The sequence below is a fragment of the Hemibagrus wyckioides genome, linkage group LG28 (assembly GCF_019097595.1).
Source record: "Hemibagrus wyckioides isolate EC202008001 linkage group LG28, SWU_Hwy_1.0, whole genome shotgun sequence".
Lineage (NCBI taxonomy): Eukaryota > Metazoa > Chordata > Actinopteri > Siluriformes > Bagridae > Hemibagrus > Hemibagrus wyckioides.
Window position 1 is genome coordinate 4,633,059 of NC_080737.1, and position 72,089 is coordinate 4,705,147.

At 39.9% G+C, this 72,089-nt stretch overlaps 1 protein-coding gene and 2 long non-coding RNA genes across 3 annotated transcripts; 2 read left to right on the forward strand and 1 right to left on the reverse strand.

Annotated features, from left to right (window-relative positions):
- The first annotated feature begins 7,982 nt into the window (after window positions 1–7,982).
- LOC131348318 (uncharacterized) lies at window positions 7,983–8,633 on the forward strand. The gene is made up of 3 exons (XR_009203910.1): window positions 7,983–8,199; window positions 8,347–8,398; window positions 8,495–8,633. It is a non-coding gene; the product is annotated as an uncharacterized LOC131348318 (long non-coding RNA).
- Window positions 8,634–8,827: 194 nt separating this feature from the next.
- On the forward strand, window positions 8,828–36,646 carry LOC131348242 (putative leucine-rich repeat-containing protein DDB_G0290503). Its single transcript, XM_058383024.1, has 7 exons — window positions 8,828–12,558; window positions 13,290–13,326; window positions 20,585–20,619; window positions 21,712–21,772; window positions 31,160–32,539; window positions 32,810–32,878; window positions 34,463–36,646. Exons 1-7 carry the CDS (start codon window positions 12,541–12,543, stop codon window positions 35,722–35,724), a joined length of 2,862 nt encoding a protein of 953 aa, XP_058239007.1. The 5' UTR covers window positions 8,828–12,540; the 3' UTR covers window positions 35,725–36,646.
- A 9,200-nt stretch (window positions 36,647–45,846) lies between these two features.
- Window positions 45,847–47,578, reverse strand: LOC131348329 (uncharacterized). Its single transcript, XR_009203922.1, has 3 exons — window positions 47,357–47,578; window positions 47,140–47,167; window positions 45,847–46,102 (listed from the first exon to the last, which is right to left on the reverse strand). It is a non-coding gene; the product is annotated as an uncharacterized LOC131348329 (long non-coding RNA).
- Window positions 47,579–72,089: the final 24,511 nt, after the last annotated feature.

The following is a 72,089-nucleotide window of genomic DNA, read 5'->3' on the forward strand; positions in this document are numbered from 1 at the left end:
AACACACATTAACACTGCACTAACCCACACCAACACACATTAACACTGCACTAACACACACCAACACACATTAACACTGCACTAACACACACCAACACACATTAACACTGCACTAACACACACCAACACACATTAACACTGCACTAACACACACACACACACCAACACACTTTAACACTGCACTAACACACACCAACACACATTAACACTGCACTAACACACACCAACACACATTAACACTGCCCTAACACACACACCAACACACATTAACAGTGCTCTATCACACACCACCACACATTAACACTGCTCTAACACACACCAACACACAGTAACACTGCCCTAACACACACACCAACACACATTAACACTGCAGCAACACACACCAAAACACATTAACACTGCACTAACACACACCAACTTACATTAACACTGCACTAACACACACCAACACACATTAACACTGCACTAACACACACCAACACACATTAACACTGCACTAACCCACACCAACACACATTAACACTGCACTAACACACACCAACACACATTAACACTGCACTAACACACACCAACACACATTAACACTGCACTAACATACACACCAACACACATTAACACTGCACTAACACACACCAACCCACATTAACACTGCACTAACACACACCAACATACATTAACACTGCTCTAACACACACCAACACACATTAACACTGCACTAACACACACACCAACATACATTAACACTGCTCTAACACACACCAACACACATTAACACTGCACTAACACACACACACCAACACACATTAACACTGCACTAACACACACACACACACCAACACACATTAACACTGCACTAACACACACCAACACACATTAACACTGCACTAACACACACCAACACACATTAAGACTGCACTAACACACACACACACCAACACACATTAACACTGCAGCAACACACACCAACACACATTAACACTGCACTAACATACACACCAACATACATTAACACTGCACTAACACACACCAACACACATTAACACTGCACTAACACACACCAACACACATTAACACTGCACTAACACACACCAGCATACATTAACACTGCACTAACACACACCAACACACATATTATCATTGCACTAACACACACCAACACACTAACACTGCACTAACACACACCAACACACATTAACACTGCAGCAACACACACCAAAACACATTAACACTGCACTAACACACACCAACTTACATTAACACTGCACTAACACACACCAACACACATTAACACTGCACTAACATACACACCAACATACATTAACACTGCACTAACACACACCAACACACATTAACACTGCACTAACACACACCAACACACATTAACACTGCACTAACACACACCAGCATACATTAACACTGCACTAACACACACCAACACACATATTATCATTGCACTAACACACACCAACACACTAACACTGCACTAACACACACCAACACACATTAACACTGCCCTAACACTGCAGCAACACACATTAACACTGCACTAACACACACCAACACACATTAACACTGCACTAACACACACCAACATACATTGAGACTGCTCGAACACACACCAACACACATTAACACTGCACTAACACACACACCAACACACATTAACACTGCACTACCACACACACACCAACACACAGTAACACTGCACTAACACACACACAAACCAACACACATTAAGACTGCACTAACACACACACACACACCAACACACATTAACACTGCTCTAACACAGACTAACACACATTAACACTGCACTAACACACACCAACACACATTAACACTGCACTAACACACACACACACCAACACACTTTAACACTGCACTAACACACACCAACACACATTAACACTGCACTAACACACACCAACACACATTAACACTGCCCTAACACACACACCAACACACATTAACAGTGCTCTAACACACACCACCACACATTAACACTGCTCTAACACACACCAACACACAGTAACACTGCCCTAACACACACACCAACACACATTAACACTGCAGCAACACACACCAAAACACATTAACACTGCACTAACACACACCAACTTACATTAACACTGCACTAACACACACCAACACACATTAACACTGCACTAACACACACCAACACACATTAACACTGCACTAACACACACCAACACACATTAACACTGCACTAACCCACACCAACACACATTAACACTGCACTAACACACACCAACACACATTAACACTGCACTAACACACACCAACACACATTAACACTGCACTAACACACACACACACACCAACACACTTTAACACTGCACTAACACACACCAACACACATTAACACTGCACTAACACACACCAACACACATTAACACTGCCCTAACACACACACCAACACACATTAACAGTGCTCTATCACACACCACCACACATTAACACTGCTCTAACACACACCAACACACAGTAACACTGCCCTAACACACACACCAACACACATTAACACTGCAGCAACACACACCAAAACACATTAACACTGCACTAACACACACCAACTTACATTAACACTGCACTAACACACACCAACACACATTAACACTGCACTAACACACACCAACACACATTAACACTGCACTAACCCACACCAACACACATTAACACTGCACTAACACACACCAACACACATTAACACTGCACTAACACACACCAACACACATTAACACTGCACTAACATACACACCAACACACATTAACACTGCACTAACACACACCAACCCACATTAACACTGCACTAACACACACCAACATACATTAACACTGCTCTAACACACACCAACACACATTAACACTGCACTAACACACACACCAACATACATTAACACTGCTCTAACACACACCAACACACATTAACACTGCACTAACACACACACACCAACACACATTAACACTGCACTAACACACACACACACACCAACACACATTAACACTGCACTAACACACACCAACACACATTAACACTGCACTAACACACACCAACACACATTAAGACTGCACTAACACACACACACACCAACACACATTAACACTGCAGCAACACACACCAACACACATTAACACTGCACTAACATACACACCAACATACATTAACACTGCACTAACACACACCAACACACATTAACACTGCACTAACACACACCAACACACATTAACACTGCACTAACACACACCAGCATACATTAACACTGCACTAACACACACCAACACACATATTATCATTGCACTAACACACACCAACACACTAACACTGCACTAACACACACCAACACACATTAACACTGCAGCAACACACACCAAAACACATTAACACTGCACTAACACACACCAACTTACATTAACACTGCACTAACACACACCAACACACATTAACACTGCACTAACATACACACCAACATACATTAACACTGCACTAACACACACCAACACACATTAACACTGCACTAACACACACCAACACACATTAACACTGCACTAACACACACCAGCATACATTAACACTGCACTAACACACACCAACACACATATTATCATTGCACTAACACACACCAACACACTAACACTGCACTAACACACACCAACACACATTAACACTGCCCTAACACTGCAGCAACACACATTAACACTGCACTAACACACACCAACACACATTAACACTGCACTAACACACACCAACATACATTGAGACTGCTCGAACACACACCAACACACATTAACACTGCACTAACACACACACCAACACACATTAACACTGCACTACCACACACACACCAACACACAGTAACACTGCACTAACACACACACAAACCAACACACATTAAGACTGCACTAACACACACACACACACCAACACACATTAACACTGCTCTAACACAGACTAACACACATTAACACTGCACTAACACACACCAACACACATTAACACTGCACTAACACACACACACACCAACACACTTTAACACTGCACTAACACACACCAACACACATTAACACTGCACTAACACACACCAACACACATTAACACTGCCCTAACACACACACCAACACACATTAACAGTGCTCTAACACACACCACCACACATTAACACTGCTCTAACACACACCAACACACAGTAACACTGCCCTAACACACACACCAACACACATTAACACTGCAGCAACACACACCAAAACACATTAACACTGCACTAACACACACCAACTTACATTAACACTGCACTAACACACACCAACACACATTAACACTGCACTAACACACACCAACACACATTAACACTGCACTAACACACACCAACACACATTAACACTGCACTAACCCACACCAACACACATTAACACTGCACTAACACACACCAACACACATTAACACTGCACTAACACACACCAACACACATTAACACTGCACTAACACACACCAACACACATTAACACTGCACTAACACACACCAACACACATTAACACTGCACTAACACACACCAACACACATTAACACTGCACTAACACACACACACACCAACACACATTAACACTGCACTAACACACACACACACACTAACACACATTAACACTGCACTAACACACACCAACGCACATTAACACTGCACTAACACACACCAACACACATTAAGACTGCACTAACACACACACACACCAACACACATTAACACTGCACTAACACACACCAACACATTAACACTGCACTAACACACACCAACACACATTAACACTGCACTAACACACACCAACACACATTAACACTGCACTAACACACACACACACCACCACACATTAACACTGCACTAACACACACCAACACACATTATCACTGCACTAACACACACCAACACACATTAACACTGCACTAACACACACCAACACACATTAACACTGCCCTAACACACACACCAACACACATTAACAGTGCTCTAACACACACCAACACACAGTAACACTGCACTAACACACACCAACACACTACCACACACCAACACACATTAACACTGCACTAACACACACCAGCATACATTAACACTGCACTAACACACACCAACACACATATTAACATTGCACTAACACACACCAACACACACTAACACTGCACTAACACACACCAACACACATTAACACTGCCCTAACACACACCAACAGACATTAACACTGCAGTAACACACACACCAACATACATTAACATTGCACTAACACACACCAACGCACATTAACACTGCACTAACACACACCAACACACATTAACACTGCACTAACACTGCAGCAACACACATTAACACACATTAACACTGCACTAACACTGCAGCAACACACATTAACACACATTAACACTGCCCTAACACTGCAGCAACACACATTAACACACATTAACACTGCACTAACACACACCAACACACATTAACACTGCAGTAACACACACACCAACATACATTAACATTGCACTAACACACACCAACGCACATTAACACTGCACTAACACACAACAACACACATTAACACTGCACTAACACACACCGCCACACATTAACACTGCACTAACAAACACCAACACACATTAACACTGCACTAACACACACACAAACCAACACACATTATCACTGCACTAACACATACACACTAAACACACTTTAACACTGCACTAACACACACCAACACACATTAACACTGCACTAACACACACACACACCAACACACATTAACACTGCACTAACACACACCAACACACATTAACACTGCATTAACACTGCACTAACACACAACAAAACACATTAACACTGCACTAACACACACCACCACACATTAACACTGCACTAACACACACCAACACACATATTAACATTGCACTAACACACACGAACATACATTAACACTGCACTAACACCAACACACATTAACACTGCACTAACACACACCAACACACATTAAGACTGCACTAACACACACCAACATATTAACACTGCACTAACATACACACCAACATATTAACACTGCACTAACACACACCAACACACATTAATACTGCACTAACACACACCAACACACATTAAAACTGCACTAACACACACCAACACACATTAACACTGCACTAACACACACCAACACACATTAACACTGCACTAACATACACACCAACACACATTAACACTGCACTAACACACACCAACCCACATTAACACTGCACTAACACACACCAACATACATTAACACTGCTCTAACACACACCAACACACATTAACACTGCACTAACACACACACCAACACACATTAACACTGCACTACCCACACCAACAGATATTAACACTCCACTAACACACACCAACATACATTAACACTCCATTAACACACACCAACATATATTAACACTGCAGCTGCAATCACCAACAACACAAACACTGCACTATCACACACAAATACAATATATCACTGCACTAATGCACCATCACTAATTCTGCACTAACACCACTGTCAGTATCTGTCCTTGTTATAGTTTTGTCCACTGGATGTCCTCACTGTGTTTTCTGTTCTCTGTGTTCTTTTGTTAAGTCACATGTTCTATTGATTACTGTTCACCTGTTGTCTGTTTAGTCTATTTAAGATGCCTGGGTGTTCTGGGTTCTTTGCCCAGTTCCTCAAATCAGTGTTGATGTTGTAATCTCTGTACGCCTAGACTGTAACTAATTCTGCAGGTCTATGTTCCTGAGCTCTCTTGGATATTTCTTTGTTCCTGGGTTTTTGGATTTCTTTGTTTCTTTGTTTTTTTCTGATTTTTTTAGACTTATTTCTCTCTTTTGGATTAAAAACCTATATTCTTCATTTAACCTGAGATGTGTTGGTGTCTTACCCTGGGAGTCCACACTTTAGTATAGGGGTTAGAGTTAAGAAGTCTCTCACTGTAGAGATCCATGTTCAAGACCCCCTTCTAATGCACACTAACACTGCACTAACATACACCATCTGTTTACTGAGCTGCATTTCTTAAACTACACATGAGAAATCTGAGAAACTGCTCATTCTGTTAGGACAACACACACACACACACACACAAATACATAGAACACTGAAGCACAATGTGCTTTTGTGTTAAGTGTATTTCATTTGGCTCAATATTTTTCTCACGTTTGTATCTTCTGTCTTTCAGAGCTGTGATAATACTGTAACTCTGTCACTGCTGTAATCCCAATAAAGATCAGATTTCACACTAAATTTGTAGTAATCTACATAAAGTGCATAAAAATTAAAAAACATAGATCACTGCAGAAGAAAATAATAAGTACTACAAAGGGCCAGTGTCACTTGGTAACTCATACAGAATAACTAATGTGTGCTGGACACTCCTGCGTCCTGGGAATCAGTTTTAAATAACAAGCAAGGATCTAAGCAGATTCACTTTAACAGAAACTTTCTGCTCCACAGATTCAGAAGAATAAAAAAGTTTTAATCCAGCGCAGTCAGTATTTCATTATTTAGTTATCTAATGCTTTGGTGTGTGATGTGCAATTACAGTATTTGTGCAGTAATATTATTACATTAGCTTACTTGGCTAACTAAACCATGACTAACCATGACATAATTAAGACAATGATAAATTTATTCACATACATAATAAAATCCTTCACTGCTCCAGACTAACATTAGATTTGATATAAAAAAATGGCCATTATGATTATCACATGACGTGCTTACCTCGCCCATATACAAGGTACATACATATATAATTTTTATTATACAATATTTTTTATTATAATACAATTTTTATTATTCGTAGTAATAGTAAAAATATTAACAAATATGCAGAATGATCATGGACTTAGAAGACTAAACAAGGGGCGGGGCTATCCCTCAGGCGTCTCAGAGACTGTAATTAAGGTGAAAACGAAAGAAATGTTGGACTGAAGCAGATCAACAGGTTTGACAGCGCCGTTAAACTTCCTGGTCTTACAAACTAAAACAGGAGAGAAATATATTTTTAGATGCGGGAAAAGTTTAAACAGCGTGTCAAACATTTACTGTAATAAATTAAATACCGAATATGAGCCGCTCTGAAATGTGGAAACGCTTCAGCTAAAGCAGCAGATGTGTTTATATGAGGAACAGAGAAGGTAAGAGGAGTTAGCATCATGCTAAAATACATAAAATAATCTTCCAAAATACATTTTTGTCTAATTTCTTACTATGTATTTGTGTGTTTAGTTGTTTAAAATGAAGACTCTCTCTCTCTCTCTGTGCGTGTGTGTGTGTGTGTTTAGGATTTTATGAATTTGAATCTACAGAAAGAGATAAAGATGGCAACTGCAAACAGTAAGTTATATTTCAAGGAATGAATTTATCAATATATTTTATGAAGACTTATCTAATTGTGTGTGTGTGTGTGTGTGTGTGTGTTCTCCTACACAGATGAGTTTAAACTCGTTGGTCCCAGTGGTACAGAGGACTATAATCGCTCTGCTGTCACTCTCTCATGTCATCTGTCTCCTGAAATCAGTGCTGTTAACATGGAGATCCGGTGGTTTAAGGAGACAGACTGTGTTTGTGTTTATAAGAACAGAGAGGTGACAGAGGGGAGAGGTTACAGGGGCAGAGTGAGTCTGTTCACTCAGGAGCTGGAGAGAGGAAACGTCTCCTTACAGCTGAGAAACTGTACATGGTCAGATTTTGGATATTACCTGTGTCAGGTCACTGATGGAGACAGAACAGAGGAGATTACAGTACAGATGGGTAAGTGTTCCTGATCTCCACACTGCATAAACTCCACATCATCATCTGTTCTTCTCATCTCAGTACATGAAACACAAACTTAGATGTTCATGTTATAAGTTATAGTGTTGGACTTTATTCACTCTTATTTCAAAACTAGCACAGTAAGGTACAAACCTGGAGAACACAAACTGCATTGTCCTTGGAACTGTGTTGAAGATGAAATGAGAAGCTGCTGCTCAAGTGAAGGACTCACACTACAGTGTAGACTCTCATCTTTCATTAGTCGTGTTTACGCACAAAGATTTTTACCAGTCTGAATGAATTCAGCCAGACTGCAGATTCCTAATGAACTATTTCTATGTGTCCTAAAATGGACTATTTTCACTTATATGCTTGTTACATGTGATCTGATCCAAAGCTATCTTGGTGTAGTGTTAACATCAGAAAAGTGATTAGCACAGTTTCCAACTACACAGCTGGTAATGCTATTACACTGTTAAATAATGTTATTATTTTAAATGGAGAGTCCTAGTTGATATCACACAAACCCTCTTTCAATTATTTTATTAACATGAACTGTTTTCTATGCATTTTATTACATGATTCAAACTCACATGTTCAGAACACACAAGCTGAATCCCATAAAGAAAATAATCACACCACTGACTGTCTATAAGGGTGGACATCATACCAGGGGTTTAAATGTGAAGCCAAAATGCCTCTGACGCCCTCTAGTGGCTGTCTGCAGTACAATTATTAACCCCTCCAGTTCCCATGTTAGTGAATGGAACATGAGCCAACTCAGTGTCAGCTTGCTAGCAACTGGTGTCTCTATAAACCATGAGTCAAAGCTCTAAAACTTTTTCCTGTAAGTAATAATATTATACATGTGTAAATTATATGACTACAGTTTGAAATGTTATATATTTATTAATAGCGCTGTATTTACCACTTTGAGTTAACCGATGCAGTGTTTTGAGACATACTTCAGCTAAAAATCTCACAACATATGTACAATGTCCATCAGCATTATGTGCTCATTATTAAAATATGCTCAGTATTTTTTACTTTTGTTTGCAGTGTTTTTTTCAACAGCTGATAACAGATCTGTGTTACTGCACTGAGAAAAATACCTCATACCCAAGTATTTAATTATTTAAATATAAACTACTAATAAACTACTAATAATGATTTACTATCCGTTGTTATGTTTTATAAAATTCTTTAAAATTGTTGATGATTTTTGTACTGAAAGCACGGAGTGAAGATTGTTTAGCAGCTGTTCTGGCTGTTTTTCACATTGTATTGTATCTAACATCAAATTTCTCTCCGTTGTTTTACATGACACCTCTCCCAGAGGTAAGTAACTTCATTTCACACTAATGCTAAAAGCTGATATTTTTTAAATGTATTACCCATATTGCATTTTACATATGTTACATTTTAATACAGGAATCAAATAGAAACATAAAAAAACATTTTCAGATCAGTTTATGTGAAGGAGTCTGATCAGTAGGTGAGATTCCACTTTCATCAGTCAGCTTCTTTCCCACAATGCTGTGGGAAAATGCATTGGGTGTACCTGTGACATTGTTTCAAAGCAGCTTTACAGGAATAAGAGAACATGGAAAAAGATTAAAAATCAAATTTAAATTTATCTCTAATGAGCAGGCCTGAGGCAAGGAAAGACTCCCTGACATGATATGAGAAAGAAACCTTGAGATGAACCAGGCTTAGAAGGGAACCCATCCTTATTTGGATGACACCGGACAGTAAATAATGTGAATATAAATGTCCTTCCTACAGCTTTTTATAGTCAAGTGGAATTATGCAACTAAGAGCTCCTGAGCAACTACTGGGTCACTGTAATTTCTGAGTTCATTATAGACATGTTCACTGATGAAAACCTGAGCACAAAACTTCAAGATGTCATAATAGTCTCCAAGTGGTTCTATCTACAGCAGTCCCTTGGGTCACAGGTTGTCCACATCGAGCCATCCCCAGCAGCAGTGTGGACCAACAAACGATGAGACTCCAACCAGAAGTTGCATGTTAAAATGGAGAGGCATGTCCGGAAAGAAGAAGCAGTCACACTGGAAACTCAGAATACTGGGAGCTCGAGAGTAGCACATATAGCTTGACAGTGACAGGTGGAGAGAGAGAGAGAGAGAGAGAGAGAGAGATTAGGTGTGCTTATAATAATGTCATGGTTAAAGACTATGTATATTATGTGCAAAGTCAGGCAGGGACTCCGGAAAGACTAGCAATGACAGCGTAACTGAAAGGAGAAGCTAGTTGACATACATGAAGATTTCCTGGGACATAAAGTGTCCAACCACTCCACAGTCAGTAAACCTGAGCAACTTGATGAAATGAGTTTCAAATGAGAGACCACAGTCAGTAATCACACCCAAGATTTTCTATTGCACATGATTTAATAGAAAGACCATCCAGAGTTACTCTTTACGGATTGATAGAGAAAAAAAAACATAATGAGCTCATGCATCTTCCCAAATCTACTTCATCATATCACGTCATAACCAATAACCAGCTGTGTTTTAACCAGAATAAGTTACTTTCCACATTTTCACATGGAAAAATTCACATTTGTAATCGTGCATAAAATCTTTACTCTGTGTTATTTAATTTCACAGGCTCTACTGAGACGTGAGTATAAATCTCTGTTAGTGATGTCTTGATGCTGCATGAATAATATATTTATTGTACAGATGAAATAGATTAGACTGTGCTGTGTGTTCAGAGTGCAATAGCACATAGATATATGAGCATCATGAGCATAGTGTAGTGAACACAACAGACTGTGATCTCTGGCAGAACATTCATCATGCTGTTGTCTAGTTTATCATTTAGTGTTGTACAGACACAGAAATCTGACCTACACACTGATACTGAGAGCTAAAAAGCTGAATGTTTAGCACTGAGAAGCAAAGCAACACACAGTGCTAGGTAATAATGGGCTGCTAGTTTGTTATGTAAACTGTGTGATGTGTTTGAATGAGTGCAGTCAGAATGATCAGAGTTACACTGCGACATCGGAGATAAGACTGCTGCAGAATCAGACACAGTGTGAGCTAGCTGGCTAATGCTAGGAAAAAGACTAGCTCTTGTTGAAAGTAAGAGGTTTTGCTCTTTTACCTTGTGCTCAGACACTGTAACAGTCACACTGATGAGAACAGAAAAATATTTTACACATGATGACAATCCACCATGTATACTGATTAAACAGATATGATTCAAGAGATTATCTGTGTGAAGCAAAAAAGGAAACTGCTCATGATCCAAATCAAAGCAGCTCTTCTGTGAAACATGGAGACATGGACATTTATGGAATACAGTGGAACGTGTCTTAATTTTTCCCTGATTCAGATAGAAATGTGATTAAAATATGGTGATATTCAGCATTTTCAGCATTATGGTGATATTCAGCATTTTCACTTCATATCACTTCATTTCATTTGGAGTGTTTTATTCAACAGCTGATCACAGATCTGTGTTACTGCACTGAGAAAAAATACCTCATGATGTTCTTTATTATTTAAATGTAAACTATTTATCATGATTCACTGTCAGTGTTCATCTGTTGTTATATACAAAAAATTATCTAAATTGTATCTGATGATTTTTGTACTTAAAGCGCAAAATGAAGCAGCTGTTCTGACTGTAAATCATAAGTTTTTCTCATTGTATTTTATCTAACATTACATTTCTCTCTGTTGTTTTACATGGCACCTGCAGCAAGGGTAAGTAAATAACTCAATTTCACATTAATGGTAAAAGCTGATATTTTATTATATTACATTTTAATCCAGAGATCAGATAGAAACATTTTCAGATCATGTTTACGTGAAGGAGTCTGATCAGTAAGTGAGATTCCTCTTTCATCAGTCAGCTTCTTTCCCACAATGCACCTGTGTGTAACCTCACTGCAGTACAATAATGTAGACAGACGTTTACCATGTCGAGTAAAAGACACAACAAACACACAGTATATAACACACACCACTGACAGACTCCATCACAATCTCTCTCATACAGTCCATTTTCTCCTGCACTAATAAGGAGCTACACCTCAGTATGGGAGGAGATCTAAATGGACTCATGAGTCATTAATGTTCTCTACATACAAGGTTCTATAATTACACATGCTGAAAGAAGCACAATTTTATATTTGTATAGATAGAAAAATTAAATACCTACATTAATTTGTTTCTGGCTGCATGACATTTCCCTCCACAGTTATGTTTCTGTACTTGCTGATTCTCTCCAATGTGATCAGATGATTATCAGCACAGTGTAACACAATGTTATGTAGATTTACTGTGTGTGATAGCTAATTGTTTAATTTTACTAGCTTACCTTTGTTTATAAAGAGACACTTTAACTGTGTTATGACTAGAGTAACAGTTTTACAATTTATAATTTAACTCTGACATCATACGCAACACATTTACACATTATTCTACACCTACAGTTTCACAAACAGGATCCACAGATGAGAGAACTGAAAGGTGAGGTAAACATTTATTAAAAAATACAGTATTTTATTTTGTAGTTATTTGTTTGTATTACTTGTTAAAGTGTCACTGATCACCACAGTGTAGTGAACACAACAGACTGTGATCTCTGGCAGAACATTCATCATGCTGTTGTCTAGTTTATCATTTAGTGCTGTACAGACACAGAAATCTGACCTACACACTGATACTGAGAGCTAAAAAGCTGAATGTTTTTGTTTGAATGTGATTTCATAGCAATAACTCTCTCTGAAAGTTCCTGAGACTGGCTAACATTACTGTAGTGTGTAGAACTACAGAGAGAGATGTGAGTTAGAGAGTCACACTGGATAATGCTGCATGAAAGAGATTATAACAGAAAGGAAGCCAGTAATCTGGTGAATTTACAATCAGTATAGGATAAAAACAGAGTTTTTAGAAACAGTTATAGAATGTTTAAAGCTAATACTATATGATAAAATACAGAAATACTGAAAATGACAATGCATTTTCATAATCTCATCAAGCTTACTTCAACTGTTCTTGCATTATTTACTTTTTACATCAGCTGGAGGCCTACCAAACTGAAACTAGGGTGCTATCTTCATGTCTTTGCTCATGGACACGCATTAAATGGGAGTCTGCTGTGTGGAATAACGACTCACAAATTCGGAGCTTCTTCACGTATTATGTGCAGCAAATCACGGTCATTTTTGAATATCCAGCCTGTGGATAGGACGTGCCTGTTCAGCTGCTTCAATTGAGTCAGGGCCAATCTTTTGCCACTTGCAACACTGTTCAGTTTTGCATACTAGTTGTGCAAAGCAGTGGAATGGCCCGGCAATGAAATCCGTTTTACATGAGGGAATTAAACCCGACACTACAACCAGTGCTATCATGCAAGGACGAATCACTGACACTGACACGCAATACATCAGTTTGGGTGTATCAAGCTGTAACCACCCACCTCCTGTCCACCATGTGCTTACCCTGCTTTTGGTGAACCCTGCAGTCAGCAATGGTTCCATGCATCTGATCAGGGCCAGAGTATCTGCAGAGCAGTACCAGCCCAGCTTCACCACCAGTTGTGCTTCTACCATGGACAACCATGACACTGGTGTGTTGCCTGCCCAAAGGGAACTGGAATTACTAAGATGAGCCTACATTCTTTCCCTCATATTTTCTCTGTACTTGTTCACTCATGCCATGCTGACCAGGTGCATCATGTTTCAGCCCTCCAGATTATTAAGCCATCAGTCTAATTCACCACTAGTTGGTTCATGCCCTCTGTCTTCCTACTGTTTCATGCTCCACTGCAATAAGCATAATGGCTGTGGACAACCAGCCTATCAGTGATTAAATGTGTTTCTCTACTTTTAACCTACACTAGAAAGATGGTGCCAATGTGTGGCTGGCCATCTACTCTCTGTGCTGTTTGTTGTCTGTCTAAACTGTCTCCTGACTGAAACTGTGCATACACTTATAGTGTACGACCAGCAACAGCTCCTTAAGCTAAGGAGTGTAGCAGAAGTTTTATCTAACACCAGGAGAGACCGATTTTAATCGTCCACCTCCACCTGTACTGGCCTCTATTCATTTAATGTGTCTGTCTATGTGATCTCCTTTCCTGGCTTTCCGTGATTTTGAGCCTGTCAGTGGTCGCCTTGTCTCGTGGCGACTACTGGAGTCTCTTCAGCAATATGTTCAGCCTGTGATTCCGAATGTTCTTCAGGTCTCTCCAAGGTCTTGGTCATCCCTGGTTCATTTTCATCAAGAAGGAAAAAATCTCAGGAATCTTTGTCCTTAAAATTGTGGCGCTCAGTCGATTGGTGAGTCAGTGCAAAGTTAAGATGACTCTGATTAATGCTAGATTGTTGATGAATAAGACATTTATTTTGCATGACTTTTTTGCAACAAACGATCTGGATTTTTTTAATGTGTGACTGAGACTTGGTGGTCAACTGAATATGAGTCCTTTCTCTGAACTTGTACCTTCAGACTGTATATTTTTAACTTGCCCAAGGTCAACTGTGAAGGGTGGTGACTTAGCTTGTGTTTTTAAATGCTGCTTCATTCACTTTCTCCAGGTTTGAGGTACTGTTATTCCATCTGAAAAGGGACAAAAACTTAGATTGCTATTGTATACCGTCCTCCAAAGACAAACAAAGACTTTATACATAAGATTGCTGATTTGTTAGGTGGAATTCTTTCTAAATTCAACAAACTTTTGATTGTTGGTGATTTCAATATTCATGTGTCGGAACTCAGAGTCCCCTCCGAGTGGACATATCACAGGGTGGAATTTTAGTTTGTATCTATTTCTCATAGCTTTCTCAATGAACTCCACAAGCTATAAAACTTAGCCAAAATAACAGAGATCTCACTCAACAGATGAGAAGAAGAGAGTTTCTTTATTCGGCCATGCAGTCGATAACATGCATTTCTGAAGAGAGCAGCTGGTCTCAAAAACCCTGAAAAAGTCCCCTCTACTTATACCCCAGGCGCCTCGGGGCGCCTCCTTTTCTCTAATTTAAATATTTCCAGCAATTTCCCATTATATTCAGTGTATGGCTACTTTAGTCCCTCCTTCCTTAGTTTGCATACGTTTTCCCAGTTCCCATTATTTTCGCATTTGTCCCGATACTGCCCCTAAATTGATACCATCCTCCCCTCGATGACGTCAATTTTCCTCCTCTCCAGTTCCCCTTATTTTTAGACTAAGTCAACAATTTTTAGAAAAAATTGGCGCTTACTTATAGGCGCCACTTCCTCATTGACTTCATTTGACCATCACCTCTCAAAGGTGCTTCCTCGGCTCATCCTGACCTTGCGCGTTGCCCTCCACAACAATGTGTAAGTACCTTGCTCTCTTCCCCTATGTCATGATGACTTTTCCCTCTACTTACTTGATCTAAGTTTTATTTTACTATATTTAAAATAAGCTGTGCCATTAAGCTGCCTCATATCCTTTTCTCTTTTCATCACTGTTGGTTGCTGGTATTCCAATGCCATTGTCTCCTCTACCCGCCTATCACTGTCATATCACAGTGACCTGGCCTACTTCCCACACTGTGTTCCTTTTGCCTTAGTACATGCTCTCTTTTGCTGATTACATAGTCACGCAATATGCACTTCACTCATCTTTACTCATCTCTCCCCATTTCCCATTTTTCCTTCTAGCTCAGTCAGCCGGCCACGCTATCTTCTGGAGAAGTCCCAGGGGTGCTCTGCGATGCTATCGCCAGTATCAGCTATCCTGTCTGGCCATTGAACTTACTGGTTTCCTGGAACACCTATCTGAATCCTCTATTCCTGAATCTCCTTACCTCGCTCACCATATCGTGAGAGATACCGTCTGTCTTGATCAGAGCACCCAATTTCACCCCACAACCTGTGATCAGTCTACTCAGACCTTCTACTGGCACTGGACATGCACCACCTCTCAAGGCGTCCAGACTGAGGATTTCCCTGTTGAGATCTCCTCTAATGATTCTTCCTCTGACTCTTCTTCATCTCCTAATTCCCCTGACATTCCCCAACTTTCTCCTGAATTTGTGCCTATGCCTTACAGTGTTCATGATATTCCTCAGTCTTCTCCTGACTATTCGCCCCCAACTTCTCCCACTGATTACTCTCCAACTTCTCCTCAGGATCCCGAGATTCCGTCTTCTACAACTGACCCTCCGGTCCCACTGATCCCATTGGATAGGCTGGCTGACTGAGTTGTAACTCCTAATGTTCCAATAAATCTCTCCTCTTTTCTGTTTCTTCAGTCCCAGTGTGGTTATTACGCTAGCATGCTGCCATTAATAATTCTGCATGATTATTATAAAGACTATGAGGCTATATCTGATTATTATAGCTGTTATTAATCAAAGTTAACTACTTAATCAATGGCTAAATAATTCTTGATAGATACACACTACTCTTAGGCAGAATATTGCTAAGTCAGAGCTTAGAGCATTGAGTACATTATTACTTAAGCTACTTTTAAAGCTAGGTATATAATTCAAAGCTGGGTATATTATTTTTTTTTCGACACGTGTATGCTGGGATACAATTCCGCTTGCTGAAGAGTTTAAAAGTCTTATTGACTCCTTTGACTTAGTCCAAATGTTTACAGGGCCTACACACTAACTTGGACCTTGTCTTGTTACAAGGTATCACTATTTGTTAGCTTGAAATTGATGATTTAAGTTTTTCAGTTTATAACCCTGTGATGTTGACCTGTTCTATTTTAGATCAGGTTGTTAAAACCAAGAAGCCTATTATTTGGTCATGTAGGTTTAGCTCTACCTTTAGTGAGGATTTTGGTTCCCATTTTGATGAGGCAGAAGCTGGTTTCTCTTGACTGTCCCTCAAATAATTTAGATGCTGAACAGCAGCTTACTTTATTTAATTCTACTTGTACTAAAATTTTGGAATCTATGTTGGCATGCAGAACGTGAATGGAAAAAAGATAAGTTGCATGTGTCATTCTGCATGTGAGATTCTACGTACTTCATTATTTAATTATCAAAGAGCTGTAAAGGAAGCTAAATCAAAGTATTTCTCTGACATCATAGCTAGAAATGATCAAAGACCTAAGATTTTATTCTCCACTATTAAAATCCTCCACTGTTATAAATCCTTCTATTGATCTTCATTTTGATGGCCCAGTTATTGCTTGCGAATGTTTTTTAAGGTACTTTACAAACAAGAACTATGACATTAGACAGCTTATTGTGCCTATAAACTATGATCCCTCCTCTTTGCCGGTTTGTACCTCATCTTTTAATGCTTTCAAAAAGACTCTCTTCATGAACTGGTTATGAAGTTAAAACTAGCCACATCTGTAACTGACATTCCAGCGCACCAACTTATTCAGGTTTTTGATGTTGTTGGGCCCTGTATCTTGGCAATAATACATATTCCTTTGGATTTGTTCCAGAATATTTGCATGCTACTGTTAAACCGGTGTTGAAGAAATCTAACTTTGATGTGACAGTTTTCTCACGTATTTAGAGTCAAATAGAATTTGTGAATCTTTTCAGTCTGGTTCTAGGAAATTTCACAGTACAGAATCTGTTCTCTTAAGAGTGTCAAAATATATTTTATATTTTGAAGTCTCTGACCAGTTTCTGGGGTATATCATCAGTCATCTGGAAGTGGAGATGAACTAGAGTAAAATGAGAGCAGTCACTCTCAATTGCCCATGCTGACCACTGTCACAGAGCTCCAAAGGTTCTTTCAAAATTTCTGTTGTCACCTAAGCCCATTCAAGCAGCCTTTGAGAGAATGAGCTTCACCACAGTCCCCATTCTGAAATATCCTGACACTAGCTCATCTTTCAGTGTAGAGGTGGACACTGGCTTGTCAGAGCTGATCAGAGCTGACTCAACATCATGGGAACCTGAGCAAACTCTCCCCCTGTGCTTTTTACTCTAGAAAGCTAACTTCAGAAGAGGTGAACTACAATTTAGAGAACAAAGAGTTACTGTCTATCAAGGTAGGCTTAAAGATTTAGAGACACTAGCTGAGGGGAGCACTGTGTCCTTTCCAAGTAATCACAGATCACAAGAACCATGAATACATAAAGGGTGTAAAGAGATTAAATCCCTGTGAAGCCTGTTGTGTCAGGAACAGCTGGACAGTTCCCTGCCAGGCCCAGAGAGGGTGCTGGCAGGTGAACCTTGGAAGCCTGCTTCTTTGTGTGTCTTTTGTTACGCCCTTCCTATTGTTCCTATCCTGATTGTGTCACCTGTATCCCATTAGCCCTAATGTCTACCCCTATAAATAGGGATCCTTGTGTTTGTGTCTTTGTCCATGATTGTTATCTGTACTGTGGTTTCTGTTGGAGTTTTGTTTGCTAGGTTCCATGGCCAAGCTAAGGTCTAGGTTTTGTTTTGTTTAGTTAATCATGTCTTGTGTTATGTATGTTTCCCTGTCGCGTCTTAAATGTAATAAAAGCAGTGCTTCGCTGAATCCTGCGCATGGGTCTCGTTACACTGTGTGCTGGCGTGTGCACACACACCACGGGCGTCTGGGGTCCCAGACGTTACATGCTGGCAGCTGTTTTTAAATTCAATTCAATGTATTTGTATAGCACCTTTTACAAGTGACATTGTCTTAAAGCAACTTTACAGAAAAGAGACACAGAGAAAGAAGAAAAAAATTATTAATTTAAATTATTAAACTATTTTATTAGATGCCTGATCCAGGTGACATGACCTCGTCAGTAACTCTTGTTCCCATTCGCTGAGATTTGAAGGAGAAGATTTAACTGGCCTAGAAGACCAAACCACTATCATCCTTATGCCTGCCCAGAAAGCAATATGTCCCACAAGCCCTCCAACAAAGAACTGTGCAGTGGGTGCATAACTCTTTGAATTCTATACACCTAGGGATACAGAGTACCATGGTTCTTGAAAAGAACACTTTCTGATGGCCCACTCTCAGCAGAGATGCAAAGTGATTTGTGAACCTATGTCATGTATGTGTACAGTTCTAGACACCCAGACAGGATTCATGACAATCATGGTAATCATCGATTGATTCCCCTCAAGGGTGTACACACAGCAATGGAAACTACAGAAATGCTCTTCTGTTAGGTATTCGGAGTCTACAGCCTCCCAGAGGACATTGTCTCTGAGTGAGGTAGCCAGTTAAGAAGAACACCAGGAGGTATTTATAGAGGAGGGGACACTGTAAAAGGGCAGCTGGCGCATCACCCCTCCTCCCTCCACAGGGAGTCTTCACCTGAGTATGGATCATTTTCCAGTGTCATCTGTCACTTCCTGTTTGTCGGACATTTAAACCATCCTCACACTCACATCTTAGTGATGTGTCGTCAGTTCTACTGCATACCAAGACTTTCTGTATCTTTTTATTGGCTTAGAGTGTTTTGACTTCTTTTTCCCTGTTTCTCAGTTTTTCTGTTTCTGTTTTCAATTGATTGCCAAGCTGACTGTTTTTGCCCAGCTTGACCTGTTTTTTAAATGTTGCCTTTAGTTTTATATTCTGGATTGTTTGCCTGTATTAATAAACTCCACACATGAATTTCTAACCTGCCTCTGATGGTGCAATCATTACAGTAAGCAGTTGATCTGATGGATTTCTTTTTTACTGCATTAATACCAAAAGATCCTAGAAAACAATTTTTAATCAGCAGAAATAGGAGAGAAACAATATAGTACAAGATATAGTACAAGACTATAGGATATAGGATAAAATACAAAAACACTAAAAATTACTATGCATTTTTAATAATCTCAACAACTTTGCTTTTTTTCAGATTCACCATTATATAAGGACATCCGTGTTTGTCATGTAAGTAAAATATTATACAATATGATAAATTCATCAATGATTTATAGGTGATAGCAGCATAAAAAATCCTAAATTATGTTATAGTTAGACCAGTGCTCAGTAAAGGCTAAATCAGTTATCATAGTAACTGCTTTGATTGTTCTAGAAACACAGTTGTTGAATTGTTTGTTTGCTGTTATGTAGTTAATTTTTATATGATATGATTATTGTGGAAATTTGTAATGACAACAGAGTGAAGAGGGCTCCATTTGCAAAGGTTAATAATAATGATTGAGGCACAATAATCCAAAATGTAATCTCAAACAGTGTGGTCAAAGAACAGGCAAGCAGACGTTAACAAACAGATTGTCAGACAGGGCAAACAAATCCAAATCAAGATCAAGATTTTGTTTCAACGGAAAATAAGACACTGGTCATACACAATGGATATCAAACGCAAGAAAGCAAGGAAACACAGCTCGGTGTGTAGCGCCAAAACTAGCAATACTTTATGCCAAACATTGGTGAGCTGTTTAAATGTCTTTCAAACCTGGAAGTGCTGAATGTGGGGTTTTCTCCGGTGGTTGGGGGGGGTGTTGCAGATTGCAACCCCACTGTGGTCAATGTGGTCTGCAAAAATTGTCTAAACAACAAAATTAACTAACAAAATTAATTTAAATTATTTTTTTCTTAAAATCTATGTGATAAATTTAATGTCACCCTAAAAGAAAACAAAACAAGCTGTCATTCTTTTTTGAATCAGTAAATTGCTCTTGGTTTCTGTGAATTCTTTTGTGTGAATTGTTCATAGCATATAAATGTCAGCTAATGAACATAAAAAAATAACATTAAACACAACTAGTACCATTAAAAAGATGTAAATGTCTGAAACAGTTGATTTTGATGCATACATACATTACTTTATTTTGATATTGTATGACATCACAGCAGAAATAAGCCCAAATATCTTGATACTATCTCACACACACACACACAAACACACACAGTGATCAGAAAAGGGAAACACTTCATATTTATTTAACACTTTATTTACATACAGTATGGAATCCTATATAAAACTTATAAAAAACACTGTTTTATTAACTTCCACAGAGTGACAGAGAATGGACAGAAGATGAGAGGAAAAAAATGGAGGAATCTGCTCTACTAACTGGTGAGTATGGAAGGAGTTACAACCAGTTGTAAACAAATCTGTTGATTTTTATGGCCTGTGTTTAATAACGAGATTTCCAGTAAACATGTTTTTTATGGACAGATAAAAACTCAGAAGTAAACTACAGTTAGGTCTATATACTGGCCTAATTAGACTTCTCTGGCACCTCAATCCTGTTAACTTGAAAGTTCTTTACCAAGTTCTTTTTTTTTTTTGTCTTGCCACTTCCATCTGGATTACAAAATGTTTAAGGTACTCTTTTTTCCATCTTGTCCAGAAGATGTCTGCTTACCTTGCTTTCATTCTTTCTTAAGCAACTCATTATTCTCAAAGTCTCCATGTGGGCAGGAGTCGCACCTGTCTTTTGTGTCAAAAAGTAGCAGGGGTGAGAATAAAGGGAAATTCTGGGTCAGAAGACACTGGGATTAGAGGCCATGAATTCATCACTGCAGTAACTTCCGCCATTAAAATGTCATCAAGACCTTGTGTGTGAGATGGGAAGATTTCTCATTAAGCCACATGGAATCAAGAATGCGAAGAACAGTCACGATCATTCGCTCCCAGTGACTATCCATATGAGATGCATGAGATGGGTTGAATTTCCATGTGCAATGTTGTTCTTTTAGATATTTCTGCACATCCTCTGAACTGACACTATATTCATCCATTTAAAGTTCTCGGGATGCTCCAATGAAATTTGTTCCACAATCTGAATGTAGTTATCTGGCTCTCTGGTGGCAAATAATCTCCTTAAGGCATTAATGAAACAACTATTGCTTCAATCACTTCAATATGGACAGCTCTCATGCACATACATGTAAACATAACTGCCCACCTCTTGGAATTAGCTTGACCCCCTCTGGTCTTATGAACAGTCACTTCCCATGGTCTGAAAACATTGACACCCACATAAGTCAAGGGTGGAGCTACCATAAGCCGCTCTGCTGGCAAATCAGACATCTGCTGATGTTCTGTCTTCCTTCCTGACTTCTTGCATATAACACTTGAAAAGCAAACTGCGTATGCACTTCTTACCTCCAACTAGCCAAAATCCAGCGGCTCTGACAGCACCTTCTGTAAAGTGCCTGCCCTGATGTTTCACAGTCTCATGATAATGTCGCACAATCAGTGTCGCTACATGATGTGTACCTGGTATGGTAATAGTGTTGACTTCACAAAGTTCCAGACCTGACCTTGCAATGTGGCCCCCTACTCAAAGTAAGCCATTGCTGTCAAGGACAGGAGATAGTTTCCCTGAGTGTACTCTTATGAGGAAGGTTGTGAGCTGCAGTCATGTTTATTTCCAAAGACATGCACACGCATTCTGTGATCCACTATTTCACTGTCAAGGCCATTGTTTTAATACCAAAGGAACTTAACATAATCCCTGTGGTCTTCCCTAACAAGGAAACAATGGAACTGTATATCAGCAGTAATAGCCACAAGCTCATTACAGAATCTCATTAAATCTCAGCCTGTGAGAAGTACACTGTGAAACTCCCTCAAATGGTGCACTTGAATCAAAGACAACTTGAATTTTGAAAGGTTTCTTAGGATGATACACCCCAAACAGTGGCAAGTACCACACTTCCTGACCATGTTGAAGCAGTGGGGCAATCTCTGCATGCTCATTTTTATAGAAAGTCATTAATAAAATCCAGGAAATGTGCTTTCATTTGTGGCTGCTTGTCTAAAGTGTGTTTCAGTGAGAGAAGTTGTTTGAATGCATAGTCTTTGTTGTTGGGTAGACTTTGTCTGGGCTCAAGAAAGGGTAGCAGAGAAACCCAACTGTTGTATCTGTCCTAAAAAAACTCTTTGTCCATTATTTGGAGAAATCTAGTGTCTTCCACAGAGGGAGCAATCTTATGATCATTTGCTGTGTAGGAGAAAAGCGATTCACCAATGCCTTCATATGCAGAGCCCTCGTATGCTGTTTCTAAAGGTTGTTGCCATTGTGGATTGATATCCAACTTCTTTTTTACCTTAATTTGACTGTAGCATGGACTACCTACTTAAAGAGGAGGTATTTCCTGCATTATATGTCTCAAGTGGCTATAATGGAATGCAACATCAGGAGTTGGAATCTCTGTATGGTCATTAGGAATCTAATTACACTCTAGAAAACTAGAGAGAGGTAGATCTATCTTTCCATTAATGTACTCCACAATGAAATCAGACATTCTTCTTCCGCCTATCTCTAGAAGCCCTGCACATGTTTTCAGTGTGTAAGGCAATGGGCTTGTTTTGATGTTAAGAGATGTCAAAGAAATCTGTTGTGAATTCATCAAAGCAGACCAGGGGACTCGTAAGTAGTGTTCAGCAGGAATGTTTTATTGTATATCAGAACACACTCTGGTGGTACTGTAGTCACCCATTCCAGTGAAAAGGAACGTGAGTTTCAGTTTTAAAGGGCTTGAGTGGGCAGGCCTTGAAGGTGTGACAATACAAAAACCATGAGGTGATACCCCCCCAAGGGGAGGTAGCCCTCACAGGTGTCAACTCCCTGGAATGCTAATGCAAAAGCTAAGAGGTGATACTCTTAAACAAAGCACTGAATGGGAGAAAGGTCCCCAGAGTTTACTCCCCCAACTGTAAGCTAGTTCACAGTTCCTGATCACCATCTAATTTGATCACCATTTGGTGGTGAGAGCTGGGACATGTAAATTATTATTCAGAAAGGAATGTATGTTACAGTAAATATCAAAATATGTTTTCCTACAACCCTCCCTTTGAGAGTTCTAAATAACTCTCACAATTTGTAAACTTAGCATTTTATCAGCTTGTTGTTAGTTTACACTTTTATAATAGGTCTTAGCATTTAAGGAGTGTAGTTCTTCACCTGAACTATTGCCATGCCTTTGTGCTGAAGATTTGTTATGAATATTGATACCTTTCCAAACAGTGAGAAATTTTCCATTGTTATATTATTGTAAGGAGGAGCCAGAGGCCATAGGAGTCGAATCCATAAGCGGAACTTGAATTATAATCACACAGACAGAGACGTAGTCAAAAAAAACAAACGCGAGTCAAAAACCGGAAAAGCACTGGGGCGAGAAAACAAAACCGAAAGCACAAAACAAAGCACGTAGTCAGAGAAACAGACGGGCTCATACACGGAAATCAATATCAGAGGCAAGACAAGAATCGGATGTGGAAAACAGGCAAGGATCATACACTATATCAAACTCAAACACAGAAACGCTCAGTATGTCACGTGGGGATGATACTTCGCGTACAACAATGTGTGCGTGGGGTATTTATGTCTGTGGGAAACCAGTCAGTGAGTCACGTGAGTAATTAGTATTCCGGAGAGGGTTCGTGTTCGCGTTGGGATGTTACATAGCCCCCCCTCTATGAACACCTCCCGGTGTTCCACGGCGTGGTCTCCCCCGAGGGCGGGGGGGCGGGACGATCTGGGTGAGCCGAGTGGAATTCCTCCATTAAGGATGGGTCGAGGATGTCAGCCGAGTCCACCCAGGAGCGTTCCTCAGGACCATAGCCCTCCCAATCGACCAGATACTGTAGGCGGTTGCGAATGCGGCGAGAGTTCAGGAGGGTACGCACATGATAGGCCGGGGCTCCTTCAATGTCCAGGGGCGGAGGCTCATCTTGACTGGGGATGTTAGATGGGGGATCATAGGCAGGCTTAAGAAGAGAGACATGAAAGGTGGGAGAAATACAGTATGCGGGTGGCAGTTGTAAACGGTAGGTGACTCGGTTGACTTGGCGGGTGATGGTGAATGGGCCGATGAAACGTGGGCTTAGCTTGCGACAAGGGAGCTGGAGCTTCAAGTTACGGGTAGACAACCAGACCTGCTGCCCTACCCTGTAGGTGGGATGTGGACGGCAGCGGTGATCCGCCATATCTTTCTGCCGTCTAATAGCCCTTTGTAATCGAACATGAGCTCTTTCCCATACCTCTTGGCTGCGTCTGGACCAGTCATCTACAGCGGGGACCGAGGAGGGCTCCCCAGACCAGGGAAACAAAGGTGGTTGATATCCTAGAACACAATGGAATGGCGTGAGACCCGTGGACGAGTGGGTGAGGGAGTTCTGGGCATATTCGGCCCAGGGAAGAAACTCGCTCCAGCGGTGTTGTTGGCGACTACAGTAGGAGCGGAGAAACCTCCCAATTTCCTGATTAAGCTGTTCCACTTGGCCATTAGACTAAGGGTGGTACCCAGAACTCAAGCTCACGTTAATGCCCAGTTGAGAGCAGAAGGCTCGCCAAACATGTGAGGTGAACTGAGAGCCTCTGAGAGGACTGAGAGTCCGTAGTGACGGAAAACTTGGTGAAAAAGCATAGTTGCTGTTTCCATGGCTGTGGGTAGTTCTTGGAGTGGTATTAATTTGCAGGCTTTGGAGAACTGGTCAATGACGACTAGGATCGCAGTGAACCCCTCTGAGGCTGGGAGATCCGTCAGGAAGTCCACCGCGATGTGCAACCAGGGACGGTGTGGGATGGGTAGTGGTTCAAGCAGACCTTCGGGAAGCTGGTGGCTGGTGCGGGACTGGGCACAGGTGGAGCATGATCTCACATAATCCCCAACGTCGAAGCTGAGAGAGGGCCACCAGAAACGACGCTGGGTGAGTTCTATGGTGCGGCGAATGCCCGGATGGCCACTGCTGGGTGCCTCGTGCACCCACTGTAAAACCCTAGGGCGAAGAGTGATGGGCACATAAAGCTTGGATGTAGGGCAGGCTGCGGGCGGAGCTTCCTCCACATGAGCCCTCCTGATTTCCTCCATTAGGTTCCATTGTACCGGGGCCAGGATAACAGAGGGTGGCAGAATGGGATCAGACTGAGATTGCGGGTCATTGATCTCTACTTGGCGGGAGAGTGTGTCAGCTTTGCCGTTCTTGGAGCCTGGATGGTAGGTGACTGAGAAGTTAAAGCGGGTGAAGAAGAGGGCCCAGCGGGCCTGACGGGGGTTGAGACGCTTGGCACCCCATAAATATTCAAGGTTTCGGTGATCTGTGAGGACCAGGAAGGGGTGTCGTGCCCCCTCCAGCCAGTGGCGCCACTCCTCCAGGGCGGATTTAATTGAGAGGAGTTCACGGTTGCCCACATCATAATTTGCCTCTGCTGTGGTCAGTTTCCTGGAGAAGTATGCACAAGTGTGGAGTTTCCTGGTATCTGGCTGGCGTTGCGACAGGACGGCCACAATCCCCGAGCTGGAGGCGTCGACTTCAACGACAAAGGGGGTGTCTGGATCAGGATGGCGTAGGATCGGGGCTGTGGTGAAACTGGTTTTAAGTTCTTTAAAAGCGGCACATGCTCGGTCTGTCCATAACAGTCTCTTAGGGTTTCCTTTGAGAAGGGAGGTTAGCGGACCGGCGATCATGCTATAATTCCTGATAAAGCGCCTGTAGAAGTTAGCAAACCCCAGGAAGCGTTGTAATTCCTTAATCGTGATGGGTTCGGGCCACTCGTAGACAGCTCGGACCTTGGCTTGATCCATCTCCACCTTCCCCGGTGAGAGCACATAACCCAGGAAGGTGATGGTATTACGGTGAAACTCGCATTTTTCCAACTTAGCATAGAGGTGATGCTGCAGAAGGCGGGACAGAACGAGGCGTACATGGTTGGTGTGGTCTTCGAGGGAGGAGGAGTAAATCAAAATATCATCAATATATGCAATGACGAATTTGTTTAGCATGTCTCTGAAAATCTCATTAACAAGAGATTGGAACACGGCAGGGGCATTCGTGAGCCCATAGGGCATGACAAGGTACTCATAGTGTCCCCGGGTCGTGTGGAATGCTGTCTTCCATTCATCCCCCTCCCTGATACGCACGAGATAGTAAGCGCTCCTTAAATCCAGCTTGGTGAAAATCTTGGCCCCTCGGAGTTGTTCCAGAGCTGCGGGTACCAGAGGGAGAGGATATGGGTAGCGGACGGTGATGTTATTCAGGCCTCTATAGCCAATGCAAGGACGAAGACCTCCGTCCTTCTTTTCCACGAAAAAGAAAATGGCAGCAGCAGGGGATGTAGAGGGGCGAATGAACCCAGAAGCTAGTGCTTCCTCAATATAGTCTTCCATGGCTTGGTTCTCCGGCAGTGATAGAGGGTAGATCCGGTTTTTGGGTGGCATGGCATTGGGTAGCAGTTCTATGGCACAATCCCAAGGATGATGCGGTGGAAGGTGAGTGGCCCTCTCCTTACTGAACACCTCACGCAGGTCCTCATACTCCTTGGGTATTCTGACCACGTAATTGGGTTCGGGGCTTTCTACTGTCGTAGTGGGGCACGGATGTGGTGAGGTGTGAGAGAAACAATGGCACTGGCAGTGAAGAGACCAGTGTGTCAGTTCCCCGTCTCTCCAGGAAGTGCGAGGCTCATGCTGTTGCAGCCAAGGTAGGCCCAAAACGATAGGATTAGCAGGCGAGGAGATGACAAAGAATGTGGTCCTCTCATGGTCAAAGCGCCCGATTTGGAGGTCAAGGGGTTGAGTCTGACGGTAAAGGAATCCCTCCCCAATAGGTTGGTTGTTGATGGTCGTCACTCGTAGAGGAGGGATGCATGGTGTAGTGGGAAGGTGTAACTTCTCTACGAGGCCGCTGTCAATGATGTTGACGGCCGCGCCAGAGTCTAGTAGTGCTGAGACAGGAAACATATGATCAGCGTAGTGCAGTATGGACGATAAAGACACTTTAGCAGAGTTTTTAATCTCTCCCACCTGAGATGTGGTTGGTTTCTCTGGGCAGCGTGATACTTGGTGACCTGGTTGTCCGCAGTAGTAGCACAGGCGCATGTCGGTACGGCACTGGCGTTCTTTCTCTGACACTCTGGCACGACCTACTTGCATGGGATCAGAAATATCCTCAGGGGCAGTAGGGACATCCTGGTAGCGGCGTGGCAGAAGACAAGGGGGAGCAGTGACACGGTGCTGGCGGCGCAGGTTGTCGAGTCGGATTGCCATTCCGATGAATTGGGACAGAGTGGTGTTTGGATCTCGGCACGCCATTTCCGCCTGTAGAGCTGAGTTCAAACCACCTCGAAAAATGGCCAGGAGAGCTGTATCATTCCACCCAGACTGGGCTGCGAGGGTTCGAAATTTTATAGCATAATCAGCAGCGCTGTCCGGGCCTTGGCGTAATTCCATCAGCTGCACAGAAATGTCCTTGCCCCCTGCCGGGTACTCAAAAACCTCGCGGATCTGACCAGCGAAATAGTCCGCCGAAGTCTTGATCTGTGGTTCTGCATCCCACACTGCCGAAGCCCAGTCCAGAGCTCTGCCCGTGAGGAGAGACAGTATGAATGCGCACTTGGTTGTTTCATTGCTATAGAGATCTGGTCAATGCGCAAAGTAATTAGCACACTGGCAAAGAAATCCCCGGCAACGATCAGCTGATCCATCAAATTTTTCAGGCAACGCCATTTGAGGAGTTAAACTATGTGCAGCAGGAGCCGGTGACTAAGAGACAGGAGGAGCAGCATCCGATACCTGGGCTTGAGGCTGTCGTTGTTGCAGCTGCGCATTGGCGGCCTGTAGTTCCACGAGCTGGTCCTGATATGCGCGGATCAAGTGTCCTTGGCGGACGATAGTGGCATGTAATTCCACTGGATTCTCAGCAGGCGAAGTATCCTGTAAGGAGGAGCCGGAGGCCATAGGAGTCGAATCCATAAGTGGAACTTTAATTATAATCACACAGACGGAGACGTAGTCAAAAAAAACAAACGCGAGTCAAAAACCAGAAAAGCACTGGGGCGAGAAAACAAAACCGAAAGCACAAAACAAAGCGCGTAGTCAGAGAAACAGGCGGGGTCATACACGGAAATCAATATTAGAAGCAAGACAAGAATCGGATGTGGAAAACAGGCAAGGATCATACACTATATCAAACTCAAACACAGAAACGCTCGGTATGTCACGTGGGGACGATAAGAAGAAGACGAAATACAAAAAAACAAACAAGACAAAACAAACAGGACAAAAATGTGTGGGTTTTTTGTTTTTCTAATTCCGAAGTAGTGTTCAGCGGGAATGTTTTCTTGTAGATCAGAACACATTGCATTGGTACTGTAGTCACCGAGTCCAGTGAAAAGGAACATGAGTTACAGTTTTAAAGGGCTTGAGTGGGCAGGCCTTGAAGGTGCAACAATACAAAAGCCTTGAGGTGATACTCCCCCTAGGGGAGGTAGCCCTCTTAGGTGTCGACTACTTATGGAACCTTATGATTAACTGATTTGCCATTCTCCCCACCATACTCTGAGGTAGAGGTAGATGTCAGAGATTTCCAGGGGCAGGATCTCGATGAAGGGCTTATGGCTGTGTGTCATTACCACATGCTTTGCACTGAACTTCCACAGTGTAGTTTTTGGCTAGATGGTCAGTGGAAGAACAGCAACGATAACACACAGACTGCTCTTTCAAGAACTGAATTCTATCTTGTAGAGATTTCTCCCTGAACCCTCTGCATCTTCTTAAAGGATGAGGTTTTCCATGTATTGGGCAGATTTTATTTGGAATGACTGATATCTTTATCTCCTGTTAAGGTAGTGTTTTAGGTAGTGGACTAACTTTAGTTTTGTGAACGGATAATGACATTTATCTTTGTCTCTCAAATGTTTCTACTTTCTCATATCTTACATAAGGAAATTGAAACTGAAACTGATCGGTACATGCTTTTGCTTCAGTATGTACAAAAATCCCAAACAAAAAGGTGGAAAAGCAACAAGATATTCTTGCTTATGTCTGGATCCAAAAGACATCCACTTTTCTTGAATGTTATATGGAAGTTTCTCCACAATAGGATTTACTCCCTTAGAAGTGTCCAAGTATGCTAAGCCTGAAAAGTATTCTTCAAGCTTAGCAGCTTCTAGTTCCAAGAGGATGTCTCCTAAATCTCAAAGCTCTTGTGGATCTTTGTTTGTCACTCTGGGTAAGTTTTTGGGCTTGGCAAAAAGTTCTTGTTCAGTCGCTTCTGGAGAGCCATATATTTTCTCAAGTCTGTGCCATGTCATTATCAGCACAGCTGATGGGTTTCTGATATGAACGTTTCAGTCTCCGTGCATGCTCAGAAGATTCTCTACCCAGGTATTTAATTAAGAGATCCAGTTCTTATGCAGGGAAAAGATACAGACCAGAAATAGCACCTTGGCAAGATGATTTCCATGCCCATTAGTTAATGGGTTTGTCATCAAAGTAACTTAGCCCTACCTAGGTAATACACATATACCAAATGAATAAAATACATCATAAATTTTACTGAAAAAAGTAAATGCTTCTCCCTATTAAGTGCATTAAGCACTTCAGTTTTCAAGTTAAATAATTATAAATAATCATTTTGGCTTTAGTCATAACAAGTGGTGTTTCTGTAGCTGATCACTGGTTATGACAACATTAATCATTCAGCTTACTCTCCTGCCCAATTTTTTTAAAGAACTGGATGGAGCAAATAGACAATTAGAGAATAAAGAAACACAGCTGAAGAACACAGATAAAGAGCTGGAAACCAGTAAAAATCAGCTGGCAACACTGGGACAGGAGCTGCAGGACAAACAGAGACAACTACAGGAGATGATGATCGTAGTGGAGCAACAGAAAGCTGATTTAGCAGAAAAAAACAAAGAACTTGAAGAGAAAGAGAGTCTTCTAACTGAGAGAGAGACACAGCTAATGGAAAGACACAAACAGCTTCAGGAAAAAGACAGACTTCTGACAGAAAATACACAAACACTTCAGATGAAGGACAAGACACTGGAAAAGAAGGAGAAACAGCTCAGAGAGATAGAAGAAGAATTAAGAAAAACAAATATGACATTACAAAAGAATCAGACACAGTTGAAAGACAAAGAGAGACAAGTGGAGAGTGTGGTGAAAGAACTGGAAACCAGTACAAATAAACTGGAGACACTGGGACAGGAGCTGCAGGACAGGCAGAGACAACTACAGGAGATGATGATCGTAGTGGAGCAACAGAAAACTGAGCTGACAGAAAAAAACAAAGAACTTGAAGAGAAAGAGAGTCTTCTAACTGAGAGAGAGAGACAGCTAATGGAAAGAGACAAACAGCTTCAGGAGAAAGACAGACTTCTGACAGAAAATACACAAACACTTCAAATGAAGGACAACAAACTAGATGAGAAGGAGAAACAGCTCAGAGAGATGAAAGAAGAATTGAGAAAAACAAATATATCATTAGAAAAGAATAAGACACAGTTGAAAGACAAAGAGAGACAACTGGAGAGTGTGGTGAAAGAACTGGAAACCAGTAAAAACAAACTAATAGAAAGAGATGAACAGCTTCAGGAGAAAGACAGACTTCTGACAGAAAATACACAAACACTGCAGATGAAAGACGAGACACTGGAAGAGAAGGAGACTGAACTGGAAAAAACAATGAAGGAATTAGAAGACAGTCAGCGACACATGGAAGAGAAATACACACAACTAGAGAATCTGAACATACTGCTGAAGGAGAAAGAAACACAGCTGAAGAACACAGATAAAGAGCTGGAAACTGGTACAAATCAACTGGAGACACTGGGACAGGAACTGCAGGACAAGCAGAGACAACTACAGGAGATGATGATCATAGTGGAGCAACAGAAAGCTGATTTAGCAGAAAAAAACAAAGAGCTTGAAGAGAAAGAGAGTCTTCTAACTGAGAGAGAGACACAGCTAATGGAAAGAGACAAACAGCTTCAGGAGAAAGACAGACTTCTAGAGGAGAAAACAAAGCAGCTGCAGGAACAAACAGATCCAGAATCATCAGCCCCCATCAGGAGAAGAAACAGCAAGGACTTGTTACTTCCAGAAAGTGAGTAATTTATCAAATTAAGATTTTGTTTTCTGTTTTTCAGAAGGTCAGTGTTTCCAAATGTTAAATATTTACTTAATAAATTATCACATAAAATATACTGTAATGATCCTTAATAGTGCAACTCTTCAGATATTATAAGGAAGTGTAATTTAAACAGTGACAGGGGTTAGTTATAGTGTATAAGACGTAACTTTCATGATCTCATCTGTCTAACTTTACCTTCTGAAGAATGTCTTTCTCATTCTGACTGCTTCTGATGTTTCCTAGTGAGTGGAGAGACTCAGGACTCAGCACCAATCAGGAGAAGAAACAGTATGGAGGGAAAACATCCAACATGTAAGTGATTAATGATTGTTGTATGTTTAGTGTGTAACTCAACAGGAGTTTTGGGGTAAATGAGGCAAATATGATGAGAAGCAGCAGGCAGTAGTAGACACTTAAATTTATAGTTTGATTACAGTCAAAACATCAGTATTGTAAAACTGCTAATAAACATGGACAAAAATAAATCACAAATAAATATTTATTAGGTAAAAATTTCCCCTATCATGGGTTTGCCATTGTTGTTGTTTGGAGAAGGATCTATGGCATTACTCTTTCCTCTGTCACAGTGACACTAACATGATTAGAAATTTGAATATGAGTTACATAAAGGCAGTAGGTCTCCATACTCCATAGAACAGCAAGACAAGACAAGACAAGACAAGACAAGACAAGACAAGACAAGACAAGATAAGATAAGATAAGATAAGATAAGATAAGATAAGATAAGATAAGATAGAACTTTATCAATCCTGAAAGAAAATTCTTTTGCCAGAGTCTGCTTCGGATAACAGGAAAAATAAATATAAATTGAATATGAATGAAAATAAATGATATAACCTATACATACAATTGTATTCAGAAGTACAAAAAGTATTCAAACATATAAATTCAAAATTAAATAAATCAAATAAAATATTCTATATATTTACAATGTATACAAAATGTATTCAAAGTACAAAAATGGTATTTGGGAACTTGAACATATTGTACAATATGATAATATATAATATGATATTGCACATGGTGTGGTATTGCACATTTATGTTATTGCCCATGAATGGAATTTTGATAGTAGTTGACTTAGTCAGTGTTGATTGTGTCAGATATGCTCCCTACAGAAAGGAGAGGAGTTATAGAGCTTGTTATAGAGTTTTGGTAGGAAAGACCTCATGTTGCATTCTGTGGTTGTTTTCAGTCATCTCAGTCTACAGCTCAATGTGCTCTGGTAGGACTCCTCTCAGACACCTCAGCAATAGACTCCAGCTCCACTCCTAGAACCTGCTTTCTTAATATGCTTGTTAAGTCTGTTGGCATCGGCCTATGGTGCTATGGATTTCTCTGCCTTCTTGACATTAACATAGAGCAAGTCCAAGGTTTTATCACCTCTTGTTTTGCAGTCCACAAACTGTTTAAAAGTGGGCAGGGTTGATTCCAGGGTGACATAGTTGAAAACCCCATAGATAGCTATGAAGGTACTAGGGTGCAGGGTCTGAAATCTTGTTGTCACTGAGCTGATGATGTCAGCAGCCCCCACCACATCAGCAGTATGTAAACAGTGATGATGGCGAGGGAAAACTCTCTAAACAAATAATATGGACAGAGAATTACTGTTAACAGTTAGCAGTAAGGTCAGGGATGCACACACTTTCCTTCACTGTAATGTGTCCAGGATTGCACCATTTATTGTTCACATAAATTGCAACTTCCACTCCCAAATGGCAAATAAATAAAAAGTACTGTAAAAGTATGTAAAGATACAAGACAGTAAGAAGCAACTCTGGCACACAGCCACCTGGGGCAGTGCCTGAAGTATAACTCTGTAATGCATTAAGTGATAAAATCTGTATTAAATCAGTCTTTCTTGTTTATTTTCAGTCGGCAGAGAATCATCTAGTCCTCATTCTCCAGCATTAGTTCCTGTAGCAGAACTGAGGCTGGTGGTGCTGGGGAGGACAGGATCTGGAAAGAGTGCAACAGGAAACACCATCCTGGGCAGAGAGGAGAAGAACCAGGCTGCTACATCTACAGCTATATCTACAGCCACTCAGCAGAGTGAGAGCACACAGGGGGAGGTGTCTGGGAGGAAGGTGACTGTAGTGGACACTCCTGACTGGTTCTCTCCTGAACTCTCTCTGGAAAAGCTGAGACAGGACGTGGGACTCTGTGTCCATCTGTCTGCTCCAGGACCCCACGCCTTTCTCCTGGTCATACCTGTAATGCAGCCTACAGGAGAGGAGAGAGGGGTGCTGGAGAAAATGGAGGAGATCTTTGGAGAGAGATGTTGGAGAAACACCGTGATCATATTCAGTGTTACTGATGAACTTCAGAAGAAGAACATTGAGGAGTTTATCCAGTCAGGAGACCAGGAGGTCCAGAGACTTGTAGAGAAATGTGGGAACAGGTTTCACTGTCTCAACATTAAGCAGAGTGGAGATGGTTCTCAGGTCTCAGAACTGCTGGAGAAGATAGAGAAGATGGTGGAAGGAAGCAGAGATAAATTCTACAGCAGTGACATCTACCTGGAAACAGAATCTCAGATTAGAGCCATGGAGACTAAGATCCTGAAGGAAAGAGAAGAGAAACAAGTGAGAGAGGAGATGGATATGAAAGAAACAATAAAGAAGGAGGTGCAGGACTCTCTGAGAAAGATAGAGGGAGTGATCCAGGAACATGAAGGGGACATCAGACAACTTGATGACCGAACAACTGAACTGGAGAGAAAAATGAAAGAAGAGAAGGATGAAGAGAAAAAGAAAGAACTTGAGAGAGAGCTAAAACGAGAGGCTGAGCGAAGGACAGAAATGGAAGAAAAGGTGAAGAAACTAAAAGAAAAGAGAGAGAGGGAAAGGAGAGAGATGGAGGAGAGGCACAGACAAGAGATGGAGGAGATCAGGGAGGTGTATGAAGAGATACAAATGGAGACAGAGAGAAAGCTCATGACGATCATCCTGCCTGAACTCCAGAGAAATATTTTAGCCTCAAAAACAAAGATGCAGGAAGATTTCAGCAGACAGATGGAGGAGAAGAACAGAGAGCTGGAGATTCTTAAACAAAAATTTTTTGAGGTCACAGAACATCTCAGTCTGCTGAAAGAAAAGTGCACTATAACTGTTTTGAGCTTAACAGAAAATAAGTGAGTTTATTGAATGAGAAGGAGAATAGACTAATAGACTGAGAGGGTCATGGAGGACATTACCACTTTACTGAAAAGCTGAAAGTACATTTAAAGGGTTTAATGGTACACTGGTTTGACCCTTTGATGAGGAAACCTGATGCTGCAACACCACAGATGTATAAAGAGCAAACCCACAAGACTAAATATTTAAGTTTTACAAAAAAATACAGTTGCCAACACAACATTAGTAAGGAATAATAGAATAAAATAATACATTTTATATAAGATAAAAATAAATAAAAAGAAATCTCTGTCAGCTCGCATTCAAGTGCGTCCATAATAGATAGATAAACAACTAGCGCATCAACACTGCTACACCAAACACGATATTAGCGCCCAGCCAAACCATTAGAGTCATGTTAGTGCAAGAAGAATGAGAAATTTATCCTCTTAGTCAGCTAGAAAAAAGGGCCCCATATTTTACCAAATGCATTAGGAGAACCCCTTAATGAAAGTGTAATCTTTTTCAATTTAACAAAAAAAAACAAAAACAAATGATATCTCTAATCCATTGAGAAAGAGAGGGAAGTTTTACTGATTTCCAGTCAGGGACATATATATAAAATCATATTTCTCTCTTCTTCACCTGTCATTTCTTCTGCTCAAGTGTTACAAAAAGAACTGTCTTCACCATGGTGCAAAACAACCAACTCATTGTAATTAGGTTGTTCAGAAAATAAAAAAAATATGTATGTATGTATGTATTTATTTACTTATTTATTAATCTTAAAATGACATAGATACCAAGAATTTCACAAAACAATAAATTTCATCCACTATGTTAAAAAAAAACCTCTTACTGTCTCCACCTTCATTTTTAAAAAAAGAGGAATTTTTTTTTTAAATGTCACAAATGGGCAGACATAATTTTCTTAAATGTCAAAATTAGTACAATTATGACTACATTGTGACAAAATATTTTTATAAAAAGTGTAATAAAATGTTTTTGCATTTTTATGATTCATTGGTAACGCTTTATAATATCTCTACACTATTAAGCACTACTTGGGTTAGTGAGTACATATTTTAATAATCATTTAGAAAGAATTGCTTCTATATTAATATGTATTAGCAACCAGATTATAAATGTCATTATAAATGCTTTATTCTTGATCAAAAAGCATATTTATATACTTTATTAATGATCAATTTATATTTTGGAAAAAAGTCTTAAATTACATATAAACCAGTTATTTATGGGGTGTCAGTGTTTCATAAGATCAAAAGTGTAAGTGAATGATTAATAAACAATTTAAATGTACATTTATACATCTAATTATTTAGATGTACTGTAGGCAAGTAACTGCAGTAAAATGAAATTAAGCTTTAGCAATCTGTTAAATAAATAAATTAAAATAAATTTCTGCAGTGAACACATTGCTGAATAAAAATATACCACTGCCAATAGAAGTTCTAAAGTACAACAAAAAATAGAAAAAACATGTGCCTGTAAACCAAGTAACATACTGACCACTAGTGCCACTGATGGACGTTTCATATAATGTGTCCATTTCCACGCGGGCATTCCTTTTGGCACTGGTCCGCATGCCCTTTCGAATTTTGGTCAGAGGTCTCCCTCTCCTATATGCACTGCTGTAATGTTTCCTCCTTACATTGATGAAGTTTGAAAGCACAACTTTTCCTGTGTCCCACATTGATTAAATAGGATAGCGGGAGCCCATGAGATCACAAACTAGCTGGATGTCACCATAAAGGAATTACCATCTAAAGCAAATATTTTATTAAACTTTAAAAAGAGAAGTAAAAAATGAGCAGATTAACTCGGCTAAAGGAGCTTGTTAATCAGTGCAGCTCCATGAAGAATACCCTGAAGTTGATTAAATCTTCAGAAAATAAAACTGCTAAAAAAATTAAATGCACAACATGCAAGCTTAATAAAATACTTGACATAGAAAGTAAGGAAAGAACAAACAGTGGAGATCAATATGCTTGGTAAGAAATATATAATAAATGAAGTAAAAGTACAATAATTTGCAATACTGGCTATAAGGGATAATGTTGGCGGATATTACAGCATAATCAAACCAACACATGAAGCTTCTTTTTAAAATCACTATTCTTTGTTTTTTTTTTGTTTTTTAAATAGGATTTGTCGACAAGCAGCACATGAGGGAAGGGCTAAACAAATTTCTGTCAGGTACAAATTCATTTTCAGTGCATCAGCGGTCTCCTTCAGTAAGTGGATCCAATTCATGTACAGGTAAGCAGGTAATGACAGTAGTAACAAACATATATATCATAAACTCACTTTTTTGCTGTTCTCTTTGCAAATTTCATAAAATATGTATGTTTTTAAATAAGGCATATAGTGTCAATTATTTTACATAAAGGCATACATAAACATTACATGTTTTATTTACCCTTTATACACCTTTTAAAGGTTTTCACAGGGTCTATGGTTACGGCAGATCGACATGATGATGGATGACAGCCTTGCAGGCAGTTCATCAACTCTTAGTAAAATGGCAAAGAAAATGAGAGAAGCCGTTCAAAAGTTGAGAAGGCGTACAGGCCAGCAGATTGGTGGAAGAAGAGAGTTTGTTGTGATAGACAAAAAACATTTCCGGGACAAAAGAATGGTATGTTATCACAATAACAACTTTAAATAAATGTTACATTCATTTAGTTGATGTTAAATTTATGTGAATGAACATAGTGATTCTAGTACTCTTTGTTAATTCAAAGAGTGCAAACTTCACCCTAAACCTAACATAATATTTCATGCGCATTAAGCCAGTAAAAATGTACCAGAAGTAACAAAAATGGTCAAGGTTTGTATAAAAGTTATGATAAAATAATGGAAATGCAAAAGAAGTGCAAAAGTGCAAATGTTTGCACTGACAAATTAATTAAAAATAAACTTTAAATTTACAACTTCAAATACTTTCACAAATATGAAAACATGAATACTGAATATATATTCTGTGCAAAATTATTCACAGATATCCAATCCTTAAACACAAATAAATAAATAAAAAAAATCAAGCATTTCACTGTTATCTGCAAGAATTGTTTTCCACAGTATAACTTTCTAATGATGGCTACATCTCTTTTTCGTCTGCATGAGTGTAGCTTCAAGGAAACATGGGCAACTCTAAAACATTAAAAAACGCCTGAGCAGTGCACTGGTCTTTGCAACTTTGTTTATCACAGTGTCATTGTCCAAAGACATGAGAATTTCTTTCTGAGTGCACATGAGCATGAATACCTCAAGGTTCTTTTGGGTTAAAGTGTTCCTGAGCCTGTCTTTTTTTTTTTTTTTTTTTTTTTTTTGTACTGTTGAGAAGCTTATCTCACAGGCCTGTGTGATGGACAATGTTAATAGCATTTGTAGGCAGGACCAATCACATGTTAGGCATCAGTTAGAAGATTGTAATTAGAGAGGATGAGACAAACACAAATGACACAGTTTTTACAGGAGGAACAAGTTTTGCTCTCTAGTCCGACATCCTGCTGTTTCATGGAAGGATCCTCATCACTACCTTGTGGAATTTCACTAGCTATCCTGACAATGTAACCCTCCAGAGCGGACATCTTTAGTCTGTCCCACTGAAATGCAAGGCTGTACAGTTCTCCATAATGTGCCAACTGTAGCCCCGCTGTCAAACTTAAGCAGATTTCTTCTAGAGCTGAGCTGGGGAGTCCATTTTCCTTCACATGAGCAAAGTTTCTAGGGTCTAAACAAGCAAAATCTGAGCAAAGTTTTGCATTAGCAGAAAACCTCTTATGGATACTGCCTGTTACTGTGTCTACAATGACATTGTGTACTTTTACCTTGAAGTCAGTTTCTGACTTCATCTTCTGCATGCTCTCCTGGCATCCTTTTCTTTTTTCTGATCCTTCTCTCAGAAAGGGCAGCCTGGACTACAAGCTCACACTCTTCCTCCTCTTGCAACTTTCCATTAGCCCACTTTACAAACTCATCAGCTGCACACTTAACTTCATCAAAGTCCCTAGCACACTTCCTGAGACCTTCCTCTGTCCCCTCAACCAGACACTGAGCTGTGATATTCATTTCCCTTAAGTCTATACTGTAAGTATTTTGAAAGGGGGGGACATAAGCTCAAAAATGCGAAGGAAGTGTTGAGCAGTGAGCACTGTCTCATACTTCAAAAGGCCTTCTATGAATCCCTTTGCCTTGGCCCTCAGATTTGGCTTTTGTATACTGTCATCTACAATCATGTCTAAAGTCATAAGCACTTCAAAAAACAAGCCTCCTTGAGGATTCCCAAAGCACCCAAACACTTTATTGATCCTTAGCCCACCACCTAGTTGGCCCTGTTAGTCATCTGTGATGCTTGTCCTGACTCGTCTCTTCCCACTTCTGCATGCACTTGTATGACTCTCTTAAAAAAAAAAACTTGCTGTATCAATAAGCGAAAACAGAGATGCACTTTCCACAACACTACCCGTTGTGTCTGCTAGTACAAGATTGAAAAGATGTGAGTAATACCAAATATGAACCTGATTGGGGGAATGTTCAGAGAGGAGTGTAGAAAACCCCTTAAACTGTCTCTGCATATTAGTGGCACCATCTGTTGAGTTGCCCACACGTCTCTACAAATGTTCTACAAAATTCTGGCAAGCAGATGACTCACAGTCCACCACAGCAATCAGTTTTTCTTGAATGACATTTGTTACATATCTAAGAATGATTGAACGCTGGACTTTGGAGTTGATATCTTGTGTCAATTTGTACTGAAAACATGCCAGCTTGTCTCACTTCTTCTGCTATAGTCACATTTATCAGTTGGCTAATGACATTAGCAATTTTATTAAATGTTTCTTTTGAAAGTGGAGAAACTAATGCACCATGCTGCTTTTTGCTGTTTTCAATGCAAATGTTAATATGCTGTTGGAGGCAAATGTCATATCTACTCAAAAGTAGAATCAACTCCAGGACACTACCATGATTAAAAGCAAAGTTATCTAAGCTATAACCTGCCACTTCCCTGAAGCTAAGGCCACATTTGCCTATGACTTTAACAACATCCACTATGCACTGCATCACTTGACGTTTCTTTTTAACTTGCTCAGCACGTAATGACATTTGGTTGCCAGTCAAGAGGCTTTTCACGTCTGCCTTTTGTATTTTTAGAAAGTAAGCATCTGCATCAGTGGGACCCCAGTGGAGAGAGTGGAGAGTTTCCGGTACCTAGGTGTTAACATCACACAGGACCTGACATGGTCCTATCACGTTAACACCCTGGTGAAGAAGGCCCGGCATCTTAGATGCCTAAAGGACTTTAAACTGCCCTCAAAGGTGCTAAAGACATTCTACACCTGCACCATTGAGAGCATCCTGACGGGAAGTATCACAGCCTGGTTTGGAAACAGCACCAAGCAGGAGAGATAAGCTCTCCAGAGGGTGGTGCGATCAGCCGAGTGTACCATCCGTACCGAGCTTCCTATCCTGGACACTATATACAGCAAGCGGTGCTGGACCAAGGCCAGGAAGATAATGAAGGACCTCAGCCATCACAACAATAGACTCTTCTATCTGTTTAGGTCAGGGAAACGTTTCCGTTCCTTGAAGGCAAACACAGGAGGAGCTTCTTCCCGCAGTCCATTCGGGCCCTCAACCAGAACACCTAGAACCTGGACTTTCTGGACTTGACATGACATTCTACCTCAGCTGATTGTCGCACACGCAATAATTGCACTACTTTGTACACTCTGCACTACTCTGCACACACAATAACCACACCCACTGGACATCTTTCTGGACATCTTTGTGTGCACACTGCACCGACACTGTACTCCCTGATATTCCTGTTCAATTGGACATTTATATTTGCCTTATATGTATATCTTATGCACACTGTACATACTGAATTCATTTGTTGTCATACTATTCAAATTTGTCCATCTGCATCTACATATATGTATATATTGTATCTTACTATATATATTAGAGTTTACACATATATATTATTTATTTATATATTATTTTGTTTATATATATATATACTATATAATATATTATATTATATTTTATATTACATTTTTATATTTAGATTTTTTATTTTAATTTTATGTTTTTATATTATATTTACTGTTTATATTTATATTATATATACATATTTATATTTATAATTATATTTATATACATATATATCTATATACAGTATATACACATATATTTGCATATGCATATCTGATAACTATTGGTTTTTCACAATTATTTTGTCTTTAATTTCTACGTTTAATTTTACCTATTTTTCTCTATATATTTTTAACTATATCCCTTTATTTTTCTTGTCCACACACTTTAATTTTTACTCTTTTCTTTCTTCAAATGTAGGACAGTTGTAAAAAGCATTTCACTACACGTCGTAATGTGTATGATTTCGTATGTGATGAATAAAATTTGAATTTGAATTTGATTTGTGTGTCTTACTTCTTTCATGTTCCACTATCCTTTGGTGAATATGTTTCCAGTCTTTCATGTATCCCTTAATAAAAGGGTCATGACCTACCAATGGTGCAAATGCCAAACAAACAGAACAGAACAGAGATTGTTTTTTATTTTTCACAGTAAGTCAGCCACTTGTTTCATCTTTGCTATTGAAAACCTTATATATATATATATATATATATATATATATATATATATATATATATATATATATATATATACACTATATTGCCAAAAGTATTCGCTCACCCATCCAAATAATCAGAATCAGGTGTTCCAATCACTTCCATGGCCACAGGTGTATAAAATCAAGCACCTAGGCATGCAGACTGTTTTTACAAACATTTGTGAAAGAATGGGTCGCTCTCAGGAGCTCAGTGAATTCCAGCGTGGAACTGTGATAGGATGCCACCTGTGCAACAAATCCAGTCGTGAAATTTCCTCAATCCTAAATATTCCACAGTCAACTGTCAGCTGTATTATAAGAACGTGGAAGTGTTTGTGAACGACAGCAACTCAGCCACGAAGTGGTAGGCCACGTAAACTGACGGAGCGGGGTCAGCGGATGCTGAGGCGCATAGTGCGAAGAGGTCGCCAACTTTCTGCAGAGTCAATCGCTACAGACCTCCAAACTTCATGTGGCCTTCAGATTAGCTCAAGAACAGTGCGCAGAGAGCTTCATGGAATGGGTTTCCATGGCCGAGCAGCTGCATCCAACCCATACATCACCAAGTGCAATGCAAAGCGTCAGATGCAGTGGTGTAAAGCACGCCGCCACTGGACTCTAGAGCAGTGGAGACGCGTTCTCTGGAGTGACGAATCACGCTTCTCCATCTGGCAATCTGATGGACGAGTCTGGGTTTGGCGGTTGCCAGGAGAACGGTACTTGTCTGACTGCATTGTGCCAAGTGTAAAGTTTGGTGGAGGGGGGATTATGGTGTGGGGTTGTTTTTCAGGAGCTGGGCTTGGCCCCTTAGTTCCAGTGAAACGAACTCTGAATGCTTCAGCATACCAAGACATTTTGGACAATTCCATGCTCCCAACTTTGTGGGAACAGTTTGGAGCTGGCCCCTTCCTGTTCCAACATGACTGTGCACCAGTGCACAAAGCAAGGTCCATAAAGACATGGATGACAGAGTCTGGTGTGGATGAACTTGACTGGCCTGCACAGAGTCCTGACCTCAACCCGATAGAACACCTTTGGGATGAATTAGAGCGGAGACTGAGAGCCAGGCCTTCTCGTCCAACATCAGTGTGTGACCTCACAAATGCGCTTCTGGAAGAATGGTCAAAAATTCCCATAAACACACTCCTAAACCTTGTGGACAGCCTTCCCAGAAGAGCTGAAGCTGTTATAGCTGCAAAGGGTGGACCAACGTCATTGAACCCTATGGATTAGGAATGGGATGTCACTTAAGTTCATATGCGAGTCAAGGCAGGTGAGCGAATACTTTTGGCAATATAGTGTATATATATATATATATATATATATATATATATATATATATATATATATATAGGTATAGGAACATTTGGGGTTTGTTGAGGATGATAATAAAAAAATGTATGTATATTCTGTGTCTGAGGTCGAGCAAAGTAATCAAAACTATCAACAGAACTATCTTCATCTACCTTGTTCCTAACTAGTGGTTCTGGGTTCTGCAGCTGAGTTGTTGCCTCTTTTATCTGTCCCTGAGTAGACTCTCCCTTTGACACTTCCTTCTGTATCCCTAGACTTGAGTGCACCTGTATTTTAATCACAGTAAAAAGCATTCTGTAAGCTTTAACATATTTGACATGGAAAGCTTGTTCAAATTAAATTAAATCAAAGAAAATTTTAATTTCCAAATCTCAGAATATGCAGGTTTTATCATAGGATAAAAGTCCTATGACTTTTATCCTATTCCCTTTCAAATGTGGTCTTTGTATATTCACTATCTTTTTATTAAAATCAAAATGGGTCACTTGGGCATAGAAAGTTGTTATATTGTTACTAATGTGATCAGGTTTACTTATTCACACACTGTGGCACAACAGCTTACCTGTCTTACCTGTCTCACTGTCTTCTACAGTGAGAGCATCAGTTTCTTGCATGATATAACTGGGTCCTGGCTCTGCTTCTGACACTAAATGTTATTTTAAAAATGGCCATATTTCTCATCACAAAACAATTCTCCCCCTTTTACAAAGCGTTCTGATCAAGTCAAGTCAGTTTGTTTAATGTAGTGTTGCTGAATCATCTGGTATCATTAATTATCTCTGGGCATTTTTCATTGAGCAGGTGTACACCATGCTCCTCATTAATACTAATTCTTCTAATTCATATATTCACTCAATGGCAATCCTACCTGCCCTTTCTGGTGTGTTGGGCTTATGACTGGTGCTTGGTAATGTTTCTGAGCTTGGATTTTCACTGTTAGCAGCAAACCTGACTAGAGGCTGCTGCTGAAGAGCTACAAGAAGAGCTAAAGTTTGATACATAAACATGAAAGGCTTAACGTCCGACTCATCAGCTTTATTTGTACTCTCAATGGTTTTAAGGAAATATGTATTCAGCTTATTCAGCCACATCAGTTTAGAGAACTTTCTTTTTTATTCTTGCCTTTTTCAACACGTACTTTTGTACTTTAATCCAAGTAGAAATTCAAAATGAGGACTTCTACTGGAGTAACATTTTAACTGGTGTATCTCTAATTTCACTTAAGTACAGGAGATGTTTGACTAACACACACCAACACAAACTACCCATGCACACATTAACACTGCACTAACACACACCATCACTAATACTGTACTAACACACCTGTCAGTATCTGTCCTTGTTATAGTTTTGTCCACTAGATGTCCTCACTGTGTTCTCTGTTCTCTATGTTCTGTTAAGTCACATGTTCTACTGATTACTGGTCACTTGGTCTCTGTTTAGTCTATGTAAGATGCCCTGGGTTCCTGGGTTCTTCGTTCCTGGTTCATTAAGTCAGTTGAACTCAGTGGAGTCTTGATGTTGTTGTAATTTCTGTATATCTAGCTATAACTCTATGTTCCTGAGCTCTCTTGGATATTTCTTTGTTGTTTGGTTTTTGGATCTACTGATTTACTCTTACATTTTGGATTCTAATAAGTTCTTTGGGCTTATTTCTCTCTTTTGTATTAATAAACATTTTTTTTTTCATTAGACCTGATATTTTGAACAGAGATGTACAAAGGCAGAATACTGAAGCACAATGTGCTTTTATGTTCAGAGTATATCTTTTGGTGCAATATTTTTCTCTTTTTATCTTCTCTCTTTCAGAGCTTTGACAATACTGTAACTCAGTAATATGTATTGTGAACTGTAGTGTCATCCCAATAAAGCTCAAATTTCTCACTAAATTTGTAATAATTATTATAAATATCTGTTTTATATTAAAATATTTAAAAAAATTATTGGTTTTATATCTGTTATATTAGAATACATATGCATGTAGTTTAATATAACAGATATAAAACAGATAAAAACATTGTGGTTGAATGATAACATCACACATCACCATCATGTTATTGACATCAAGATTGATTATGCTTATAGTAGAAAAAGAATTAGGTTAAATGTAAAATATTATAAACACCATAAACAACATAATGCCGTTGACACAGTGACAGCATCATATTTACTTATTACTCTGGTGTCTGGAGACTGGGCACTGGTGGCTCAGTGGTAGGTTTCTCACCTATCATGCGGAAGGCCTAGGGTCCTAGCCAGTGCCCGACCCTAGCCACTAGATGTAGTGTCGGTCCCAAGCCCGGATAAAATGGGAGGGTTGTGTCAGGAAGGGCATCCGTGTGCCAAGTTGATGTGCAGACTGGTTGGTCTGCTGTGGTGACCCCTCACACATGTAGGGAGCAGCCGAAAGATCAACTGTGTCTGGAGTAAAACAAACATAAAAGCTGAGTTTAATAAAGTGGTATCAGAATCTAGTGTCCCAACATCAGTGCTTAATTTGTTCCTGAAAATGTCACACTTTCGTGTTTTGCGTTCCGGTATTTATTTTAATCTATCCGGCATTAACTTGTGCCTGGTAACCTGACAGTGTATATGTGTGTGTGCGTGCGTGCTTGAATGAGTGAGTGAAACAGCGAGCAAGTCTGAGTGGGTTTATGCAGATACACCTAGAGGTAACGTTTAGCTATTGGTCCTCAACATATGTTTTTGACCAATCAGCTTTCTTAAGTGTACAATTACTCTCATTGGTTGTTATTATTCTTTTGCGCGCAGTTAGCAGTGGAAAGAAAGAATGGTTTATTGGTCTACCTAAATAAATATGATATTTTAAAAATGTCAAAGAGATCATCAAACATATTTTCATTTTTTTTAAATCCACGAGAAAAGCTGATGGTGTGCCTGATCAATAGAGATCCCGAGAAGATGGAACTGCACACCTGGATGAAGATAGCGGGAGACAGAAGCAAAGCGAGTTACACCAGTCAGAAATAACGGAGGATGCAACCACGTCGTCGGTGACAGAAACTTTCACTGATCAGATAAATGATATTGAGCACAGTCCTACTAAATCGCATATGGTAGCAGAAAGCTTATGGTAGCAGCATGGGCGTTGCTAGGCCAATTTTAGTGGGGCTTTAGCCCCCCTGACATTTGTACTCAGCCCTAAAATTCTGCGATTATCCATTAACTCTACATAAATTGGTGATCTCCTCAGTCCTCTTTAAATTTCATATGAAAACGGCGGCAGACTTTGGCTCCTCCCCGTCTTGACGATCTGTTAACAGCACTGATTTCAGGAGACAGACAACATGAGAGAGTGACAGCAGAGAGATTATACTCTTCTTTATGACTGGGACCAAAAAGTTTAAAATCATCTGTGTAGAAAGAAACACACACACAAATAATTTAATCTTCAATAAATTATGTTGATAAATTAATTAATTAAAATATAAACTTACTTTTTGCAGTTGCCATCTTTATCTCTTTCTGTATATTCAAATGAATAAAATATAATAAAGACACACAACCACACAGAAAAAATTAGTCTTCATTTTAATCAACTAATCTCACATAAATACAAAGTAAGACATTATGCACAATTGGAAGATTATTGTAACAGGTTATTGAATCGTTGGAGACTAGCATGTATTTTAGCATGATGCTAACTCCTCTTACCTTCTCTGTTCCTCATATAAACACATCTGCTGCTTTAGCTGAAGCGTTTCCACATTTCAGAGCGGCTCATATTCGGTATTTAATTTATTACAGTAAATGTTTGACATGCTGTTTAATCTTTTCCCGCATCTACAAATATATTTCTCTCCTGTTTTAGTTTGTAAGACCAGGAAGTTTAACGGCGCTGTCAAACCTGTTGATCTGCTTCAGTCCAACATTTCTTTGTTTTGTCTCTGAGACTCCTGAGGGATAGTCCCGCCCCTTCTACACAGATAACTCTGCCCCTTGTTTAGTCTTCTTAGTTCACGATAAAACTGTATATTTATCAATACTACTGCTACTATTCAGAGGTGGACGAAGTACACAACTTCCTTACTTGAGTGAAAGTACAAATACTACTGGTCAAACATTACTCCATTACAAGTAAAAGTTGTAAAGACAGATTTTTACTTAAGTAAAAGTACAGAAGTACTTGTTTTTAAAAGTACTTAAGTATCAAAAGTAAATGTCAAAGCATTGTTTTATTATTGTTGCATTGTTGTATGCAATACTTACAGTACCTTTTGTAGCAACCTAGCAACCTTATTTCTTGAAATTGTGATTATGGCTTACAGATAAGGAAAACTCAAAATTCTGTGTCTCAGAAAATTAGAATATTACATAAGATCAATAAAAAAAAGGATATTTCAAAGAGAAATGTCAGACTTCTGAAAAGTATGTTCATTTCTATGCACTCAATACTTGGTTGGACCTCCTTTTGCATCAATGTGACGTGGTATGGAGGCAATCAGCCTGTGGCACTGCTCAGGTGTAATGGAAGCCCAGGTTGCTTTGATAGCAGCCTTCAGGTCATCTGCATTGTTGGGTCTGGTGTCTCTCATCTTCCTCTTAACAATACCCCATAGACTCTCTATGGGGTTCAGGTCAGGCGAGTTTGCTGGCCAATCAAGCACAGTAACACCATGGTCATTGAACCTGGTTATGGTACGTTTAGCAGTGTGGGCAGGTGCCAAGTCCTGCTGGAAAATGAAATCAGCATTTCCATAAAGCTTGTCAACAGAAGGAAGCATGAAGTGCTCTAAGATTTCCTGGTAGATGGCTGCATTGACTGTGGACTTCAGAAAACACAATGGACCAACACCAGCAGATGACATGGCAGCCCAAATCATCACTGACTGAGGAAACTTCACACTGGACTTCAAGCAACATGGATTCTGTGCCTCTCCACTCTTCCTCCAGACTCTGGGACCTTGATTTCCAAATGAAATGCAAAACTTACTTTCATCTGAAAAGAGGACTTTGGACCACTGAGCAACAGTCCAGTTCTTTTTCTCCACAGCCCAGGTAAGATGCTTCTGACGTTGTCTCTGGTTCAGGAGTGGCTTGACACGAGGAATACGACATTTGTAGGCCATTTCTAGGATTCATCTGAAGCTCCCCCAAATTCTTGAATGGATTTTGCCTGACAATCCTCTCAAGGCTGCAGTTATCCCTTTTGCTGGTGCACCTTCTCCTACCACACTTTTTCCTTCCACTCAACTTTCTATGAATATGCTTGGATACAGCACTCTGTAAACAACCAGCTTCTTTAGCAATGACCTTTTGTGGCTTACCCTCCTTGTGGAGGGTGTCAATGACTGTCTTCTGGACAGCTGTCAGGTCAGCAGTCTTCCCCATGATTGTGAAGCCTACTGACCCAGACTGAGAGACCATTTAAAAGCTCAGGAAACCTTTGCAGGTGTTTTGAGGTAATTAGCTCTAGGGTGTGACACCATGACTTTCCAATATCTAACTTTTCACAATATTCTAATTCTCTGAGACACAGAATTTTGTAAGCCATAATCATCACAATTTCAAGAAATAAAGGCTTGAAATATTTCACTCTATGTGTAATGAATCTATATAATATATGGGTTTCACTTTCTGAACTGAGTGACAAAAAATATTGACCTTTTTCATTATATTCTAAAGATTGAGATGTACCTGTACACATCTATGTGTATCCACTCATGTACATTTCAATCAAATGGTCTGTAAATGAAGACTGGTCAGAAAAAAAAAATCTAACCTGCTTTAAAACCCAGCTACACAACTGTAGCTGTACAACCACCCAACAGCAACACAGCTTTAACAAAGCAGAGTTTATATATATTTCCACAATTCATTTACACCATTTTAATATGCATTTACACCATTGTCCAGGCTCCTCCCTCCTGTGTGCAATGCGTTGTGGGCAATATTACCTGTTAGAGTGTGCATTGTTCTGCACTTTGAATTTCTACCGGAAGTAGTAGACCATCCAGGAATTTTTGGAATACTCTTTTCAGTATACTACGATTTGGGGCATACTAATTACTATTACTATTTAGGACACATAGTATGAGAATTTGGACACATATTCAGCATATGTTTTTGTGTGTTAACTAACATCATTACCAGTGCGTTGGTGGTGTATAATATACAAAGCATATCTTCGTCCATTTTGTCAGAAATTGATCAATTGAGCAATTGAGTTAAAAGAAATTATGGAAAACCACTGAACACGTGACGCTACAAGAGTGAAAAAAATCATCCTATGATTAATGTAATGTAATGTACTTTCTATTCAATGACCTTGACAGAAATGTAGTGGAGTAAAAAGTAGAGTATTTGTCTTTCAAATGTAGTGAAGTTAAAGTAAAAAGTATTCAGAAAAAATAATACTCAAGTAAAGTACAGATACTCAAAAAGTGTACTTAAGTACAGTACTCAAGTAAATGTACTTCTTTACTGTCCACCTCTGCTACTATTATTACGAATAATAATAATAATAACAATAATAATAATGCATCCTATACCAAAACTAAATCTGTATTCTATGTTGGGCAGTGCTTAATTTGTAAACGAATAATTTCCAGAACAAAACCAGCAGTCTCTCGCCGCTGTGACCGACACCAACCACACAACTTCAGTTTTCGCGGAACATGACGTCACTAACCGTTGGTAGCGCAATTATAAACGCCCCAAGTCGAAGCCATTTAACTCTTGCCAATCTATTTTGTGCTTGAATCCATGGGCAGGTCTATTGCGTTTTGCCTCTTTGTAAGCTGTTCGAAATACTGTAGAAGTCATTTTAATCTGTTCAGCCTGTGCATTAACAACTGTATAATTGTGTACTGACTGGCTCTTCTGGCTTTCTGCTACCCAGGGGCGATTCTAGGATTTTCATTTAAGGGGGGCTCAGCCCCGAATGAGGGTATAATAGTAAAAATAAATAAAATAAAATAAAGGTTTGTCTAACAGGGTAGGATGGTAAACTTATTGCAACATTCCATTGTATTGCATAGATGTGTATAACATTTGAGTACTGAACAAGCCAAATACGAGTCTTCCTGATCACATACACACACACACTTGTCCTCTGATCCTCGCTCTGCGGCGCAGCAGTGTGCGGATTGAAGAACACGCTGAAAGATGGGGAGGAGCCGAAGTCTGCCGCCATTTTCATATGAAATTTAAAGGGGACTGAGGAGATCACCAATTTATGTAGAGTTAATGGATAATTGCAGAATTTTAGGAGGGCTGAGTACAAATGTTAGGGGGGCTAAAGCCCCACTAAAATTGGCCTAGCGACGCCCATGCTGCTACCATAAGCTTTCTGCTACCATATGCGATTTAGTAGGACTGTGCTCAATATCATTTATCTGATCAGTGAAAGTTTCTGTCACCGACGACGTGGTTGCATCCTCCGTTATTTCTGACTGGTGTAACTCACTTTGCTTCTGTCTCCCACTATCTTGATAAAAGGTGTCCAGTTCCATCTTCTCGGGATCTCTTTTGATCAGGCACACCATCAGCTTTTCTCGTGGATTTAAAAAAATGAAAATATGTTTGATGATCTCTTTGACATTTTTAAAATATCATATTTATTTAGGTAGACCAATAAACCATTTTTTCTTTCCGCTGCTCACTGCGCGCAAAACAATAATACCAACCAATGAGAGTAATTGTACACTTAAGAAAGCTGATTGGTCAAAAACATATGTTGAGGACCAATAGCTAAACGTTACCTCTAGGTGTATCTGCATAAACCCACTCAGACTTGCTGTGTTTCACTCACTCATTCACACACGCGTGCACATACACACACACACATAAACTGTCAGGTCACCAGGCACACGAAGACGTTTTCCGGAAAAGGATCCGGCTCAAATTAAGCACTGATTACAATTCATTTTCAATAATCTTAGAAGTATTACAATATTTTTTTTACATCCTCTTGTAGATAGAAACATCTGTGTTATTCAGGTGAGTAAACTCTTATTCAACATGATGAATTCATTAATATCTTACTGATGATAACAGCATAAAAATATCATGAATCATAAATTATTCTATAATTACACCAGTGCCCAGTGAATGGTAAATGGGTTGGTTTGTTGATGGTTGATAGTTTGTTTTGGATAAAAAAAAAAATCACATTTGATTGTTATCGATTTGATTGTTCAACTGATAAATTGTTTGTAATTTGCTGTTTTGTTACTGTTATGTACTTATTATTTCTAAGCATGTAAACGGACTATAAGATAGAACAAATAAATGAACAAATAAATGTAAGAAAAATGACCTTCACCACACTGAAGTCCGTCTGCAAACTTTGTCTTAAATTCCATTTAAAGTGACATAGAAATAATTTAACACATGTTCAGTTTAACTTGATGATCAGTGCAGGCATCCTACAACAGTAACAAATTTACATTAAAACATTTTTAGCACCCCAAAAGAAAATGTAAACAAAACAAGCAGCATATATTGCTCTTAGTTTCTGGGAATTCTGTTGTGTGCTTGGATCAGAGCTGACTGCCAATCATGACCATATAAAAGTTAGCTAATGAACATACACAATAATAATAAACACAATCAGTGCCTTTAAAAATGAAGTAAATTTATGTATCAGTTGATTTATAATGCATAAGTACATTACTTTCTTTTGATATTATTTGATGTCACAGCACCAGAAATAAACCCAAACATCTTGATTCTCCTAGAGAGGATTTTTTCACACTCCTGTAAGGTTCAGTTTACTGTTAATTGATTATGTTCTTCAGCTGCATTCACACTCAGTGTGTTCCTGAATACAATATCAGTTTAAATCAGCCTCAATCAGCTTAGAGTGTACTGATAGTAATATAACACACACAATTATCTGAACAGAGAAACGTTTCATGAGTATTTAACTTTATTTACATACAGTATGGAGTCATGTATAAAACCTCCACACTTATTCACGTCCACAGATAAACAGTGAATGGACAAATGTTGAGAGACAGATAGGTGAATATGGTAGGAGTTCATATTAATCGGCAGAAAGTGTTCAAAAACGAGATCTCCAGTGAGCATGTAGTCTGAAATTCATAGCTTGTCACATTCTCTATTAAATATATTGCTTAAATATTTTACGGAAAGTTTATTTTATGGAGGGCTAAAATCTCAGTGACAATTTCATTATTAATGTTACTGTTACGGCCCAAGGTTGTGCCGGTGTTCTTTTCTCTTTCTATCTCTTCCTGCTCTCACCGCCTCTTAGGTTCCCCACCCCCTTGGAATCCCATTCGTCAGCGGAGACATCTATCATCATTAACCTGTGTGACGTCACCGCGTTCGCTGCCAATCCCTGAGATCCGCGTCAGTTTAAAAGAGACGCCTGTGTGGACGCTCACTCTCTCCTCTCTTGTTGTTCTTTGCTCTCTCCCTTGCCTACCTCACTTCACTTCACTCTGATCTACCACCGGGAAAAGAGGATAGAAAGTTACTGGTAACTGATTGTGCTACACGTAGGAAAGTGATTTTGTACAGAGACACTAGTATAGGAGCAAGCGCCACTCCCTATATGTTTTGTTTGGGTTAGTTAGAGTAGTTTAGATAGGGCGTGGAAACGCCGAAGACCTTTTCTTCTCCCTTTTATTTTCCTAGAGATTAGAGGATTGTGGCGAGTTAGTTTTGTTTTGTTATATTTCTTTCTTTCATTTGGCGCCGCTGTGGATCCTCTCATTTCCCTTCCGGTTGGAAGATAAATTATTGTAGATCTATCTATTCATGTTTTTTTGTTCTGATTCTGCCGTAAACAATAAAAAAAACTCTTTTTATCCTTGCAATACGGTGATTCGGGTGTCAATTACTACCAACCTCACTTAAATGTGTCACCACTTAAATGTTACTCCTGGTACCCTTAGACCTACCATCTTGAGGTCGTAACATTTAATGGGGGCTCGTCCGGGATCATCAATTCCGTGATACCTGGAATGGTGATCATTTTGTGTATGTTGGTGGCAATTGACGTTGGTGCGTAAAGTGCGCGTGTACGCGGTAGGGATCTTGTGCCTAGCTAACTCTTCTTTGTGATGGAGGCTTTCAGTTTGTGGGACTTTGTTCTAAACCCGACACTAGAACAACTGAATATTTGTAGGAAGCAGGATTTATTAATGGTAGCTGACCATTATCAGATTGTAGTGAATAAACAAAGTCGCAAGGCAGAAATAAAGGACAGAATATTGTTGCGTTTGCATGAGAAGAATATTCTTCCTTCGTCAAGTGCTGGGGATGAGACTGCTGAAAATGTTGGCCCTGAGGACGGTGCTATAGCGAATCCCAGTCACGGGACTGAGGAGGATTTGTTGAGTGGTCAGGCTAGTGCTGACGCGGAGGCGAAGGCTGGCTTGCCCCTCTTTGATCCGCTCTCTCCGATTTCCTCTAGTTCCAGAGGGGACGCGCGGCTGAAAGTCCGCTTAGCCCGTTTGCAATATGAGGCACAGGAGAAAGCGCAAGCACGTCAGGCTGAATTAAATATGAGGTTGGAGATACGTAAACTCGAGATTGAGGCCGAAAAAGAGGTCAAACTGCGACAACTAGATCTGGAGGCATTGAGGGTTACTTCCAGTTCAGCCGCGCAGCCGAGCCCAGCTCTTGCCTCTGATGTTTCTCCGCCCATTGATCCATCCCAGAGCATGTTTGACATTAGTAAGCACATTGCCTTAGTACCTCAATTCAGAGAATCTGAAGTAGACTCCTACTTTTGTGCATTTGAACGAATAGCGTTGGCCCAAGGAAGTTTGGTCGTTACTTTTGCAATGCAAGTTATTTGGTAAGGCTCAGGAAGTTTGTTCCACTTTGTCGGTAGAGGACAGCTTGAATTATGAGAGTGTCAAGTCTGCCATTCTCCTATCTTATGAGCTTGTTTCGGAAGCTTATAGGCAGCGATTCAGAGGACATAAGAAAAATTCTACCCAGACGTTTGTTGAATTTGCGAGGGAGAAAGGAATTTTATTCGATAAGTGGTGCACAGCTAGTAAGATGACTGACTTCAACTCACTACGGGAGCTGATGTTACTGGAGGACTTTAAAAGTTGCTTGCCAGAGCGAGTTGTTGTTTACCTTAACGAACAGAAGGTATCCTCATTGTTGCACGCAGGTGTTCTAGCGGACGAATTTGAGTTAACGCACAAGAACGTCTTTACACCTACACGCTTAGAGAAAACCCAATCTGCACCTTATGCACAAGCAAATTGTTCCAAATCAACACCAGCTCGAGAGGAACGCGAATGCTTTTATTGTCACAAAAAGGGTCATGTCATTGCTGATTGTTCAGTTTTAAAAAGAAAACAACACCCACAAGCGAAAAGCATAGGTTTTTTAGAAACTCAAACTACTGTTAACACAGCTGATAAAAGAATCGATGACAGCTATCGACCTTTTATTCTGGAAGGGCTAATTTCCTTATCTGGAAGTCCCGAGGATCAGATGAAGGTAAAGATGCTTCGAGACACTGGTGCTATGCAGTCCTTTATTGTTGCAGATAAATTGCAGTTGTCGGATGACACTTTCTGCGGTTCTAGTGTAATTGTACAAGGCATTGAGATGAGTTGCATCAAGGCGCCGTTACATTGCATACATCTCCAGACTGATCTGTGTACAGGATTTGTGAGAATGGCTGTGCGTCCGACACTTCCTGTGAAGGGCGTTGACTTCATCCTTGGAAATGACCTGGCAGGAGGAAAGGTAATGCCTGTGTTAGAGGTTGTTGATAAACCAAATTTATACTGTCATTCGGATTTGTCTGACACTCACACTAATGTTTTCCCTGTGTGCGCAGTTACTCACGCTCAGGCACACAAGTTTGGTGATGTAGTTGAGTTGTCTAATTCATTCTTCTCTCCGCTCCTTGCTGGTGAGAAACCTGTTAATAATGAGATGTCTTTAGAAAAGCAAGTAGTTACAGAGAGCCCTGTTAATATGGCTGAGAGCGACATGTTACAGTTACCTGTGTCACGAGAGAAACTTATTATTGCGCAGAAAGAGGACGAATCTCTTATTCGCTCTTTCACTTCTGCTGTTTCGTCTGATGAGTTGAAAGACATGAAATGTACGTTTTTCGTTGACAATGATTTATTGATGAGGAAATGGTGTGTGAATGCTGATAAGGATTTTGAGTGGAATGTTGTCTATCAAATTGTTGTTCCGTCTCCTTATCGTAATCATGTCTTATGTCTTGCGCATGATCATCAGTTCGCTGGTCACCTAGGAATTACAAAAACATACAACAGAATTTTGAAACATTTCTTCTGGCCAGGATTAAAGAGGGATGTAGCTAGATATTGTCGCACATGTCACACTTGTCAGTTGGTTGGGAAGCCGAACCAAGTGATTCCACCTGCGCCCTTGACTCCCATACCAGTAATTGGAGAGCCATTTGAACACATAATTGTGGATTGTGTGGGCCCTTTGCCAAAAACGAAATCGGGAAACCAATTCCTATTAACCATCATGTGTGTCGCCACTAGATTTCCTGAAGCGATTCTCTTGAGGAAAATCACAGCACCCGTTATCATTAAAGCACTGATAAAATTCTTCTCTACTTTCGGTCTTCCTAAAATCATTCAAAGTGATCAAGGGACAAATTTTTTGTTCATTACTCATCGCGTTTCAAACGCATATCATCCTGAAAGTCAGGGTGCGCTTGAACGTTTTCACCAAACGTTCAAGTCCATGCTTCGTAAGTACTGCTTGGATACAGCTAAGGATTGGGATGAGGGAGTCCCTTTGGTATTATTTGCTGCGAGAGAAACCATACAAGAATCTATTGGGTTCAGCCCAGCCGAACTTGTATTCGGACATCAAGTAAGGGGTCCGTTGAAAGTTTTAAAAGAGAGAATGCTGGCTGTTGAATCAAGTCCGAAAATGAATATATTAGATTATGTTAGCAAATTTCGTGATCGCTTACACTCTGCGTGTATTCTAGCTAAAAACTCTCTGGCCGGTGTACAGAAAGATATGAAGCAAAAATACGACCAAAAGGCTGTTGCGCGCTCATTTTCTCCCGGTGATGAAGTGCTCGTACTTTTACCGGTATCCGGCTCATCTCTCTCTGCTTGTTTCTGTGGTCCCTATGTAATAAAAAAGAAAATGAGTGAGACCGATTACTTGATTTACACACCTGACAGAAAACGCCAAACTCGAGTATGTCACATTAATATGTTAAAAGTGTACCATTCTGGAAAGAAAGTGAAAAGCGCATTCGTGCCAACTTCAGAACCTGCTGTTTCTGCCGCTGTTGCAGTCGCGGAGTTGCCCTCGATCGAGACTCCAGAGGCTGATGAGGATGAGATAGTCCTTCGTAATACTCCTCAGCAGTGCGTGAGGTTAGCCAATTCAGAGATCTTAAAAGATTTAAGTTCTTACCTCAAGCATTTGCCTGCCAACCAACGAACGGATATTGCTAAATTAATATATGAATTTGAGTGTCTATTTAGCGATGTTCCTAAACAAACAAATGTGTTAAAACATGATATTAATGTGGATGGCGCTCGGCCCATAAAACAACATGCTTACCGTCTAAATGTGGTTAAGTAAACTATTTGTTAGAAAATGATTTAGCCAAGCCTAGTTCTAGTCCCTGGAGTTCCCCATGCCTGCTAGTGCCAAAACAGGACGGAACGTACAGGTTTTGTACTGATTACCGTAAAGTGAACGCAGTCACTGTTCCAGACAGTTATCCGTTACCACGCATGGGGGATTGTGTTGATAACGTTGGTTCTGCACGTTTTGTAACAAAATTAGATATGCTTAAAGGTTATTGGCAAGTCCCGCTTACTTCAAGAGCTTCTGAAATTTCCGCATTCGTAACTCCAGATTCTTTTCTTCAGTATACTGCCATGGCTTTTGGTCTCCGAAACGCACCTGCAACGTTTCAACGTCTAGTGAATATAGTATTAACAGACGTACCAAATTGCAGTGCGTATCTTGATGATCTGGTGGTTTATTCTATGACCTGGGGTGATCATGTCGCTTCGTTAAAGCGTGTGTTTCAGCGACTTTCTTTTGCATCACTCACACTGAACTTAGCAAAATGTGAGTTTGGCCAAGCGACTGTCACATACCTCGGTAAGGAGGTTGGACAGGGCCAAGTCTGCCCGGTCGAGGCGAAAGTGACTGCTATTTCGCAGTTTCCAGTTCCTACTACCCGCCGAGAACTACGGAGGTTCTTGGGGATGGCCGGTTACTACCGCAGTTTTTGTAAAAATTTCTCTAACGTGGTTAACCCGTTAACAACATTGCTTAACAACATTTGCATTGTGTGGTCTGATGCATGTCAGAGTGCTTTTGATAGTGTGAAAACACTTTTATGTAACACCCCTGTTCTTGCAGCCCCTGATTGTACCTTACCCTTTAAGCTTGAGATTGATGCAAGCACAGTTGGTTCGGGTGCCGTGCTTCTTCAGGAGGATAAATGTGGTATTGATCATCCCATTAGTTATTTTTCCTGCAAATTTAACAAACATCAACTCAATTACTCTACAATCGAAAAAGGAAACCCTTGCTTTGTTGTTCGCTTTGCAACATTTTGAGGTTTATGTTGGTTCTAGCAATCTACCTGTTGTGGTATATACCGATCACAACCCTCCTGTGTTTTTATCTCAGATGTATAATCATAACCAACGTCTGATGAGATGGTCTCTTTTAGTCCAGAATTATAACCTGGAGATCCGACATAAGAAAGGTACTGAAATTGTTATGGCTGACGCTCTTTCTAGGGTGTGACTTTTCTGCTCAATTTACCAAACGGGTTTGTTCTTAAGGGTGGGGGTGTTACGGCCCAAGGTTGTGCCGGTGTTCTTTTCTCTTTCTATCTCTTCCTGCTCTCACTGCCTCTTAGGTTCCCCACCCCCTTGGAATCCCATTCGTCAGCGGAGACATCTATCATCATTAACCTGTGTGACGTCACCGCGTTCGCTGCCAATCCCTGAGATCCGCGTCAGTTTAAAAGAGACGCCTGTGTGGACGCTCACTCTCTCCTCTCTTGTTTTTCTTTGCTCTCTCCCTTGCCTACCTCACTTCACTTCACTCTGATCTACCGCCGGAAAAAGAGGATAGAAAGTTACTGGTAACTGATTGTGCTACACGTAGGAAAGTGATTTTGTATAGAGACACTAGTATAGGAGCAAGCGCCACTCCCTATATGTTTTGTTTGGGTTAGTTAGAGTAGTTTAGATAGGGCATGGAAACGCCGAAGACCTTTTCTACTCCCTTTTATTTTCCTAGATAGATTAGAGGATTGTGGCGAGTTAGTTTTGTTTTGTTATATTTCTTTCTTTCATTTGGCGCCGCTGTGGATCCTCTTATTTCCCTTCCGGTTGGAAGATAAATTATTGTAGATCTATTTATTCATGTTTTTTTGTTCTGATTCTGCCGTAAACAATAAAAAAACTCTTTTTATCCTTGCAATACGGTGATTCGGCTGTCAATTGCTACCAACCTCACTTAAATGTGTCACCACTTAAATGTTACTCCTGGTACCCTTAGACCTACCATCTTGAGGTCGTAACAGTTACCAATTTAAGTATTCATGCTACACACTTAACTGTGAATACAGCACACTATTTTATTTATAAATTTAACTTTATCCTTATATCACACATCATACCCGTGCAAAGTATGTACAATGTGTATGCAGTTTTTAGTGCATTTTGCAAAGTGAGCTGTGCAAAAAGTCAGTTTGAGGTATTGGGAAAAGTAAAAGGTACTCTACTTTGTGCTAAAGTCCACTATCAACTTACTTTGTCTTGCTGACATTGAGAAGGTGATTTTTTCGGGTTTTTAATATTCTCTAGGTAGGCAGTATTGTTGAAGATCAACAAACTTGACAGTGGTGGTAGAGTTGAAAGTTACCACACAGTCATAGGTGTACAGTAAGTACAGCATGGGGTTCAGAACACAAAATTTGGGGGTCTAAAGTGCTAGGAGTGAGGGATGGTCAAACATATTTGTCCACCCATACTGAATGTGTTTTATCTGTCAGAAAGTTGGAGATCCATTGATGGGCCAAAAGTCCTAGGACCTCCAACTTGTTTGTTAATATGGAAGGAATTATTGTGGTAAATGCTGAACTATAGTCGACAAACAGCATTTCAACATAATTCCCCTTTCTGGTGTCCTGGTAGAGCAGTTGGGATGGTATTCAAATTGCAGTGGGTCTAGGGTGCCAGGTAATGAAGAAGTGATGAAGTCTCTGACTTGTCTTTCAAAGCAGTTAGTGGGAAATTGGGAGGAACTAGGGGTAAAATAATCTTTTTCCATCTGTAACTCAACAGAAATGCTTTATTTTTAGCATAAAGTGATGCTTTACATCACTTTATGTGTGGAGGAATTTAGGCATTCCAGATTTCATCATTAATAGACCATTGGTTCACCACCAGATCTGATCTTGCAGTCCATAGAACAGCATAATCAACATAAGGCAAAATCAGAATTTAAGCTGGTGCTGCTAGGGAGGACAAGGTTTTGGAAGAGTGCAACAAGAAACACCATCCTCAGCAGAATGGAGAGGATTGCTATATCTACTCTGCTCAGCAGAGTGAGAGCACACAGGGGTAGGTGGCAGTGAGGGAGGTGACTGTGGTGGACATTTCTGACTGGTTCTCTCTTGAACTCATTTTGGAAAAGCTGAGATATTCACTCTGAATTCAAGTGCTGTGATGTGAGCAAGTACAGGGGCAGTGCTTTGTAACACTCTCTTGAATTGGTTATAATCAGCAAATCGCCTATGTATGTCAGTATCTTGTGTCCTATTATTCTCAGCAGTACTAAGTCTGCCAACACACATAGACAGAACACCCTTTGACTGAGTATGACATCAAGGGAAGAATTGTGAATTCGTAATGTATGCCTTGGTAGGCAAACAAAGGAATTTCCTGTTAGGAGAATAAATGTTGAAATTTAAGTCTGTATCCCATTTATTTTGTAAATCACATATTTGGGCAATGACACAGACTGCCATGCTGTTACATGAATCACAAGAGTCCCCACACAAACCAAGTAACTGCTAAGAACTAATTCAGCCGATTAAAAACTTCAAGTGAAAAACTTAGGGGTGACATGGTTGTAGAAAGATGATCTCTCTTATTAACAAATTCATGTGATTTAATCTATTTCTTATATGATTTCTTTTTTGTGTTTTGGGAAACACTGGGGACGAAGTCTTTATTGAGCTTGTGAGGGGTGTGTGAAGTGATCTGTGTGGTTACACTGCTTGTTCACTTTTCCTCACAGTAATCCCCCGTAGAATGGGGGAATGCACACTGGGCAACCCAGGAAATGGTGAAGCCTATGTGAATAGGGAATGGGTACCTACTGGCAGAAGTTGGGGGGTAGGATGTAATCCTACCCAGAGACAGCCTCCATTTCAAAGCCTCCTCGGGCTATGCATCAGGCTGACTGCTTGCATTTATGGTCAAAGGAGCAGGGTTGGGTGGTTTCTTGGCCACGACCTTGGCAAAGGACATCTTTCCCCAGCAGGAGAGGTGTCACTCTGCAGAAGCTTATTAGCCTGGCCTGCATTATGGGAATGGCATCCTGTAGGAGGGGGATTAGAAAGCTGCACAGAGGGCATCTGACACAGTGCAGGCTCTCTTGAAAGGCAAAGTTTGAAACCCACATCTCAGCACTGTTGCATTAATGCGACGGCAGGACTGAAGCGAGCCCCCAGTGATGCATTGCTTCTCACTATAACGGAGACTTGATAGTTTAAGCCACAGCACATGCTCTCCAGACACTGACAGAGCCATGGAAGGCTGCTAGCTTTGATGGCTTGATGGGTGTTTTAGAGAATAGGTTCATTAACTCCAGCAATCTCCTTCCTGAGATTGGGTAATGGCAACCCTTTTTTCTAGTTGTTGTCCCATGGCAACCAAGAACTTAGCCTGGTAAACATATAGCAGGGAGGAGATGTTGAGGGCTCTTACCACCAAAGCTGAGCTTTTGTGAGAGGTTTGAAATATGGAGGCAGAGAAATGCTACATTTTACCCAGTAGAACAGGCTTGGGAGGGCAAGCAGCCCATTTTGAGAGGGGTTAAGGTGTATGGCATTAGACGGCTCAATGGCGGAGGGGGTTACCCATGCCTAGATTCACCATGTCCTTAACGTCAAGACCATGTTTGAGATCAAGCGGATTCCCCCAACAGTGCTTCATGTGCTTAGGACACGCAAGGGGGACTGGAATAAACTGCTTCCTAGGGCCGGAAAAGATTCCAAGGAGTTTTTCATTATATATACATCCCTCTACCGCATTTTGCAGAGCTGGCCATTCAATGGTAAGGTGAAAGACTGCTTAATCAAAAAAACTCAAAGAGATTAGGAGAGGCCTAATGGGCTAGAGAAGAAGGGATGGTCTCCTTGTCATATGAGCTGTCAGGAAGGCCTGCATCATCCTCATTCCCAGAGCTGGGCATCCCTTTGGTGAAATGGGGTTTGGCCAACATTCTCATACAGAGACATGTCACATGTCTCCCTGGTGCATTCTGCCACCCCCCCAAGTCTGATATACTGATGTTGACTGAGTAGTGGTCAGTTTGAGTCTGTTATACAGGAGCTTCCTAGGGAGCACTAAGCCATGACTATAATTCTCAGAGATGTCAATAGCTTCTTGAGCATGCTTAAGGTCCATACATACAGTGCAGAAGGGATGGGAGTCCCTAGTTGGCATGTCGGTGTTGCATGTGGCCAGGCAGGCTTGCAACTGATTATCCACAGGGATAGCTGTTGACGATTTTGAAAGTGCTATAACAGCAGTAGGAGAGGGGAAAAAAGCAAGGTAAGAGGTGGGCAGATTAATAAAATGTGCAAGCAAGGGCAGCTTGCAGAATACAGGAGCTAACCTGGCTAAAGAGACAACTGCATCTGGCAGAAGCTGATCCAGAGATGTGTCCTCCTGTAGACAATAGTGAAGTCAATAGCCAGTGAACAAACTATGAGTAAAAGTAACATCTGGAGATTAAATATACAGTGCATCCAGAAAGTATTCACAGCACTTCAGTTTTTCCACATTTTGTTATGTTACAACCTTATTCCAAAATGGATTAAATTAATTATTTTCCACAAAATTGGACAAACAATACCCCATATTGGTATTACATAATCGTGAAAAAAGTTTATTTGAAATCTTTGCAAATTTATTAATAATAAAAAATGTAAAAATCACATGTACATAAGTATTCACAGCATTTGCCATGACACTCAACATTGAGCTCAGGTGCGTCCTGTTTCCACTGATGATCCTTGAGATGTTTCTGCAACTTCATTTGAGTCCACCTGTGGTAAATTCAGTTGATTGGACATGATTTGGAAAAGCACACACATGTCTGTAATAAGGTCCCACAGTTAACAATGCATGTCAGAGCACAAACCAAGCCATGAAGTCCAATTGTATTGAGGCACAGACCTGGGGAAGGGTACAGAAAAAGTTCTGCAGCACTGAAGGTCCCAATGAGCACAGTGGCTTCCATCATCCATAAATGGAAGAAGTTTGGAACCACCAGGACAATTCCTTGAGTAGGCTGCTCAGCCAAACCGAATGGGGGAGAAAGGCCAGGGAGGTGAGCCAATGATCACTCTGAAAGAGCTCCAGCATTTCTCTGTGGAGAGAGGAGAACCTTCCAGAAGAACAACCATCTCTGCAGCACTCCATCTATCTGGCCTGTATGCTAGAGTGGCCAGATGGAAGCCACTCCTCATTAAAAGGCACATGACAGCCTGCCTGGAGTTTGCCAAAAGGTGCCTGAAGGATTCTCAGACCATGAGAAACAAAATTCTATGGTCTGATGGAACAAAGATTGAACTCTTTGGCCTGAATGGCAAACATCATGTCTGGAGGAAACCAGGCACCACTCATCACCTGGCCAAAACCATCCCTAAACTGAAGCATGGTGGTGACAGCATTATGCTGTGGGGATGTTTTTCAGCAGCAGGAACTGGGAGACTAGTCAGGATCGAGGGAAAGATGAATGCAGCAATGTACAGAAACATCCTTGATGAAAACCTGCTCCAGAGCGCTCTGGACCTCAGGCTGGGGCGACAGTTCATCTTCCAACAGGACAACAACCCTAAGCACACAGCCAAGATAACAAAGGAGTGGCTACGGGACAACTCTGTGAATGTCCTTGAGTGGCCCAGCTAGAAAGACTTGAAACCAATTGAAAATCTTCGGAGAGATCTGAAAATGGCTGTGCACCAACATTCCCCATCCAAAATGATGGCGCTTGAGAGGCCCTCCCAAGAAGAATAGGAGAAAATGCCCAAAAACAGGTGTGCCAAGCTTGTAGCATCATACCCAAAAAGACTTGGCTGTAAATTGCAAAGGCTGCAATTGGTGCCAAAGGTGGTTCAACAAAGTATTGTGCAAAGGCTGTGAATACTTTTGTACATACTTTTGTTGTTGTTTTTTTTTGTTTTGTTTTTTTTTTTTTAAATAAATTTGCAAAGATTTCAAACAAATGTCATTATGGGGTATTGTTTTTAGAATTTTCAGGAAAATAATGAATTTAACCATTATGGAATAAGGCTGTAACATAAAAAAAATGTGGAAATAGTGAAGCACTGTTTATACTGTCCGGAAGCACTGTAGCCAGAGGTCACGAGAGGTGATTATCACCTGAGGAGAGGTAACACATGCAGGTCCCTTTATGTGTTAGGTAAGGGGGTTGTCCCTTATGCCGAGCTCACAATCCACAATTTTAGCCCTGATTTTCAGTCGCTGACAGGTTTGGTGAAATTGCCGACAAATGCCTGAAATCGAAGGCAAATCGGAGCTTGTGCATGTGAGTAACAATCATGCAGTGTGAATTACTAAAGAAGTGATCTGAGAGAATCAACGTTGCGTCACCAAGGCCCATGAAATATTTGGCATTCTAAATATCTGGACCTGTCAGTGACTCAAAATCCTGCGGTGTGAAAGGAGTTCTGACTGAAAAATACATAAATGATGACCTCCAGCCAATGAGAGAGATAAGATACAGGGCAGATGGAAGTTTGGGGAGAAGTTATACACCACAATATCAGCAAGCATGGCTTTGGTTGGAGCACAATATTATAGTTTAATAGATTTTATAGATTTTTGTATTAGAAAAAATGCTTAAATATAATTATATCAGAATAAATAAGCTTTACAATTACATCAAACAGAAATAAAGCAGAAACATTTGCTTGACCAGCCACATCAGCAGCAGCAGCACATTGCAAAATTATTCATTTGTTTAATTATGCAGAACGCACAATTCTTGTTCCCTGAACAGACCATTTGGATCGAGAACTTCTTGTGGGGTACCATTTCCAGTCTTGTGCCAGAACTCTGATCTCATTTATGATCTTGTGTTATTTCTTTGTCGTGTGTGTTTGGTTGTGAAACAGTTTGCAGACCAGACGGTGATTCTAACTTATTGTGAAGTCATGTAGTGTGTAACCTCCGATCCATCGTGCAATGTGAATATAGCAGCAACTGAATGCTACCCCATATAGTTGTGCAGTGTGAAAATAGCCATGATCTGACAACTTTGAAAATCGTGCAGTGTGAACTCGCCATTACCTGGCATTGGGCACATGATCCTGTTTGTCAGGCCAGACTTGGTGCAATAGCATGCTACTGTAGAGGTCAGAGATCTGCAGAAAGATGCACTTCCCATAGGTGAATTTTGATAATGAGATGATGCAAGAGAACTGCACACACACACACCTGACACTAATGGTAAAGGCTGATATTTTATAAAGTTATCACATAAATTAAATTTTAATCTAGGAATCACATGGAAACATAAAAAGCATTTTTAGATCAAGTTTACATGAAGAAATCTTATTAGTAAGTGAAATTCTAACTTCTATCAGTCAGCTTCATTCCCACAATGCACCTGTGCATAATTTCACTGCAGTGCAATAATGCAGGCAGAGACATTTACAATGTCGAGTAAAAGACACAAAAAACACACAAAATGACAGACTCCATCAGAATCTCTCTTATCTTATACAGTCCATTTTCTCTTGTACTAATAAGGAGCTACACCTCAGTATGGGAGGAGATTGAAATGGCCTGATGATTCTTTAATGTTCTCCACATACAAGGCTCTATAATTACACATGCTGATAGCAGAGCAATTTTATATTTATTGAAGTGATGGCTTAAAACTCATATATAAGTTTATGTTTATTTTGTTTCTGTCTGCATGACATTTACATCCACGGTTATGTTTCTGTACCTGATAAATCTGATGATTATTAGCAGTGTGACAGAATGTCATGTAGATTTACAGTGTGTGATGGCTAATTATAAAACCTTAACTATCTTACCTGTGAGGTAAGAGGCACATTAACTGTGTTATGGTCAGAGTAATAGTTCTTTGGTACATGTCACAGATATTTTTAAACTCTGACATCATTTACAGTTTATTATTCACAGGTATTCTGGAGTTGCTCCACAGAGGACAGAAAAGAAAGGTGAGAAAGTCATATATTAATATTTTTTTTTTTTATTTTATATTGTATTATGTAATTATTTGCTTGTGCTAATTGTTCATGGTAGATTAGCACTGGGCATCATGAGCATAGTGTAGTGAACACAACAGACTGTGATCTCTGGCAGAACATACATCGTGCTGTTGTCTAGTTTATCATTAGTGTTGTACAGACACAGAAATCTGACCTACACACTGATACTGAGAGCTAAAAAGCTGAACATTTGTTGACAAATGACACATTTATTAGTCAAAAATGTGAACTAATAATCAGAGATTGGCTCAATATAATGTAAAATTGAATCATTCAGAGGGGAAATTAAATAGCACACTCAATGTGTCCTTTAGATTGATACAGAATAGAACAGATCACCAACACATATTTAGATTAACGTTAGAGAAACAGAATATAATCTAAGCTTTAACTAAGACTTTTTGGTCAAACTGTACAGTTGTGTGCAAAGGTTTGTGCACCCCTGTGAAGTTACTGTTTCATAATTGGTAAACATTATTGTAGTGTGTACTTGACTACGGAGAGAGAGATGATAAAGATTTTTTGATTGGATAATGCTTAAGGCAGGAATGGGGCTAGTAAGCTAAAACCAAATAAAATTAACTTCTTGAGAATAGCTACAGAATGTTTATAGTAAAAAAGAATAAAGCAAAATAATGTATTTGTAATATGAAAAAACTGACTTTGCATTCTTTGTTGTCTGTGTTATCTATACAAAGATTCCTGCACTGATCAGGTAAGTAAACCTTTATAATTATCTACTACATGGTACATTTTTAAAAAGAAGATTCTAACTTGTCAGTGAATGTGCAAAAATAATATTATAAAAATTATACTATCATAATAAAAATATTATTATAAAACATATGATATTGCAAGAAGCTTTTTAAATTTTTCCTTTTTCCACTCACATAATTTGAACTTTAAAATGCACTTAAAAAAAAAAAATATATATATATATATATATATATACACTATATTGCCAAAAGTATTCGCTCACCTGCCTTGACTTGCATATGAACTTAAGTGACATCCCATTCCTAATCCATAGGGTTCAATATGACGTCGGTCCACCCTTTGCAGCTATAACAGCTTCAACACTTCTGGGAAGGCTGTCCACAAGGTTTAGGAGCGTGTTTATGGGAATTTTTGACCATTCTTCCAGAAGCACATTTGTGAGGTCACACACTGATGTTGGACGAGAAGGCCTGGCTCTCAGTCTCCACTCTAATTCATCCCAAAGGTGTTCTATCGGGTTGAGGTCAGGACTCTGTGCAGGCCAGTCAAGTTCATCCACACCAGACTCTGTCATCCATGTCTTTATGGACCTTGCTTTGTGCACTGGTGCACAGTCATGTTGGAAGAGGAAGGGGCCAGCTCCAAACTGTTCCCACAAAGTTGGGAGCATGGAATTGTCCAAAATGTCTTGGTATGCTGAAGCATTCAGAGTTCCTTTCACTGGAACTAAGGGGCCAAGCCCAGCTCCTGAAAAACAACCCCACACCATAATCCCCCCTCCACCAAACTTTACACTTGGCACAATGCAGTCAGACAAGTACCGTTCTCCTGGCAACCGCCAAACCCAGACTCGTCCATCAGATTGCCAGATGGAGAAGCGCAATTCGTCACTCCAGAGAACGCGTCTCCACTGCTCTAGAGTCCAGTGGCGGCGTGCTTTACACCACTGCATCTGGCGCTTTGCATTGCACTTGGTGATGTATGGCTTGGATGCAGCTGCTCGGCCATGGAAACCCATTCCATGAAGCTCTCTGCGCACTGTTCTTGAGCTAATCTGAAGGCCACATGAAGTTTGGAGTTCTGTAACGATTGACTCTGCAGAAAGTTGACGACCTCTTCGCACTATGCGCCTCAGCATCCGCTGACCCCGCTCCGTCAGTTTACGTGGCCTACCACTTCGTGGCTGAGTTGCTGTCGTTCCCAAACACTTCCACGTTCTTATAATACAGCTGACAGTTGACTGTGGAATATTTAGGAGCGAGGAAATTTCACGACTGGATTTGTTGCACAGGTGGCATCCTATCACAGTTCCATGCTGGAATTCACTGAGCTCCTGAGAGCGACCCATTCTTTCACAAATGTTTGTAAAAACAGTCTGCATGCCTAGGTGCTTGATTTTATACACCTGTGGCCATGGAAGTGATTGGAACACCTGATTTTGATTATTTGGATGGGTGAGCGAATACTTTTGGCAATATAGTGTATATATATATATATATATAGTGTATATATATATATAAATATATATATATATATATATATATATATATATATATATATATATATATATATATATATATATATTGCATTTCATGCACTGATGTCCCTAATAAATATTGTATAAATATTTTACATCATCTTATGGAAATTGTAAAGTTACAGATACAGGTTTTTGTATTGAATACCCATAATATGGGGTCTGATCTTCATCTAAGTCACAATTATAGACAAACACAATTTTACCTAAAATGATAAAACATACAGTATTTCCCGGGCTTTATTGAGCATATAGTGTAATCCTTCATAGTGCAGGCTAGAAAAAGTACTTTCACTTGCCCATTGTAGGAGCTTTAGAGTGGTGGACCAGGGTCAGCATGGACACTTTAACTTTGAGAACTGACTGTTTACTTGCGCTCTAATATATTCTCTCTGATGACAGGCAACACTTTAGGATGATAATCATAATAATACTGTCCACACCTTGTCTCCTATTTATGTTTCACAGCCCTTGTCAGATGTGCAGATATTCATTCCAGAATTGGTGGAGAATCAGAACAAACATGAATATAGGTAACATGCCTCTTTAATTCCAAGGGGGAAAAAGTCAGTAGCAAGGCATTCAGGAGTAGCAGATTTCATATCCAAGCTTTTAGGTTTGTATTTATAGTGCTCAGCAGACAAGTAAATTCACAAAGACAAAGCATAAACAAACACTAGTCAATAATGCAGAAGAGATTATCTGTATGTATATTGAAAATCAAACTACTCTTTCCAAATCCCACTGCCTGCTGCAGTACATGCCAAAATGTAAGGCCCCCATAAAACATACCCAAATCATAGGAAGTATAGCATCCTCCACTCTTCTGAGAAGAAGTTTTTTATTTGTCCACCCATAAGTTTAAACAAACAAAAACTTGATTGCTGACAATATTACAACAGAGCATGTTGTTATTTCTATTATTTTTATATTATTTTGAGATTTCTCTGCCCTCATGCTGGTCGGTTTATGTGCAAATTGACCAAACTTGTGTTTGAGATGGATAGAAAAGGGGAAGTGCTGTACAGAATAGTGTCCTGGGACAGCTGTTCCTTGGATGGATTAGGACAACAGCAGCCTGCAGGACCACTGTACAGTATTGCCTGCCATGAAGGTTCTATCCGTCATCTGCATCTCCCACATTGTGAGATCTGTAAGTTGACTCATAGCTATCTTTTATAAATTCATGGTTAAACATGAACTATTTTTAACTATGAGTGAAATCTGTTCACTAACATTAAATATGTGTGTGAATATTATATGCGATTTTATAGTGATGTATTAAACATGACTTTAAATGACTTTTAGATTTATTATGCTTCAAATGATATAGAACAGCATTCACTGTACATAGATTGGTTTGTAATAAAAACAGAAACAGAAACAGTGCCTTTGTATATTTGAAGAATATTTGGAGACAGAACTCAACCCAAGTTATGAAAATGTTGGGACTTTTTTTTTTTTTTTTTTTTAAATTCGAATAAAATGAAAACTAAAATAATTTCAAATTACATGAGCCAATATTTTATTCACAATAAAAAACATAAATGTTTAAACTGAGAAATTTTACAATTTTACACTTTGAAACAGTCCAATTTAAATGAACCTTGGCACACAGGACACACCGGTGCTTTTGGACCATGTGTGTTTTTTTCACATATGGCTTCCTTTTTGCATGATAGAGCTTTAGATGGCATCTGCAGATGGCACGGCGGATTGTGTTTACCGACAGTGGTTTCTGGAAGTATTTCTGGGCCCATTTAGTTTTGTCATTGACAGAATCATGCCGACAAGTGATGCAGTGTCGTCCGAGGGCCTGAAGACCATGGGCATCCAACAAAGGTCTTTGGCCTTGTCCCTTACACACAGAGATTTTTCCAGTTTCTCTGAGTCTTTTGATTGTTATGCACTGTAGATGATGAGATTTGCAAAGCCTTTGCAATTTGATGTTGAGGAACCTTGTTTTTAAAGTATTCCACAATCTTTTTGCGCACTCTTTCACAGATTGGAGAGCCTTTGCCCATCTTTACTACTGAGAGACTTTGCCTCTCTGACATCCCTTTTACAGCTAATCATGTTACAGACCTGATGTCAATTAACTTAATTAGTTGCTAGATGTTCCAGCTGAATCTTTTAAAATTTTCCTGCTTTTTCAGCCCTTTGTTGCCTTTGTGCCAACTTTTTTTAGACCTGTAGCCAGCATCAGAATGGAAATTTGGTGGATAAAAGTGTAAAATGTCTCCATTTGAACATTTATGTTCTCTATGTTCTGTTGTGAAAATATTGGCTCATGTGATTTAAAAGTCTTTTAGTTTTCATTTTATTCAAATTTAAAAAACGTCCCAAAATTTCCGGAATTCAGGTTGTATATTCATAGCAAAAGATTGAATGTTTCTATTCCTCTTAGTCCACTATTAAACAAAAAAGACATCAAAACTAATATTTCATAACTAATCTTTTTACTGGTCTAAAGCCAGTTCAAGAGAATGATTAGGATGTGTGATATGTAAAATATTTTGTCATTCTTAGCATTTTAGATTTGTCAAATAGTTTTCATTTGTTAAATATTTGTTAAATAGTGCTTTACACTGTAATTATCAGTAGCATCTGAAGTCTGAGTACCAATTTGCACATGTGCAGTTGAAGACAAAATTATTAGCCCCCCTGTGAAATTGTAATTCTTTTTCAAATATTATATTTTTCTTCTAGAAAAAGTCTGATTTCTTTTAGTTTGGCTGAAATAAAATAATTATTTAAAAAAATAAAAAAAACTGTTAAGGTCAAAATTATTAGCCCCCTTAAGGAATTATTTGTTTGATTGGCTACAGAACAAACCACTGTTGTCCAATTACTTGCCTAATTAACCAAACTTGCCTAATTAACCTAGTTAACCTAGTTAAGCCTTTAAATTGCACTTTAAGCTAAGGATTAGGATCTTGCAAAACAACTAGCAAATAATATAATATAGCAAATGGAACATAATATGTTCCATCATCATGGCAAAGACAAAAGTAATTAGTTTAGACTTGAGAAAAAGAATTGTTTATGCTCACAAAGGAGGAGAAGGATATATACGTTTATCAAAGCGTTTTCAAGTGTCAAGAACTGCCATGAGAAGTATTATCAAGAAGTTTAAAGAGACCCACACAGTGGAGAATAAGACTGGCAGAGGCAGGAAGTGAAAGATTTCAAAAACTTTGGAAAGAAAACTAGTGAGGTTTCTAAAGACCCAAGAACAACTGCCAGGACACTAGTGAATGACTTAGCAAAGTCTGGGATTGATGTATCAATGAAGACAGTCACTAGAGCCTTGCACAGTAATGGACTGTGAGGTTGCCGACCAAGAAAGACTTCACTTCTGAAGAAGAGACACCTACAAGCTAGACTGAAGTTTGCTAAGGACAACCTGGGGAAAAAAGATGCATACTGGAGACAAAACTAGAGCTCTTTGGCCATAGAGATGTTGCCTATGTTTGGAGAAAGAAGGGAGAGGCGTTCAACCCAAAGAACACCATTCCCACAGTGAAACATGGCGGTGGAAGTATAATACTGTGGGGATGTTCCAGTGCGTTTGGAACTGGGTTGAAGGAACCAGGGAAAAGGAAGACTACGAGAAGATTTTGAGAGACAACCTCAGA

Bases quoted from the DNA above. Each gene is read 5' to 3' on its own strand.
- LOC131348242 (XM_058383024.1), top strand. The intron at 13,327-20,584 runs GTGAGGTAAACA...GCTTTTTTTCAG, and splicing joins ACAGATGAGAGAACTGAAAG to ATTCACCATTATATAAGGAC. The intron at 20,620-21,711 runs GTAAGTAAAATA...TAACTTCCACAG, and splicing joins AGGACATCCGTGTTTGTCAT to AGTGACAGAGAATGGACAGA.